This window comes from Tympanuchus pallidicinctus, unplaced genomic scaffold, assembly GCF_026119805.1.
Source record: "Tympanuchus pallidicinctus isolate F22 unplaced genomic scaffold, pur_lepc_1.0 scaffold2, whole genome shotgun sequence".
NCBI classification, from domain to species: domain Eukaryota; kingdom Metazoa; phylum Chordata; class Aves; order Galliformes; family Phasianidae; genus Tympanuchus; species Tympanuchus pallidicinctus.
Window position 1 is genome coordinate 44,402,261 of NW_026294721.1, and position 63,614 is coordinate 44,465,874.

Sequence of the window (63,614 nt, forward strand, 5' to 3'; positions counted from 1 at the left end):
CAGTTTTGCAGCAGCCTGTGGACTTGATTTTGGTGCCAAAACAGCTTTCAAATTGCAAGCCAAGGCACTGCATCCAAAAATGCTGTGAGGTGACAGCAGCATCGAGCTTGATGGCAGAGCCAGGAAAGAATTACAAATGTTAGTTTAATCTCCTGGCTAGGAATGCTGTACTTTCTGCCAGAAACCATGCAAAGGTTTAGAAAACAAATACAGATGTGGCAGAAGCAGCCAGCAAAACATAGTGGAGCCTCTGGAATAAAGTACTTGGGTTTGCAGCACATGGTGCTGCAGTGACACAAAGATTTGTTTTACAAGTCAATTCAACCTAAATGAAAATACAAGGCTTCATTTCATAGAATCACAAAACCACAGCATGGCTTGGGTTGGAAGGAACCTTAAAACCCACCCAGTTCCTGTCACTGAAGGCACAGACATTTGCTGCTCTCCTATCACCTGAACAAGGCAGAAACTTGGGGTTGTGGTCACAGACAACTATCAGTCCCTGCTCTGTGCGTGCTTGGGCAAGAAAAGGATGCTGAGGTCTTTCCAGCCAGATGAGACCTTGCAGTCAAGGTCTGTGACTGTGTCGCCTTTGCACAGAGCAGTGTTGAGTTCCTTTTTTAGTCCTTGATCTAAGTATTGCTTTTTTTTTCCATTCTTCCTGCTGCTGATTGAAAGCTTCAACTGCACTACCTGTTTTGAGATTTTTTTTGGCTGAATAATCCTAAGGACCTAGGACCTCAACTGTTACCCCACGTTTGTTACTGGATCCTGAAGCTGGGCTTAGCAGCTAGACTTGCACTTAAAGCTCTCGACAGAACACTGCAAGTTCTTTTGTGTGTGTCCCTTTCCTGTGACAAAAGGGATTCAGAGACCATTGAAGCCTTCAGCTGTTACTGTGGTAGTGATTTCTCCACAAATGGAACCTTTTAGAGAGTCATTACTACAGATTTTATTAAGGATAAAAGAATGTCAGTATTCCAGTCACTATGCTCAGGCTTTGAGAGTCTTTTCAGCTTTCTAACAAGTGCGTGGGGCTGAAGGAGCCCTCGAGAGGCAGGTCCAGGATGAGTGCTGCCATCTCCTCCACAGCCAGCAGTCCCACAGCAGGTGGGCAGTTAACATCTGTATCCAGTTAGCCCAGGGAGAACCTGAAAAGTTCTGTTTCAAAGCTCTTTTATGATTAGGAAATGTTTTAAGATTGCATTCCTGATAATAAGTTAGTTATGTTAATAAATGGCACTCCAGTCCTTCAGGAAACACACAGCAGGGCTGTCAGGTGAGGCTCAGTGATGCTGCCCACTGCTCACTCCTCACCTGTCCACGCCTGGTTTGCAGTTCATTGAGTCCCTGCAACAGCTGCCTCAAATGGCTCTTTAATTACAGCTCTCAGCAGGTAAGTAAAACCTCCTGTAAGTCACACCACTGTCCCACGTTTTCACAGGTTCTTCTATACTGCTGTTGTCAGAAAGCCACCAAAAGCTTAAAAGTCACAGAAGGTAACATTTTCACAAGGAAACCATACTGTGTTTCTTAACCTACCACACAAACCACCATATTTAAAAGCTCTGCAGTGCTTCTGTATGATTGTTCCCATGGAATTTGGAGGAGGCAGCTGAGTTCACATGCAGTCAACTACATTGCTGGATCCTTGGCCCACATCACGGATCTGGCTGCTGAGGCAGGCGCACACAGCAACGCCTGCCCCAGCTCTGCAGTGCGACACAGAGCCAACGAGTTCCCACCTGGAGAACAGTGCAAAGGAGAAGACAAGTAAGTCTGTGTCCTTTCAGAGCAAGCTGAAGTATTTATTTCTGAAATTCTATTATAGAACCTAGCTATTAAGTGTATAAAAATACACTTTGTTCATTTATTCTCATTACTTCTCCACTAAGGTTAGTAGAAAATCAGATTGGAACCTCCACAGGAACACAGATTCTCACTGAATAAAGACAACAGGATGAGGGACGGCCGGGAGGAGGAAGAGGGAGGAGGATGTGCTTAATTATTTCAAGAAGAACCCAGTGACATGAGCAGCACTCCCACATCCCTTATGTGAGTATTACTCAGTTACTGTACACTGCTGCTGTTATGCTGAGTTCCATGTAGGCGGATATGATTGCTTTTTTAGGCCAAACAAAAAAGAGAATTACCTGTTAACTATGGGATCAAATGCTTCCACAGTATTCAGATACGCGTTGCCGTTGTGACCTCCAACTGCAAAAATTCTGCCCATCAGTGTTGCGATGCCAACTCCCCCCCTTGGGGTTGTGAGCTCTGCGACGTACTCCCATTTGTCACTGCGTGGGTCAAAGCGTTCCACGGAGCTCAGTGGAGAGTTGTCATCGAAGCCACCTGCAAAGAGTCACCATATATTGCTATCTGGCCATTCCCAGTGGTGGTGATTGCTCAGATGTGCATTACAGGGCTTTTCTTAGCATGCAGTGGGTTAGTACCCTGGGTCTACGTTTTTAACCAAATCTGAAAGCCACCTGAAAATTAATCCAACAGCTCTCTCCACTGTCGACATGCTTTCTTGCAGTGCTTTCAAAACAAGCCACTGCTGAAAACCAAAGCAGGAAACAAATCCTTGAATGACTTCAGTAACGCGTTCCCATTGGCGTGCGCAAGCTAAGCTTCTTATTTCCTGGCTACCACTCTTGCATTCAAGCATGTCCTCATTATGCTTTCTTCCCTTGCACAGGAGCACATCGTCCAGGACAGCTCTGTCCAACACAGGGCCCTGGCCTACTCACCGACAACATACAGGCAACCATGGAGCTCACTGACGCCGTTGCCGGCTCTTCGCTGGCCCATCTCTTTCACTTCCATCCACTTGTCCAAATGAGGATCGTATTTCTCCACGCTGGAAAGAGACGCTATGCCATCGTTGCCACCCACAGCGTAGACGTGGTTCTGAAAAAGTTGCATAGGAGGAAAGTTTGTTTAGAAAACTTACATAATATTTGAAAAGCAGCCCTGGATCCTGGCCCTGACCTGAGAGGAAACAAACTCACCATGAGGGCTACGGAGCCAACCCCCCCCCGGGGCGTGTTCATGGGGGCTATCGCACTCCACCGATCGGACTCGACGTCGTACCTTTCCACATCACTGAAGCACGTGTTGTCATCCAGACCTCCTATTGCGTAAATGGGGCCCCCGAGGGAAGCAAGAGCAATTCCTCTCCTAAGAGAACCACAGAATCAGTGCCTCAGTGCATATCCTTAAAGGGGATGGGAAAGACATCAGGTGCAACGTTAATTGACCGGTAAGACTTTCAAAGTAATGGGAAAAAAGTAATGAAGTAATGGGTTTGTAACACTGATCCATAAGTGTGACCGACTCTCTGCACACCCATGGCAGTGTTGCATCATTGTCCAAAAAGTCTTTCTAGTGTTCACAGCATCCCATTAGTGTTTTATCTTTACCTCAGTTTCAGCTGTATGTCCTGGTCATCCACAAACAGCACTACGGCAGCTAGAATATGTTTAGACTGCAAAAAGAGAAGCTCTGGTTTGAAAAAGAAAGGAGGGAAAAAAGCAGGAGGGCATGGAAAATATTGTTTCAACTGCATGTCAGCAAAGGTCCAAGCCTTCTTTTCAAGCATTTGGATATTTGAGGTTTTCTCAGTTATTGGATTGCTATTCCTTGGTACTGAATCTTCCATCTCTGATCTTATTTGATGTATCTGCTGGTTTTAGCTTTGTTGGTATAGCTGCTCCTATGGCTTGGGAATTAATTTTCCAGGGGTGATAAATACGCTCCAAAAGACAAACCTGTGCTTGAACTAGATCACTGAATTCTGATTTTTATTAAGTGTACCTTGAAATAAGTGGAGATTTTTTTGTGAGATCTATCCGTACTCAAAGTGCAGTCAGTACAGTGAAATGAAATGTATTCTCATTAGAGAAATTATTGAGAAAATCCTCGTGTAACTGCACAGAGTGTAAGGTAACGTGCAGTTTTCACTCCAGAAGGTGTTCTGTGACCACCTCCTTTTGCTGGAGAAGCAGGGTGTGGGCAAGGCTCTGCCCAGCTTCCTGAGTAAGAAATGTCATAGAAATCCACAACTGAACCTTGCCAGAAGGAAGACGTTCCCTGGCTGTGAAGCATTTTACTACACACATGCTGGTGGAACTATCATTGTTTAAAAGAGATAAAATACCACAAAACCACTTAACCAGTTTCTGAATCTTTATCTGTTATCAGAACGTAAGCACAGTTGCAATGGAAAAGCTTCTCTTCATTTCTGAAGCCAGCCATCCAACAAAAAACCCAAAAAAATGGCTGAGAGTGGCATTAGAAAGCAAAAAAGCATAACCCACGTTAGCAGCCAGGGCTTCTCCCTCAAGAGGGGGATTATGCAGTTCTGCACTGAAATACTTAGTATATTACACACAACTTTGTGTTTGTGCAAATCATAGAATCATAGAATCATCACAAATATGTGATATATGCAAGTGTATGATGCAGATTTTTGTTTGCTCTGCAGAAGATAAGCATTGTATTTAAGTCACAACATAGAAAAAAAATCCTACAAATAGCAAAGTCTGGAAACTTGTATAAAGGCAGAACAAACAGGTTTTCAGCAGTAGCAAGAATGATGTATCACGGAGTAGGACTTAAACTTTATACCATGCTGGATCATGACACACATACCTCTTTGTGTTCATTGATGCTTTAATCATCCATTTGTTTGTGAGAGGATCAAACACTTCCATGCTTCCTAAATGTTCATTCCCATCATGTCCACCCACTGCATAAACTCTACCTGAAAGGGCATACGCATATTTGGATACGGAGGTTGCTTGGTAACATTTCAGTTTTCATTTAACATGTGGGGCAACAAGCCCAAATGCAGGGGTCATGTTTTTAAAGGTTTTCACTACCAGGATTTTATTACGGAAGGACTTTGTACTTCTACATGCTCTAAGCAATCAGAGATCTGTTTTATCACAGATTTTTCACAAATCTTGAGATATGCAAATAGAGAATCTTCCCATAACTCAAGTAGTGCAGGCCGGGTCAATTTCAGATGTTTACCTCAGGCCCTCCACAGTTTTTATTTTTGGAAAGATTTCCACTCTTCTGCAGCAACGCAGGGGCTACCGTGGACAGAGGGGAGTTGCATCATGGATACTAAGCTGCCATGGCCTGGCAGAAGTTGTGGACCCAAAAATAAAGGGTGGTCTGTCCTCACAGTCTTACTGGCTGGTCTGTATGGATTTAAATGCAAAGGAAGCTCATATGAGTACTAGCAAGTTCTCTCTCAGGGTAACTAGCAAGCTGCCTTGCTGTGCAACTCCATTTCTTTAGGAATGATCTGAAAAAGGTTACATCGCTTAAGGCATCAGGCTGTGTGCAGTTGGCAGTAATGGGTTTCCAGTAAGCATGCTCTCAGATATTGTTTTAGAATTATTTCCTCTTCATGGGGAATAAGCTTTATGACGACGAAGAATATTCAACTGATAAGCCAAGCAACTCTTTTGAACAAGGCTGCCCAAGTAGGGTTACTGACCTCCCACAGAGATTACACCCACGTGTCTTCTCCTGCTGTTCATTTCAGGGCCGAAGAACCAGCTGTTCTTATTTATAGAGTAACACTCAATGCTGCGAAATGGGTCACCTGATCCTCCTCTGCCACCGACACAGAACAGCACACCTGGAGGAGACAAAGGAGGTTTCCAGAGAGCTGGCAGAGAAAATAGAGATAAAATTCTACAGCAGAATAGATGGTAAACTACATACTTCAAGAGAAGCCATATTTCACTTCAAGGGACGCAGTAATTGCCCTGTATATGGGATGATGGACTTTGGCATTTGTTTGGCATGCTTTTAGGGCAATTAACTGTCTACTCTCTTGTAAAAGCAAAGTGTATTTTAAACAGGCTTTTTTATGATTTGCTTAGGGAGAGAAACTGACTGCTACATCTTAAGTGAACATAAAAATTAGAATTTGCAGTCTAACATGCATCACTTGCTTTTGGTGTTGGCTAAGCACAATTTAACAGCTAGCTCAACCTTCTGGCACCAAGAGGTGTATGTCCACTGGTTTCTGTACAGCTTTCTGCTTACTGCCTGCACATAATGCTTTTAACAGCTCTAGCCAATCAGATTAAATGCTGCTCTAAACAAAGAAACTGCCAAAATTCTGTACAGAAAGTGCAGCCCATAACCTAATCACCAGAGGGACATAATGGCTTTCCCAGTTAAGCATTAACTTCCACCAAGCTGTCTAGTCCTATGCAGATACGCTGCCTTTTCTCCACACCACTCCATACTGGATAATCAGACACACATTTAATTACCAGCAGTCTGCTTCCTTGGTGTTGTGCGAATGGAGTATTCAAAGTCTGGCACTGCCCTGCTGCTCAGGTGAAGGTGGTAGTTTCTTGCTTCATCCAGCAAATCCCTACATTTTAGATTCTGCTTGACAATCTCTTCCTTTGCCACAACACCCATAAGGAAACAAATGGGCAAGAGAGGCAGTCGTACCTGACAGAAATGAACACAGTTGGAGTAACTGGCTAAACTGAACTGGCCATTTACAGTGACGTACACATAAAGGACTGCAACTTGCAAGCCAACTGTCAGCCCCACACTCTTCAGGAAGAAGAGCAGCTTTTGTTTTCTTTTTCAGACTAACCCTAATACAAAGGGTTATTTTTGGTGACAATTATTTGCCACGACCATTTGTGATTGTAGGCAAGTGCCTTTGCAGTGGAGGAAGGAGAAGGGCAGCTGCCCGTACCAGGGGGGCGTGAGCACTTCCTTCCCGAGCCAGAAACAGTCCAGTCTGCAGTTCTACTGGGATAGCACATTGCAGATTAGTGTGGCAATGGCAAGCCAGAATGGAAACCCTGTAAGGTGAACTAAGTGTCTGTTAAGGAGGTATTTCTGGTGCAGGAACATCATTCTCTAAGGAGGGCTTGCCAGACCTTGTGATAAAATGAAACAACCAGTTATAGCTAATTGCCAAAGTCTGGAGGGAGCAGAGGACAGACTGGGTGGCAGAGAGAACTACAAGGCAGTAAGTACAGTCTTTTCAAACATAAACATATAAAATCTTGGCACGGGGTTCACATTGGAATATAACAACAGGAGAAGGTTCAAGCTGTTGAAAAGATTAATGTGAAAATAGTGGGATGACACAGGACATAAAGGAGAGAGAACTGTAAGGATGTAACTGTACTGGCAGATGTCGATACACCGAGGTTGTTACTGCATAGACAGACTTCAGTTTTCCTAAGGGCCATTATTACCAAGGTGTTTCCTCAAATTCTTCTATCCTTCCTTAGAAGAGATGGTGGTCAGGCACGATGGCAAGGCTGCCTGGGTGAGACCACTACCAGCAGCCACTGCCTGGAGCAGTCCCAAGGACAGAGCAGATCTGAAGTGAGATCAGCCTCAAAAAAACACTTTGAAACATCCCTCCCACAGGAATTTATTTCTGCAAACCTTTCGTTTGTCCTTTTGGGAGAAGCAATGAGGAATATAAAGGACAATTGAAGTGGGGTGTCAAAAGGAAGGCCAGCAAGTGGGACAGGTCTGGAAGGTGGCAAACTGAAGTAAAGCAGTGTCTTGCTTTCAATGAGCTCCCAGGTAACTCAGCAAGGTGAAGGACAAACCCAGCATCTCAGGAGCTTCTCAGAGAAGCAGAACAGTGCTGTTACACAAGTGTCCTTGCCTCTCCCTTGCAATTCTTCCTAAACCACTTGGGTTCAACCCTGTTTCTTCATTTTGTTTGGCACTGTTTTATTTGAGGCTGACTCAAAGCACTGCCATTGCCTTGCTAATAGACTCCGGAGGTTAAGGATGGATGAAGAACTCCAGGCTGATGAAAATTCAGAACCTTATAACAGGAAAGCCCTTAAGAGTGACATCCACTGTTAGGAAGCCTAGTCCTGCTTTCTGCTAGGAATAACATTGTATTCAACTCTAGGCTCTACATGTCTTGCTAAACAGCCCTTATTTACAGTAAGGGTTTTACTTTTTCAGTGCTTTGCTCCAGATTTTTTGCACCAAAAACTGAACTGTTTAAACTGAAACTGTTTAAACAGTTGTGGTCTTTTACAGGAAAAATTAAAAATGCTGTGTCAAGACAAGAACAGCACCATGTTAGCAGACCTCCTGTTACTCCCACGATGCAAATACAATGAATGCAGCATGTTCCCAGTGGAGTTCAGGGACAGCTGTGAGACCCCCAGCTGCTCCCATTTACTATGATGCATGTGGCAGTCTGCAGCACACAATGTGTTCCTCTTCCTCCTCAGGGCAGGTTCCTATCTCAAATGCTTGATTTTAAGCTTCCATAATCAGCATGTGCAGAGCTTAATTGTAACAGTCCACGTTTTGACAGGAAGGACTCTGGGTGTTCATCCAAGTGACCCTGTGATGCATTACAGGTTCCTCTCAGCAGTGAATGCTTAACAAACCTAGGGGATTAAACTGCAGACTCCTTTTGGAGCCTACAGGTAATCAGCAGTACTACCCTAGCTTTAAAGGGTCTGCAAAATCTTGGCCTTTTGTTATTTATGTATACAAACATTCTTGAAGTAGCATCACTTGGGGACTTATCCCTAGCCATCTAACCCTTCAATGCCCCTTCAATGGCTTTGTTCTCCTTTCTAAGTACAAACGCTTACCAGCAAGGGAAATTACATATGGGCTGTAGTAACACTGAGCCACATGCAGCAACGGCTCTGTGTTCTCTACCTCCCCGCGTGTAAAACTAAGGATATTGTGCTGTGGCACAGATGTGGCTTTTTGTTGATTTCCCCTTCCTCCCTCTGCTGATGACCTTACAGCAAGTAATCTTTCTCTTGACAGAAACCGAGTAACATAACTTGGTGCTGATATTCCCAAGGCCCAACCTGCTTGCACTGTCAATAACCGTGAATACAAGACGAAGCACCAACTGCTATAAACATTTTTCTTCTTAAAATCCTCCTCAGTAAAAGCAGCTTACACAGAACCAAATCAGTGATGCCCGCCCTACCTGTGCGAGAATTTCATCCAGCCACGTGGCATGATGCTGCGGATTGGCTAGCAGCCACTTGATAGCAGCACTGTAAACCTGCTTTTCGTTTTCAATGTTCAGGTCGCTGGAGGACAACAGTTTATGGAGGTGCTGAGGTGAGACGCTCACAAAGTCTTCACATTCCACCACCTCAGTGAAATGTTCACAAGCGTACTGGTCGGCCATGTCCATCAGGTCAATGCGGTTGTGGCTCTCTGCAAATGACCTGACCGCCAGGCAGTTGGAGGGGTGGAAGTGCAGCTTCATGTATTCACAGCACGCCTTTGCTACCAGTTCCACCTGAAGAATGCAAGCAGCATACAGGAGTGGCTGGACATTATCCACTGTCAGCGTCAGCCGGGAGGAGTAGACAAACTTCACGAGGTCTTCTATCGCATCGCCATCAAAGTCCCTGATCTCAATCAACGTCTGCTTGGCTTCAGCCATTTCGGAAAGAAACATGGCTCTGAAGTAAGGTATAACACACGCCAGCACCAGTTTGTGGCAGGAGATGAGCTTTGTACCAACCTGAGAAAAAAAGAGAACACAACTATTTAACTGAAACATTAGTTTCAGTAATTTTCTTCCAGCTATAAGAGACAGCTAAGCTGGAAAGGTAGACTTCTGGGCCCAATATACATTGAGCTTCTGTATTTTGCTGAAACAAATGAACTGTCTCCCTCACACTGCTGACGTTAGACCAGGGCATCCCAAGCAGATTTCATGTGTAACCTGACCACCAGAGTAGGACAAGGCTGTAGCAGAAAGAAGCAGTACTAAGAAACTAAGAAATACTTAATGTTTGTAGGTGCTGGCAGCCACAGCTGCAAATGGTAGTTACAAATTTCCTGTGATCATGACGTAAGTAATAAAAAGCTGAGCTGAAAAGAATGCATTTAAAATAACACTGTGCAAGAATAACAAAACTGGTTTCCTCCTTTTTGTTTCCTCTTTGATCAGTTGTAGAACAATGTGATTGAGGGTTTTTTATTTCCCAGGAGAACACTGAAAGTTAGATTTGTTACAGAAATCCTGTTTGCCCACAAAAGATCTAGCACAGAAACACAGAATGCAAAACTACGGATAAAATTTGGGATCAAAGTGTGTGAACAGAGAGGCTGCAAGGAGCTGGAAGCACACAGAAATCACATAGTAGTAAATAAATCAACCATGAGAACTTCCTTGCAGGACAAACTGGGTGAGGTGAGTCATGTACTTGCTCTCTTGGATTGTCAGTATCTTAATTGTCTACATTTTAGTTGTGACCTTCGTAAATGACGAGAAATCTAAGAGCTTATCTACAAATGCCTCAAGGATTCTGTTGCTTCCATACCCCTGCGCAAACTCACTGCCATCTCCAACGCATTTATAACTTAGTCTTCAGATTGTTAAACACAATGAATGCGGGTGGTCTTTGTCACCTTCAGTGTAACATCGCAGAGCTCTCCAGCCTCAAAGAAGTGAAGAAGAGAGCTGTGGAAATCTTTCCAAGCCTCGTTTGCTTCGAATACAAAGATATCATCTTCACCATCACCGCTGGAAGATCGAGTTTGCTGCTGCTGTGGCCGCCTTTTTCCCTTCACTGGATGTTGTTTTGCCTGCTCTGGGACCATGGATTCTGAAGCCATTGGTTGTTTCGTCTTTTGCAGCGTGAACCGTCAAAATATTCCCACCAAGACAAAGTCCAGCCCATGAGGAGTCAGTCCTAAAATGTAGCTAAGTTCTTTTCATCTTCCTGTCTAAAAGCACACACACACACAAAAAAAGACAGAGGAGATATCAAGTACTGTCAGTATCCACCATCAGATTACATTCTAAAATGACTACCTCTGATCTTATTCAGGGGAACAGGAAGAGGGAGAGGGGAAAAGAGACCCACAGCAAATCATATGCAGGTACCTTTGGGAAAAGCCTTTATGAACTTGCTCCCCACAGTTGTTGAAAAAAGATATGAAGGAGGAAAGGCAGTGACGTGTCCTCTGCCATTCCTCACCGAACATCTGTGGATGGCAGATGAGCAGAATGCCCACGGATCACAGGCAGATGGGCTTCTCTCCTCATCTCATCATGGCTGCCAGAGACAGAGTGCTGATTTGACCCTTGCCATACCCTGACAGGTATGTTTGCACATAACTTATTACTCAGTTTTCCTCAATCTCAACAGCTAGAGCAATCCCAAAGTATTATCTGTATTTATGCATATGTAAGCAGTATATAAAAATAAAACCACTATAACATTGTTTCAGCAAGAATGAAAGAGTAAAGGAATTTATGTTTAAGAAAAAATCCTGGAATGAAAATGATTTCATTTTACTCAATGTTAGCCCAAAGATGGATGTTTAAAGCATGAAAATGAGCATCCAGCAAAAGTCTGTCACTGCTAGCTTTTATTTTAGCCCAGCCTATCATAGCTGAAGATTATTTTGCTGTTTAAGATTCATGCAGTTCTGACAAAGGAGCTGTGGTTGTTCTGCTATCACAGCTTTCCCAGGATTGAAAGACACATCTGGGATACCACAGAAAATGGAGAGAAGGTTTACTTTGGCTTCTGTCACACAAATACTCTTTCTAATACTGTGACCTTCAGCCTGGCTAAGTTTGAAGTCCACCTTTTAAATAAAAAGATAAAACTCAAGCAGTAGGGAAGAGCACATAGTTTTGCAGCTTGATAACATATGTGAAGTTTCAGCTCTGTGTGTCTAACACCCATGACAATTTGCATCCCATTAAGTCAATAAGATTTAGGCTGTGCACCCACTTCCACATGCTTTGTGGAAGATGGTAAAGCCCACAAAAAAAATATGAAATACTACTTGAAAGCATGAAGTTACTGATTCAAGTTACAAGCTACTGGAGTTCTGTTATATTCTGGCAAAGGAGACCAACAGATTTGAATTGTTAAAAGACAAACACAAAGAGAATATTGAGTAGTGTGTTCCTCTATTATATTGGGATACCTTTTGTTTTGGTATTTGCTGGTTAACTTACTGTGCATTCTAGTAAGAAATGATCCTTGCTCTAATTCAGTGATTTCTGCTTCTGGGCTCTGGCACCGGAGGAAGTTGACTTACTGAAGAAACAAAACAAAGCTTTAAAATAAAGGTGTAAGTCATGTGGGTGGGCGCAGAACTACTGTTCTTCTGGAATATTTTTGAGGTATCCGTGCCACTGAATACATTTACAACTCTTCATGCATCAGAAGGAGCAGGAAGTGACTCCAGGTGATCGTATGGCCTCAGTCTCAGCGTTACTGACAGCTCCACATCCTGTGCAGTCACAATGCTGTTGGCTGCAGTCAGCCAGGCAGGTTACAGTGAGATGAAACGTGCTTAGAATATTTACTAATGCTGCAGTAAACAAGGCATCCTTCCTGTAAAAGATATCCAAGAAAAAGACCGAAGTTGGAATACTGTACAAGAGTTTTCAAGAACGTCACGTGTTATTCAGACAAACAATGGTACTTTTATAGCCGAGCAGAAGTGCTGCTTTCAAACAGAACTGCCACTGATGACTAAACAATGCTTTGCAGCTCATAAGTCATAAGGTTATTTCAGTTGGTATTATGTGCTAAATTTATCTGCATGTTTTAACTGATTGTGCATATGGCTTTTCCACACGCATGTGGCTCTTTGTAGAAGTGGCTGCTGATTGTAAACCATGGTTTTTGTCCTTATAGGATGCCCATATAAAATGAAGCTGCTGGAGATGGTCTGAGCAATCATCTGGATGAAAAGAGCACAGATGTGGACTGATACATTTAGTACTGGTTCTGCAGGAGCAGAAACTGGAGGCCTTGGTCCCCTCACACAGAGCAAATCACAGTTACAGGAACCACACGTACCAGGAAACTCTCAGTATAAATCATGGCAGTATCAAGTAAGTGTGCGGGCACACAGAATGGCTTGGGTTGGAAGGGACCTCAAGGGTCATCGAACTCCAGCTCCCCTGCCAGAGGCAGGGCCACCAACCTCCACATTTAATACTAGACCACATGACAGTAGGTTACTCCTCACGTAAAAAGAAGTTTCTTCAAGGCACTAAAGTTAACAGGCTTAAAATACCTGAATTTATAATTCAGACACTGATCAGTCTGACACACTGTGGCTTCACTGTGATGAGACTTCGTGACAGATATTAATATCCTGGGTAAGAGTTTTGTTCTTCCCCCACGTCACCAATTCAGGAACATCTTGTTTCTGTGACATTTCTTGCTTCCCAAATCACTCAGATACTCTGTCCATTAATCCTCGACTTGTCTTAATTACAGTATCTCACATTTTGAGTCTTCAAACAAACCATCATCATCTGTGGAAAACAGCAGCTGAGATTATGAGACAGCTGCACCTTTGTAGGAAATGGAGGTCACTGTAGATATCCAGCTGCCTGCTGATAATTGAAAGCTACCAACTTGCATGAGACTTTAGAAATATCACTGCCAATGTTCCTATCATTTATTAAAGAAATCAAGCAGTGTTTACGACCAGACATTTAACGTATGTCAACAACCAATGCCATAAAGAGCCTGTCATATAAAAATGGTGCACTTATATAGAGTTAAGCACGGAAATAATACTATGAGATGTAATACACAACATTAAGGTCATGTATTTGCAGTCTATCAGGAACCTGGCACAAGGAGAGATATTTAGTTTGCTGAAACTAATCAGGCTGAGCTGATTTAAACACCCAGCAATCAGCCTTTACTGTCCTTATACTTTAAACAGAACAGAAATGAGTTTTAGTAGTCCTTTAATCAGAACAGCAAACGGAAATCTTTGCAAGGTCTTGCAGAAGTCAGTGAAGGTCAGTGTACTTCAACACCAAGCCTACTCTTCCTCCTAGTCTGAACTGGAATGAGAAATTATTTTGTCATTGCACGGACTTAAAGGAATAGCATAAGAAAGTGGTATTTTTCAACTCCTGAGCAATGCAGAAGTACACTAGTTTAAGCATCACTTGCTAGGAGGCTTAATAAGCATTTAGGTTTGTGTGCACAACGTTCTCTCAATTATGCACTCAGAATCCACTGACTGACACAGAAAAGCCATTCAGATGTCCCTCAAATAAACAAGAATGCAATAATTGCAGCCAGCTGCTTGAGGTGAGGTTAGCACTGGCTGAACACTGCACCCAAATGGAGGCTTTCTTCTCTGAAGCGTTGTCACAGCCAGTCATAACCCTCCTTTCATCTCAGCAGTGAAGAGCTCTGGCCTGTATACAGCCTGACTACACACTTCCACAGCATAAATGATTGGCTCTAAGGAATGTGAAGGAAGTACCTCATTCATAACATCATCGGTTGTTACTTTGTAGGCAGCCACTTTGCACTTTTCATAGAAGAGTAAACTCACCGATGCAAAAAGGCCTTACTCCCTGTTTACAGCTCACCATTGTTTGCTGGCATCAGCTCAGCAATTTTACTTCTCGAGCTGTAAACATTTAGAACATTTGTCATGTCTGTGTTGGCAGCGTGCAGCTGGCCAGAGCTGATATTCAAGGATCCCATCTGAGCCCTTCTTTACTACTGCACATATTCAAACAAGCAGAGATGGTAGCTCAGAGCTCCCTTACATTAGAGCTGCTTTGTTCAGCTAAGAGGAACATCCCAAAGTGAACTGCTTTAGGTTCAGTCATCTTGGCCAAATCATCTGAAATTGAAGTGAACATAAAACAGAGCAGTTGCCTTCAGTGTAAGTAAAGTGCCTCAAATAACTTCGCAGCTAAAGGGGATGGGAGCATCAGCCACGAGCAGGACAGGAATGTCACTCGTGAAACGAAGGAAGGAAACAAGGAAAGGATCCTCCCCTGTGACACTGACCTGGGAGAGGATTGTCCTCCTGCCTCCGCTGCCACAAGCAGAAAGATGCACCCATGATACAAGAAACAAAAGGGCTCTGTAACAACCGCAGTGAGGAAGTGCTCAAATGAGGGGTTCTGTGACACAGGTAGATCCAGCGCTTGTTTATCCGTCCCAGTACTGAAGTCAGAAAAATAAGAAGCAGCCCAATGTCCAGGAGAATTAAAGATACGGGTAAGGCTTTACCCACACTCCCGTATGTAATTTTGGTTACTCACATACAAGGCAGACAAAATTCATGTTTTTACCTGTGCAGGGACAGACAGGCATCTAATCAGGGAACTGAAAGGGCCCGTTAATTACAGCAGACTAGAGATTTGCCTTCTGTAAAGGCAAAATATGTAGCTCTAAGAGCAGGGAGTTTTGGAAAACAACTACAAACAGAATGCGTGCACATAAACATATATCATTTTGCACATGCAAATGTGTAGAACTAATTGGTTAAAATGGAGCCTGATGAGTCTCTGCAGGTAATTGTATGGTGCTGCTGCCTCCCACAAGGTTACATGAAAACATGGGAAAGTTCAAGTTACATGCTGCACTGCAAGCCTATGCTTAGTTTAATTCTCATTAAGTAGACCTGAAAATTAAAGTAACAACAAAATTCAGATACCACATGCATAACTGGTATAGCTTGTTTGAAACCACTGGGCTTTCTGGTTTAAAAAACTTTAAAAAAGTTATCTTAGCACTATTGGGGGATTCCTAGGTGCTTAAACAGTTTCCAAGGTTCTCGGTAGCAAACGCTGGCAGGCATAACAACTGGTTTGCATTACTTGTCACACAGGTATTTTGGAAAACTGAAATGGGTGGATAAAAAGCTCTCTTAATGTAAAACCAAGAAGAAGCTTTTAGCTGCTTCTATAATCAAAATCACAGCAGTGCCATAGGCACTGACAGCGAATGAAGGCTGCTATTTCAGGGAAAAAAAATGTGACAGAAAAAGGACACGTAACAATGTTTTGCAAAGCAGAGATAAAATCTTATTTTGGAAATAACTGCAGAAAGAGCGGTGATGCAGTGGCACAGGCTGCCCGTGGAGAAGGTGCAGTCAATGTCCTTGGAGGTGTTCAAGAAGAGGGAAGATGTGGCACTGAGAAACATGGTTAGTGGGCATGGTGGGATGCATTCGGGGTTGGACATAGTGATCTTTAGAGGACTTTTCTAGCAGTTATGATTCTATGAACCAAACTCATCAGGATCCCCAGCATAGTGAGGAAGGACTCCGCTTTACAGATAAAAATAGTACTTAAGAGTCACTTTGTTTATTCAAGGTAACCCTGGGAATGCCCAAAAAGTAGAACAAAAAAATAAAAAACACTGCAAATCCATGCAGCTCTCAAGAGCAGGGCAAAATGTTGACATACACACTAAAAGCGAAAGAAATGGTTGCTGGTACTTCATGTCTGTAAGAAAAGAGCAGACTCATACCGAGGATTTCAATTCAAAAACAGCAGTCTGATGGTCCCTACAGCAGCATTTACTCCAGCCCTTCCTAGGAAGCATTAAACTGTGAGCAAAACAATTTCCAAGAAGCTGTTTCCTAATAGCCTATTATCCTGGAGCTGTAAGCCTAGGAGTGGTATTTGAGCTGTAAACTCTTTCAGCACCTGTGCACAAACAAGGGGTGCAATCTCAGCACAGCAAATTTATAGATAAGAGTTCAAACATGGATTACAGAGTAACAACCTCACACTAATCCAATGTTTCATCTCCAGAAGGCTACTGAACCTTGCACAGCTTCACCTCCGTCACAAGCAGAGCACACCCACCTGTTAAGATTTAAGCCTGCATGCATTCAGTGTGGGATTTCAGCTGCTGTGGTACTTTTCTGTGTAAAAATATGCACTGCTTGTGCTCCCAGCAGCCTTTATGACAGACACAGAACACTCTATAACTCTGCATTCTTTCACCTTTACGGTCTCATCGTACAGGAGAATTATAGAAAAGGATACATAGGAACTAGGAGATGAACCGCCTGCACATCCTTTAACGAGACCTCTGTAATTGCGATTTCCCAGCAACCAATAAGGAAGCGGCCCGGGGGGGTGGCAAGATGGAACCCATCAGTACACAGAAGACACCTGGGCAGGGCAGGTTATAATGGGCAGAAGGCACACTTCCCTTTTGCACGAGCAGAAAGGAAGCGCCCGGAGCCCCTCCCTGACGACTACAGGTAATTTTTTCCACCATTTAAGAAACACAAGAGTTGCTGTGACCCTCCGCCGCCCCTCTCGCAGCCCGGGGCTCCCTTCAGGGCGCAAAGCCCGCTCGGGGCTGGGCCCAGCAGCCGCGCAGTGCTCCCCGCTGAGGGCCGCGGCCTCCCGGCGCTCTACCTCCCTCTCCCTCGAAACGGGCTGGGGCTGCTGCAGCCACCCGAGGAACTGTTCATAGGGCAGAGTGAGGGGCGAGAGAGACCGGGGTGATGGCGAGGAGGGAAGGAGGGGTGAGTGAGGGCCCGGCGCCGCCACTCACCTGCACTCCGCCGAGGGCCGCCGGGAGGAGGGGGCGCGCAGCGCGCATGCGCGGTGGGGAGGCGGGAAGAAGTGCTGCAGGGCGATGGTTTGGGGCTGCGGGGCCTGGGAGCAATTCGGTTCAGCACGAGTTGCTTCTGGCAAGTGTCGAGCCTCGGGGGATGGTTCCTCGAGGTGATGCACCCGCTGCAATAGGGGAGTGAAAGGATGACTACACTTACTACATTTGCAGAAAGGGGTGAGTGGCTCTAGGTGACTGAAAAAGGCATTTCTGAGGAAATAAGCGCTTTGAATCCTTTCATTTCTTCACCCTGTTTTACTCTGTGTGCGCTAAATCACCACAGAGCCCTTCTCCACAAGAGTTCATCGATGTCTCGGTGGGTTTGTTGTTGGGACTGGGGCTCCTGGCATGGCTGTGTGAGGAGGTGAAACTGCTAAACTAGCTAATGCTAAGCAAAATACACTTGGTTGGTAGTTAAGCATACTTAACAATACTTGCCTTCACAAAACTAGTTAATGCTAAGCAAAACACAGGATCAAATGATAAGCAAAGCATCCTTTATTTACCTAAGAAGCCCAGAAAATCATTGTTGTCTAAGTAACGGCACAAAAATAGCCAGATGAGAGTAAACATGGAGTGCTGCAATATCAGTATGGCAAATAACATCTACAGTGTCATGTACATGATGTGCTTTTCAGCATACCATCTCTTGCAGTGCAGGTGCTGGTGATGGAAGTCTCCAGACTGCTGAACTCTGCTCCAGAGCAGCAGCATCTCATCGATACCATTTCATCATCATGTGGTCACTGAAAGATTATGTAAGTTCTGTCCCACTGCTTTTCGCCATTGCAGTTTACCTGTGACAAGCTATAAGCAGGCACCAGTGAGCACGAGTGCCTGGAGCTGTGTGAAAACTGCAGCTGTGGCTGTGTACATAGGATTTGTTGTGAGCAATGAATGTATTTCCCTGCTGTACATCTGTTGTCTCAAGAACTATTTTGATTGTGGGCATTAAAAAACTGAGAATGCAGAGGAGAAATAGTTTGTATGAGAGCGTGTTTATTCATGGTAACAGAACCATAGGTTGATGTAAACTTATTCCTGCTCTAAATAAGGTTTTGCAGTTAGGCTGGGTTGTTCTCAGTGCCGAACTCTCATGGTACCCTAAGTAGAAAAAGCAGCAGGTCTGCTTAGAAAAGAGCAAAATGCGTGGCTATGCGTGCGGATTGAAAGCATCTGCAAGATTTAATGTACCAGAAGCTTGTTTCAGAAAGGAATTTTATTGACAGTATTGCAGTCTTTGTGAATGGCCAGTGATCTTGGACATTTAAAGGTGGTGATATAACAGACAAAATTAACTGCTGGGTTCTGGAGGTTCTGTGCATGTACAATTCAGTTTTATGAGCCACTGCCTGAACTTTGATACAACTGCATGCATATTGGTATTGCCAACAAGTATTAAAAGTAATGCCCCAGTCATCAGGTTGAGGCCATAGTGCATCCAGCTGCTCTAGATGAGTTACTTACATTGTCTGCAGGGAAAATGTTTGACTCTACTGGAGATGCTCAGAGCTACATAATTTCTGTTCTTAATTAGCACATCAGCAGTGCAGCCAGACCTTAATTTCACAGCTCAGCAGTGCTGGCATTCTCCTGGCACGGGATTCAGGTCAGAGCTGTGGCTGAGGCAGGGAAGTGCCAGCTTCAGAGCTCAGAAGGAGGCAGAGCATGAGACCAGAGCCTCTCATCCAACTCACAAGTGCCTTAAGACAGTGTGTGAGACACCAGTATTCAACTGTGGGACTTTAATTGAAGTTGCTACATGAGGTTTGATGACACAAGCTTCTGTTAAGTATCTGTAAAACCAGATTTTGGAATAAGCTTGTCTCTTGTGGCCAGGAAGAGAATCGAGGAGTCTATGTGGCCTGACAATTTGATTCTCTGTCACTGGTGTTCATGGGATGAAGGTTTAAATCCTCTCTTATGTTCCTTTACACCAAGCAGAAATGAAAACATGCAGCTTAAATAAAAGCATGAGCAGCATAAAACCACTTATTCAAGAGAGATGAAAGACAAAAAACTCCTTCTCAGATTTTGGGATTGTCTCAAGAAAGGGAGAACAGATACGAAAATAATTCATGTGTATTGAGTTGGTCTCTGTTTCCATCATGACTCAAAACACACTCCTCAAATGTTTTACAGCACGGAATGTTTGCCTTTTAAATGCAATCCATTTAGAAGGCTTACACGCTAACTTTTGATTGCTTTAACTTATTTTCCGTGAGTGGAATACTGAAAACCCATTTCTCAGCCACAGGATTCATAAACTAGAATCCAATTGTCTCAGTGTAAGGAATGGTTCTTTGACACACCTTGAATGCCCCGTTCCATGCGGGTTGTATAAGCCACAAAAGAAACTTTCCTCCCAGTTAGCCTGTCTACAGCACAAACTTAGGATCTAAGAGCAGGTGGAGCCACATTAAAACTTCACCTTCTGAAGAATCCAAGTTTGCAGTATAAGTGCTCAGGACATCAATATGAATTACACTGGAAGCCACTTAGTTCTAGCTCTGCTTAACCTGGTGGGTTTTCAGGCTTCCCTCAAATGACCACTTGCCAGCCAACACGTGCCACAGTCAGGAGTTGCAGAAATAGGCAAAAAGCTGATCTGTGCTCTACAGAGGTCTTTGACTGGCATTTCATCACATGGTACCATAGGAGAAAGTGTTCATACAGAAGTTTGGAGGATTAACCTCCTGATCGCTGCAGGTCTGACTAGAGCTGGCTTGAAGGCAAAACCTGGGATCATATGGGGCTGTATCTCACACGCTTACAATGTTAGGTTTTCCTCCTCCTGCACAGCATCCCTGTTCTGCTGCTCACCAGTATGTAGAAAAGCAGAGCATGAAGGGGAAGCCCAGAATCATCAGGGCTGGCAGTGCTGCAGCATCCTGTGCAGTGAATAGGATTAGCATTTCAGGGGGTGGGATAAATAATTCCTCGCTTCTGTATGTGCTGTTTGAAAAGATAAAAATAGGTGGAAGTGTGTGTGTTAACTGGTGTCAGTACTGGTTTAAATCTGTACTGCAATGATTGCATTAATTAGTTGAAATGAAGGCATAGCAAGGAGTCTCTGGCTTCCCAGTTGATGCCTTCTCATGTTCTGTACAGGCATAGGAGTTCTGGGGACTTCCATTTCAGCTCACCCCGGGCAAATGAATGAGGGGTATTTAGGCTTAGAATAGCTTTGGTTTTCCTTTTAGTAGAGGAGACTGATAATGGAGCAGATAAATAGCAATTTTTATTAGGTTGGAGTAGTTACCTTTTAGTGTAAGGACAAAAACAGAACCACACTTCCTCGTTCTTATGAAAAAAAAAATCACATTTTGTGGTAAGCATGAAACAGAACAGGGCACTCAGTAATTTGTAGGAAATACTACACTTGTTTCAGAGGAAGGTGTTTGAATCTGGTTGGAGAATCATCAGCAATTTGAGAAATGACATCAGCAGAGGGCATATATTTCTTAACACTGCACCTTAAGTGCACCTGTAGGATGTGGTTGTGACTGTAACTGCTAAGAGACACCTGGTTAGAGAACTGCTTTTATTCTGTACAAGTTGTACTGGTGGAGCTCGTGCATAATGGACAATCAACATATTTAGGTAGTGGTTAATTAAGAGGCTGTATTATTTCAGGTACTTACTACAAAAAATGCATTAAACTGTGTGCAGTACAAGGCTTTTTGAACTTAAAATGATTCATTAAGGTGAAGTAGGCCACCTATAATCATTCCTCCCCACAAGATAATTTTAGGACCACGTTAATTTATACTCCAATTCCACTGCACTCACGTAAGCAGTTGTGCACATTCCAGAACAGTCCTTCTGACTTCTAGAGCTGCCTCTCTGCTCTGCTAACACACCATGTTATGCACATCTGTTCCTGCTGCAGGTGTGGGATGGACCATTAAGGTGTGATGGGAAGCGGTGGCCTGGAAGAAGTACCCATCTTAATTCTGCTCTGAATCCAAATTGCTGTGCTACACTCAGCATATGTTCTGCTTTCACTCATTTCATGGGGAAATAAGAAACAATTTCTTTTTCACTGATTGCTTCCACGCCCAACGACTGCATCAAACTTAACATCAGTCAGCTTTTTGAGATAATTCAAGGCACGTTCTGGAAGCAACCTGGAAGAAAAAAAATCCATGAAATTAAACCTAGGGTAAGAATTCAGGTTTTGGAGGCAGTGGCACCACAGGTGAGACTGGAGCTCATCTGGGCACAGAATGCACGTTCACATCAGACAGACCAGAACTACAATCTGAGGAGTACTTCCTAAAAACCCACTGCCTTCATAACTCTTTGTCTAGCTTGACCTCCAGTCCCTTCAGCACCTTCTTCTTTTTATGATCACTTCAAGGACAGATATCCACTGCAAAGATGTTGATTCAATTACTGCTTGCAGGTTTAATGTTGAATGTAGACAAGTACGTTAAAATGAAACGAGAACTGACTTTGCTTTCAAAACCTCATCTGGTTGATAGAGAATTTTGGGAAAGCAAAAGATTCTTTATGCTGTCATAAAACAGTTCTGGCTGCCTCCTGGCTTTTATGGATAAATTACTATGAAGTAATTGTTGAGATACTGTAGATGCTAACTGGAGTGGTAATGTAGTTGTTGTGATACAAATCTAGCTTTTGAATCTGAGCTGTGGAGAAAATGCAGCCCCAACAGAGCAGCTACACTGGATGTCTAAGAAGTATGAGGGGACCAACCTCACTTCACATGGCTGAGGGAAAGCAGCAGAACACTTCTCAAGCAGCATTCCCAGCAGTTGTGACATAGACCTGGTGCTGCCATGAAGAAATGAACACCAAAAAGCAGCAGATTCTTCACTGTTTTTGGAAATTGTCTGGGGCTGCTGGTCCAGAGAAATTATTTTTTGCAAGCCCATGGGATATTCAATTTGTTATGGAAAAGCAATCCCTTTATCTTCTGCATCCCTACCATATCCCAAATGGAGCACCTGAGTTCTTCACTCAGCACTTGTGCAAAAAAAATGGATCATAACTACCTACGTGACAGCTCAACAAAATCCTCATGGTGTCTGCTGTTGTCAGTGGAAAGAAAAACAATGCACTGCAATGCTGATTTGCCCCAGCTTCTAAAATAGCACAAAATTGAATCTGATGTTACAAGTGCTTTCAAGAAATATTTAGATGTTGTACTGGTTTAGTAGGAAATATTGGTGACAGGTGGATGGCTGGATGGGATGACCTTGGAGGTCTTTTCCAACTTTGGTGATTCTATGAAGTGTAATGCTTGTACACTTGCACTTATCCCTTGTGTTGTTACATACCTTTCAAGAAGTAAAGCAAAACGTTGATTTGATGGAACAAAAACCATTTTCTGGTTGGTCACTATTCCTTCCATCAGTGCCTTCACAACTTCATCAACCTCCAAGATCTTTCCAAGCCTAAAATCAAAAGAATGCATGTAAGGGCAACAGTGATAAAAACATGGGCAGCAGCTGAATATGAAGTAGGATGCTTCACATGTGCATGAAGTCAGGTAAATAAAAGATAACTGCTATGTGGGGTATGTACTCAGTTTGAATAACAGGTAAAGCAGGGGCAAATATGTAATGCTGACTTCGGATCATTACCTCATACTGGGGTTTTTGACAAATCCAGTATTTATAAAAACTGGACAGAGACACGTTGTTTTTATTCCATCCTTTCCCAGTGAAGACAGCTCATCCGTTAGGGCTTTATGAAATCCAACTGCAGCAAACTTGCTTGAACTGGTGGAGGAAAAAAAGCACAAATCAGAAGGCATGAATGTTATTTCTGGCCTGATAGAAAGGAGCTGAGAGAACATGCAGTACTGACTAATGAAGGAAACAGTGCAATCCACTTGGGAAGGCAAGGACTAATTGTAATTTTTGCTGTCTTACAGCGTTTTCCTAAAATAGATATTGCTGCCTGGGGAAAACATTTTGGGATTTGAAGCGGAATATCTAAGTAGTCTCAGTAGTGAACTGTCAGAGGAGTGTTAGGAAATATTAATTGGCATGCGTAAGTCTGATGTTTTTATTTTTGAAAGCTGAATTCATAGACAGTGTAATGTCCAGCATTTCTTACTACAGGAGAAAACATGGCCTGAGTCTGTAAAGCTAAGAAGAAAAAAGATGGTAAAAACATACAAGTATTATTTTTTCTTATGGCTACAGCAACTCACAAGAGCACTATGTTATTCTAAGAAGAAGGAAAGCAGATACCTTTTTCACCAATCAAAGTCTGGATCAGTTATGGGGAGGAAAAAAAAAAAACAGATTCCATTAGTTTATTTGTCATTTCATTAGTCTTTCATTGAAGCATTGTTCCCGATTCAGTCAGAGCTAATGAGTAAATCAGTGGGCATTCCCACAAGCACTTATGTGCTGAGTGCTGTGGGTTTTCTTCCTCCTTTGGAAGAAGCTTACTGAGTGTACATATTCCCTCTCCATGTTTGCTGGTGGAGAAGACAAAGATAAGAAATGAAGAGAGCTGATTTTGAAGTCACTTACCAGTAAACCACCATGAAAGGAGTTACAAGATGACCTGCTGCAGAAGCCACTGTGACAATGTGACCGTAGTTGTTGTTCATCATTGTTGGCAGAAAAGCTCTTGTTGTCTTGAAAGGGATTTAGAACAAGGACCAGAAAAAGGGTTGGGGGAGGAGTAAAATAGTAATGTCTTAAGTGTTTTTCAACACTGTTCCCAGATATGTGCAATTAAGTGACTAATGCTTTTCCTAATGCTAGGTAGGTTCTGAGAACCATAGAAATGCCCATTCTCCCTCCAGCTGATGCACTGGAAGGACTCTTTCAGCAAAGTCAGGTATCAGCAGAAGATGATATTCATGGTACTCCTAGCCTGCTTTTCAGTTTCACTTGTCAACAGCAGCACTACAGTATCTCTCCCCAGCACACACACAATTTGTAGTACCCCGTTTTTCCTCCTGCAAACGGAAATTCTTTAATACTAGGAACGCTGCTGAAAGCTGTCCTATCCCCAGGATCTGATTGCCAGAGTCCCAAAGAGCCAAAACCCCAGCTCAGAGGTGTCCCAGCTGCATCACCTCCACACAGGCTGCTGGTAGAGAGCTGGGAGAAGCCCTGCAGGAGATAAGACAGGTGGCAGCACTTGCAGGCAACGGCAGGACAGCTACAGGATGGGATTAAAGCAGTGCCAGGAGCCCAGAGCAGAGCCAGCAATGAGACAGGTACAAAATACTTCAGGACAAAGCCCTGCAGACTGGCAAACGTGCTGGTGGCAGTCAGGGAGAGGCTGGGTCTGGCTGCACCATGTGGCATGGCTAAGAGCCAGCAGACAGCCCTGCTCTGCACCTAGCTCTATGTACCAAAGGCTGCCTTCTCTCAGGGGCCAGATGATAAAAAAACAAACGAAACCACTTTGCATTATATGAAGACGTCTTCTACTGCTTGCAGGCTCTTGGTGCCTGGCTGAGAGTGCCCAAACAGCCTGACCCAAAGAGAGACACTAAAACACTTGTGACATAGACCAACCTACGCTGCAGGAGAGGCCATCACAGCCAACTTGTGTGGAAAGGAAAACAAGGGAGCCAGGCCAGACCCAGATCAGCAAGAGACAATCAAGTTTCCCAACAGCCAGACTGAGTGCATGTTTGCTATACACACAAAGCAGCAAGAGAATTTGGTAATTTGCCTGTAGTTTTAAATAACTGTTGGTCTAAATACATATCCTTAATAACGCTTATGGAGGCATGAACGTGCTGGAGACCCTTACCCAGATGTGAGCAAGAATGTTGACTTCAAATGTTTTCTCAACTTGGTGGTCCTGGGTGGAAAGCAGGTCGGCAGCTGCAATCACACCAGCATTATTCACCAAGATGGAGACATCACCAATGTCCTTTTTCACCTTTTGGACCAAAAGATGTGTAGGTGAACGTCACTTGTTAACACACAAAGTCCAAGGTTGTGAGTAGCAAATGATTTAATTCTTACAGTGATTTTCTTGCAGTCAGGAACATGCAGTGTCCTTGTTGCAGCCAAAACCACAACAGTCCTGAAAGCTGGATGTTCTTCCCTTTTTTATTGCCAGTTATTACAGTGTCCTACGCATCGCCCATGGACAAAGATACTCTACAATTACAGCTGGCACTGTGGACATACAAAATGATTTGAACCATTCCCTACAGTGCAGCCTTATACATTTTTATGTCTGTTCCTCAGCAAGGCAGTAGCAGGAAGTTTGGTTGAAGGGTCTAAAGTCTGAAGCACGAGCTTAATAGGACAAAGGCTCCCAGATTAGAATGAGACAAGCTGCAGTACCTGAAGGTGTGTATGTACAGCAGCAAACAGTGGTCAGATTGCAGGGGCTTGCACAAACTGAGTGGGACACCTCGGTGCTGTCTTCCAGCACTTCCCAAATCGAAGCACGTTTGGGTAAGCCCTGGCACATGCACCTGCTCCCCTACCTTCTCGGCAGCGCTGTAGATCTCCTCCCTTTTGCTGCAGTCCACCACAAAGGTGTGAACGGTGGCTCCCAGCCCTTCGCATTCTGCTGCTGTCTCCTTGAGGCCGTGCTGCGGGAAGAAGGATGCATGTAAGACACGGGTGCCACGGCCTCGGAACAGCCCGTTTATCCACACCGCGGCCCTAGCCTCACCGCCTCGACGTCCCACAGCACCAGGCGGCTCTGGCGCCGGGCGAACTCGAGGGCCGTGGCCCTGCCCAGCCCGCGGGCAGCGCCCGTCACCAGCACCAGCTCCCCGCGGACGGTCTTCCTCTTGGCGGGCAGCAGCAGCTTCACCAGCGCCTCCACGTAGGCGTACAGCAGCGTGCCCAGGAACACCAGCACCTCCAGCGCGGGGTTCATCTTGCGACCGCTCCGCACGACCGCGACAAGTCAACGCACGCGACCCCGCCGGGGCAGAGGGAAGCAGCCAATCGGGAGCGCGCTGTGAGCGAGGGGCGGGGCCGAAGGAGGGGCGCAGCCAACGGGATGGTGGCGCCGCTGATTGGCCGGGCTCCGCCCAATGAAATGGCGATGAGCTCTCGGAGGTGGTCACGTGTTTTGTTTAACAAACAAAACATCTTAAAATCGTAGGTAGGAGCTGGTGGTTGTTGCTGCAGGAGGGGGTTGTGCGCTACGTCAGCAGTCAGGGGCATGGGATGCAGGTTTGACAGAGCCCAGAGTCTGAGGGCACAGCTGCTGCACAGAATCACAGAATCACCTGGGTTGGAAGGGACCTCAAGGATCATGTAGTTCCAACCCCCCTGCCTAGCAGGGCCACCAAGCATACACATTCAGATCAGGTTGCCCAGGACCCCGGCCCTTCCTGTTTTGCGGACAGTGGGGTCACTGAAGTGACATGGGAATATTTGTTGTTAAGAAATGATGAAGAAGTTGTGATTGCTTGCTGTCTATCATTTATTCAGGCTTAGAAAGTAAGCAGACAAGGGTGGGGAGAGATATTCACTGTGACCCATGCTGGCTTCAGTCACGGAAACCTCTTTGCTGATCTGTGGTTTCAATGTGCTGGTGACAAAAGGCATGAGGGTGCTGAAGGAAGCAGAAGACGATCGGAAAGCAGCAGTATTTCATAGGCGACAGCTCTGGTTGTTCAGATAGGTATCTACAGAGTGAGAACAGAATTGCAGAGTGGAACCAATGGCATTAGTGGCTTTAGTCTATTAATTGATGCATGATGTGAAGCACATCCCCAACAGCGTCGTCAGCTTTGGAAAACAGAGCCCTGTGAGCAGGTGACCGGGCAGCTGCTGGTGGCTGAGGATAAAGCTGGCTGTCCTGTGATGAGTCAAAATAGCATTGGTTTTCATTTCACGTGAGGTGCTTATGTTAACAGAGAGTGCTAAAGGTGAAAACAGAAAAATAAGAATTCTGCAAGTATCATGCTGAACAAGGCATAAAAGCTGCACTGCTTCCAAGAGCCGTGTGTTATTTCTGGAAGGAAAAAATTCTCTAAAGACTGTTTATTGCATAATTAGAATAATGCAAGTGAGGAATAGGCAAATGTAGTGGTAGAGCTTGCTGCAGGATTGTCTTCTGCTACGAGACGGGTGGCTTACCTCAGACTCACAGCAAAACAGATGGCTAAGCATGCTTGGGGCGTTTCTGGAGGAGGCGAAGAATGGAATGCAAAGGAAAGAAAATGGTCTTTTCTTGTGGGTACTGTGAAAGGAGAGAAATTGTGCATCAGTGTTTCCCAGTTCAGTACCAACCCCTCCAGGTAAATCTGAATGTTAGAGCTGATGAGATTCAGTTACTGAGAAATAGAAGGCTTACCTGTTCTGAGCTGTCTGAACCGGAGCTTTCATTGCTGTCAAGCTGCTGCTGTAGAAAAAGTATGATTTTTTATTTTTTTTTTTGAGCAAAGCATAATTCATTGTACTTGTGGGGTTTTTTTGTTAGTTGTATTATCAACAAAAATAAACAGGTACTTCATTTTTGTTTTTAAAAATGCATATATTTTTAATCAACATGTCTTGTTAGAATGCTACATCTAAGAAGGGAATTGATCTTCAGTGTCTGAAAAATTGTCAGCTTAATTCTGTGCTGTTGGAATGAGGACTTGGTTGATGGGCTGGGTGTGAGCTTGCTATTTATTGTTTTTGCTTTCAAGTCTGAGAAGGGCTTAATCTTAACCTGAAAATCCAGATTGGGAATACCATAAATGCATTTAGCCGTGTAACAATCACTGATGTTCTTGAGGCTGTCCTGACAGATAAAAGCCATGTAATTTCCAGCTGTCAGTGTTAAGATTTCCCACACTGGATGCCTGTGTATTTTTGTTCAGTACTTACTGCATTGGTGACAGCAAGGACCATGCTCAGAATGCAGGACAGCAGCAGGAACTTCATTGTGAGAGAGACTCCTATGAAGCAGAGAGCAAGCAGAGTTACAGCTTTTGGCTGAAAAGGAGATGTGGAGAAGTAATAAGGCTGTCCTCTGAGAGGAGTGACAGGGAAATGGGGCAGCAGGAGCTGTGCTGTGAGTTGTGTGCACCACATTGGGTGTCCTCGAGTGCCAGCTCTGTGTTTGAGCTGCTGATTGCGCAGCCAGGGTAAGTAAAGGGTGTTTTTTGAGTGGTCTTTGCCAGGAGCTGTTTCTTTGCAGCCTCACAGAAAGGCTGAGGAGCCTCTGGAGCTGATGGTGATCGCCCCCCTCCCATATCCAGGCCCCTCCAGCAGGGTCTGCAGGAGCAGGTTTGTCCAGGACTGTGTCCAGGAGGGATCGGAGCCTCTCCTGTGGTGGAGGCTCCACAGCCACTATGGACAACCTGCTCCAGCACCTGCCTGTAGCATAGCTCAGGTAAGAGCCAAGGATCTGTGTTACCTTTGGGCTGCATGTTGAGCGGCTGGTCGGTGGATCAGGAGGAGGCAGATGGCTCTGGCAACAGCGATGCATGGATGGCCGGTGTCTATATATATATGGTTTTGGGTAGTGTGGCTTGCATCAGAAAACCACAAGATGTCATGAGTCACATCTTGTTTGGACCCGCTGATTGTTGAGTTTAATTACTTCCCACCTGGTAAAGCAGCCAAATGTTTTAGTTGACCTTTATGATTTTTATATAATCCTTGGGGGATTGACAGGTTTGGCAATGGGAATGTGTGTTGTGTTTGTGCTGTGAAAGGAATGTCTGTTGTCTTTTTCACTATGGAAGTTCTCCTATGTAGGAAGTACTTGTGTGATAACAATGTCCAGAGTACTGAAGCTGCTAACTTAGAGGAAGGGTTACAGTTTCCAAAATGGAAAAATCAGCTAATCGTGGAAACCTTTTCCAGGGTCCATGTGTATAACAACATCAGTAGAATTCACCATCAATGTGTTCATCAAGGAGAAGTCATGCCTGACAGACTTAACAAGGTCCTGCAATGAAACAGCCTGATGGATGAGCGGAGGGCAGTGGATATTGTCTTCTTTGGAATCAGTAAGGCCTTTGCCACTGTCTCCTGCAATGTCAAAAGAAATTTGACTTCTTTGAAAGAAAGTCCTCATCCTCAGGGAAAAGAACTGACAGTGACTGTAGAAAAGAAATAAAAGTGCCCCTCCAAAATGGGCAGAAGTGGGAATAACTGGAGATTAATTTGAGTAACATGTGGAGATCCTAATCTGCCTTGGAGATGTAGTTGTTTGCCTCAGGGAACTTGGACGGTTTTAAGGAAAGTCTTCCCTGTTTGTCCTGATGAGTTCTGTTTCACTGCATCTTCTTCTGCCACTTGGCTGGAGCAGAGCCCCAGTTGGTTTTAAGCTCTGTGGAGAATAAGACAATCCCTTGTGTGCTGACCTTTCCTAAACAGGCTGATGAACTAGCTTTGATTGTTGTAAACAGGCTGAGCCATGGCTGTGGTCAGGCAGAACAAAATGCTGTCAAAACTTCTTCCTCCCTAAGAGATTTAAAGTCCCAGAGAAAGGCTCTTTATCAAATGGAATTTGCACAGAGCAAGCTAATATACACTAATCCAAATTCATTTATATGCCCTGCTGTGTGATGTTACAGAGGTGCGGTGGGTAACATGTCAGATTTATAGGAGGAACTGTCAGCAAAATATGTTTTGGTGGTCACCCATCCTTTGCTTATGAAAGATATTCCAGTGCTGAACTTTCTGATGGCTTTATTCATTGCCCCATGGAGAATCAGGCCGGAGTTGAACTGGGATAAGCAGCCCTTGCTCATACGAGGGCAAAGGAGCAGGAGCCAAGTGGAGTTCTGTGTTCTGAGCTGCCAGAATGGCATTTCTGAATGCCATTCCTTTTGACATGGTTCAGGTGAAGGCTGTTTTCTGATCTCACTCTGTAGGAAGTGTTTGGGGTCTCCTGCTTCCAGCAGAGTACATCTGGAGTGGTTGTTTTTGGTGAAGTGCTTGGCTTGAAATCACAAAGATACTCATATGTAACGATCTCCTTTTTTAAATTGGCATGTGTTCTGCCAGTATGCATTTGTAATGTAACTGTTCTTGGATCAGCCTGTTGTATTTTGCATATCTAATTGAGTATACATTGCCCAGTTCATGCTTTGATTTACCTCTGTGTAATTCAGCACCCAGAACCTTAGCCAGAATAGAAATGTTAATAAGAAATTGAAGAATTTAAAAGATCACTTGAGTTTGTTCCTCCAGCTCTAATGATGTAACTGCATTGTCCTGTTTGAAAGGGATTACTTGCTTTTCTCTTTTCATTTAGAAATTCACATATATTCAAATTGTGTTCATAATTGGACATAGAAGGATTTTTATCTTACCTACTCTAAGAAGAGTGAAGGCTCCATTAATGTCCAGAATTGGCTTGTATAAGATCAGTTGTTAATAGAGATTTGGCTTTGGCTGCTTTGGCTGCACAGTTGCTCATCCTGTATCTGGGGCAGATGTTTGATTCCACTGGAGATGCACAGAACTACAGACTTGTTACTCTTCTCCTGGAACTTCTTTCTGTTCTTAATTAGCACATCAGCAGTGCAGCCAGACCCTAATTTCACAGCTCAGCAGTGCTGGCATTCTCCTGGCACAGAGCTCAAGTCAGAGCTGTGGCTGAGGCAGGGAAGTGCCAGCTCCAGGACTCAGGGGGAGGCAGAGCATGAGTTCAGAGCCACTCATAAGTGCTCTAAGCCAGTGAGAGACACCAGTATTCAACTGTGGGACGTTACTGGAAGTTGCTACATGAGGTTTGATGGCATAGGCTTCTGTTAAGTACCTGTAACAACCAGATTTTGGAGTAAGCTTGTCTCTTGTGGCCAGGAAGAGAATTGAGAAGCCTAAAAAAACATTGGTACGCAGAACAAGGACTATCTTAGAAGCCACCCACTTCTTGGTGTATTTAATGTGGGCAGCGTATTCAGGCCTCCTGCAAATGGCCACTGGCCAGCCAATGCCTGCCACAGTCAGTTCTGTGAGTAGGCAGAAACACAATCTGTGCCCTGGAAAGGTCTTTGACCAGCGTTTCGTTGCATGGTGTTCTCTTGTATCTCAGGGCAAAGGCAGGTAGTTCATGCAGAGCTTCAGAGGCTTAACCTCCTGGTCATTGCAGGTGGCTGCCTCATGTCTGGCTTGTGAGGAAGAGCTGGGCCCATATGGGGCTGTTCCCCTTATATTCCTGCCCATTGGTTTGGCACACACACCTGTGTCTGGGCCCAGGTCCCGGCAGAGTATTCCTGCATTGCTGCTGCTCCTCTGCACTTGCACAGGGAAGAGCAGGGTGGAAAGGGGAAGCCCAGAATTATCCAGGGCTCGCAGTGCTACAGTATCTTGTGCAATGAATGGGTTTAGGGTTTCAGAGGATTGGAATAGATAAACTCTCAGGAAGGAGAACAGGTATGGCGAAGCGTGTATGTTAACTGGAGTCAGTGCTGTTTCAACCTTATGCTGTAAGGAAAGCATTGCTCAACTGAAAAGAAGACAGAGCCAGGAATATCTGGCTTACCAGCTGAGGCCTTCACTTGTATTCTACACAGTCATAGAAGCACTTCCACTTCAGCTCATCCCAGTACATGAATGAAGGCACAGCATATCCTTGCTTTTACTTCTAACAGATGAGCCTGACTTTTGAATACTAGAACAGATAGCATAATTTACACTAAGTTGAATTATTTGCCTTCTAGTATAGGGAGAAAAATAGTGCTATTTTTTTCTGCATTCTTATGAATATGAAATAAATCACATTTGTGGTGCACATGAAACAGAACAGGGCACCCAGAAATTTGTAAGGAAATCACAGAATCATAGAATGGCCTGGGCTGAAAAGGTCCACAATGATCATCAAAGTTTCAACCCCCCTGCTATGTGCAGGGTTGCTTTGTTTTAAAGGTGTTTGTCTGGGAGGCAGAGAATATGTTACTTGACAACTTCTGGGTGGAGAACTGCATTTATTCTGTATAAGTTGTACTGACGGTGCTCATGCATAATGGACAATCAACATACTTAGGTAACACGTGATTAAAAGGCTGTATTATTTCAAGTACTCATTACAAAAGCACAAAACATGGAGTGTGCAGCACAAGGCTCCTTGAACTTAAAATGGTTCATTAAGATGAAGTGGGACACCTTGAAGCACTCCTCCCCACACAAGACAGTGTTGCTCAGTGATAAGACCAGATTAATTTACACTCAGGCAATCCCACTGTATTCATATAGGTAGCTGCTCTTACCCCAAAATAGGGCTTGATGGGTTTCTTGTCTGCTACAGCACTAGGAGTCAGAGATCGTAGAATGCACAGCCAGAACAGTCCTTCTGACTTCTAGAGCTGCATCTCTGCTCTGCTAACACACCATGTTATGCACATCTGTTCCTGCTGCAGGTGTGGGATGGACCATTAAGGTGTGATGGGAAGCGGTGGCCTGGAAGAAGTACCCATCTTAATTCTGCTCTGAATCCAAATTGCTGTGCTACACTCAGCATATGTTCTGCTTTCACTCATTTCATGGGGAAATGAGAAACAATTTCTTTTTCACTGATTGCTTCTATGCCCAACAATTGCATCAAACTTAACATCAGTCAGCTTTTTGAGAACATTCGAGGCACGTTCTGGAATCAACCTGGAGGATAAAAAAAAAAAAAAAAGCCAATGAAATTAAACCTAGGGTAAGAATTCAGGTTTTGGAGACAGTGGCACCACAGGTGAGACTGGAGCTCATCTGGGCACAGAATGCACGTTCACATCAGACTGAGACCAGATCTTAAATCTGGGGAGTATTTCCTAAAAACCCACTGCCTTCATAACTCTTTGACTAGTTTGACAGTCCCTTCAGCACCTTCCTCCTTTTATGATCACTTCAAGGACAGATATCCACTGCAAAGGATGTTGGCTGCAACACTGCTTGCAGGGCCCTGGAAGGTTTAACACTGAGTAGAGAGCTGTGCTTATAAAGTGGCTTTTCTGCTTTCGAAAGCAGCAGTCTGAGGAAAGGATGGGATGGTAAAAGAGAGACCTTGAGGTGCACTTTCCTCTTCTATGATTTTTTTTTCTTAGCGTGAGCCATGTCTCTTTGTGTCTGCTTGCTCCTAGCTTAACATGGAGTTATCTTAAGGGTTATGACAGTAGTAACCACCACTTCTTTGTGGCTTTGCACACTTCTGCTGTCCAAATATCCCTTGGAATGCAAGAGTTGTTTCTTAACTGATGTTGAGTTTCATTAACAAGCTATTATGAAGTGTTTCCTGGGATGCTATAGCAGTTAACTGAAGTGCCAGTGTAGTTGTTCTTATGTAAATGCCAGGTTTCCAGTCAGAGCTCCAGTAAAAACAGAGCCCCACTAAAGCAGCAGCTACAATGAATATTTAAGAAGTCTGAGGACAAATTTCACTTCACATGGCAGATAGGAGCAGCATTCTCAGCCTCCATGACCTAGACCTTGTGGTGTTGACATCAGGAAATGAACACTAAAAAGCAGCAGTTGTTCAGCTATTTCTGGAGCTTGCCTGGGGCTGCTGGTCCAGAGAAACTGTTCTTTGCGAGCCCTGTGGCAATTCCCATTTGTGAAGGGAAAGGGATCCCTTGATCTCTCTCTGCCTGAAGTAAAATGTGGAATGACATAAATAACTCAATGCAGTGGTGAAAAACATTGAAGATAGTAGAAAATAAATGAAATCAGGTTGAACTAAACTTCTCATATCAATCTGTCATGCAGGAGTATTTCTATGCTGCCAAATGTTGTATTTGACTACTAACAGTGCTAGTTACACTTCCTCCTACAGTGAGGCTTAAACTTGAAGCAGATGTTAACAGGTGTGATGCTTGCACACTCTTGCAGTTATGTTGCATCTTTTTTCCCCCTTCTTTGGTGGTTTGTATGTGTGTGTGTGTGCACGCCACTTACATTTCAGAAAGTAAAGCAAAGCTCAGCTGTGGTGGAACAAAAACCATTTTCTGGTTGGTCACTATTCCTTCCATCAGTGCCTTCACAACTTCATCAACCTCCAAGATCTTTCCAAGCCTAAAATCAAAAGAATGCATATATGAGATATATATGAGTGATAAAACATGGGCAGCAGCTGAATATGAAATAGGATGCTTCACGTGCGTGTGCACAAAGTCAGGTAAATAAGGGACAACTGCTATGTGGGACATACACTCAGTTTGAATAACAGAGGTAAAGCAGGGGCAAATATGTAATGCTGACTTGTGACCATTACCTAGTATGGGGGTTTTTGACAAATCCAGTATTCATAAAAACTGGACAGAGACACGTTGTTTTTATTCCATCCTTTCCCAGTGAAGACAGCTCCTCCGTTAGGGCTTTATGAAATCCAACTGCAGCAAACTTGCTTGAACTGGTGGAGGAAAAGAAGCACAAATCAGAAGGCATGAATGTTATTTCTGGCCTGACAGAAATGGAAAAGGGCTGTAAGAACATGCAGTGCTGAGTAGTGAGGGAAACAATGAGAAGGCAGGGACTAATTCTAAGTTTTGTTGTGCCACATTGTAGTGCTGAAATACACATTGCAGCTTGGGGAAGACGCTATGGGATGCAAAGTGGGTGTCTTTCAGAAAGTTACCTTTATAATGAAGAGTCTGACAATGTTAGTGCATAAATCCAAAGTGTTTACTTGTTAAGAGTGGTATTAGAAAATTCTTGGCTAGCAGAAACAAATGAACATATTTGATGCTAAGGATCTGAACAATGTAATCTGATTAAAACTCCTGGCTCAGGAGTTCTGCTAAGAACAGTGACTCCCTGTGCAGGAACATACTGAGGGAAAATGGTTCTGTTTGGAACCACCACAGTAGAAGGCTAACAACATGCAGTCTGATAATATGCCATGTTACAGTTTTTCTGTAACTTTGTGCATGAGTTATAAATGCTTCTATTTTAAGTGGGCAGTGCATAGACCTCTCAGTAGTGACCTGATACTTGCAACACTAAGTATTAACGTGTTTCTTCTGTCATGTGAAAGGTTTACTGTCAAAGCCTGCATTTTACCACATGGGGGCAGAAGTATTTCTATGCACTGCAGTCGTTGCTACAAATCTAGAAATAGGAAAAGCTGCTCATTATATGTTCACTTGATAACACTACAGTGACTCACGAGAGCACTACAGTCTAAGAAGAAGGGAATAAAATACCTTTCTTAGTAAGCAAAAGTCCAGATCACTTATGGAGAGAAGAAAGATTGAAGATTGCGTTAGTTGATTTGTAACATGTCAGTCCTTCATTGGATCACCTGAATCAGTCAGAGCTAATAAGCAAATCAGAGGGTACCTCAATTGCTCCTTATGTGGTGCATGTTGTGGGCTTTTTCTCCTTAGCACTGTCCTTTGGAAGTAGCTTATTCAGTGGGAAGTTTATTTCTGTTACTCCGTGTTTGCTGGTGGAGAAGACACAATTAAAATTAAATGAAGAGAGCTGATTTTGAAGTCACTTACCAGTAAGCCACCATGAAAGAAGTTACAAATTGACCTGCTGCAGAAGCCACTGTGACAATGTGACCACGGTTGTTCTTCATCATTGTTGGCAGAAAAGCTCTTGTTGTCTTGAAAAGGTGTTTTAAAAAGGGGCAGAAATAGGGTGGGGAGGAAGAGGAGGAAAAGAGCAATGCCTTCTTAGATGTCTTCAACACTGATCCCAATTACTTGCAATTAAGTGAAGCCATCCCTAATGCAAGGTGCTACATAGCACCCAAGGCCCTGAGAAGCAGATGCCCATTCTATGTTCAGATGGTGCAATCTGATTTCCAAAGGGAACCTTTCAGCAAAGTCAAGTATCAGAGGCTGATGCTCATGTTGCTCCTAGCCTGCTTTCTAGATTTTCCTCGTCAGCAGCAACACTGCCAGTGTCTATTCCCTAGCAAGTACAATCTGTAAGCGCTCCTTTTTTCACCTGCAAGCAGAATTTCTTTAACACCTGTGACCACCACCCTGTAAGCCCCACTGACAGCTGAGTCCCCAGGGTAAGCTACCAGACTGCCAAAGAACCAAGAGCCCAGCTCTGAGATGTCCCAGCTGCATCACCTCCAAGCAGGCTGCTGGCATAGAGCTGAGTGAAGCTCTGCAGAGGATAAAGCAGGTGCTATTTTCATCCTTAACAACACTAAGGCATAAAAACAGTAGCAGCCCTTACCCAAATGTGAGCAAGAATGTTGATTTCAAACATTTTCTCAATTTGGTGGTCCTGGGTGGAGAGCAGGTCAGCAGCTGTAATCACACCAGCATTATTCACCAGGATGGAGACATCACCAATATCCTTTTTCACCTTTTAGACAAAAGGAACATGCAGCCCCATGACATTCATTATCACAGAAGTGCAAGGTTGTGAGCAACAATTAATTTAACTCTTACAATTCTGTATTTTTTTGTTTCTGTTTTTTTTTTTTCAGAGAGGAGAAAATCATGTTCTTTCCCAATCTGGTAGGAACCGTGCAGTATCCAGAAAGCTGATTTAGATCTGGTGTTTTTTCCCTTATTTACTGCCAGTATTTATAGTCTCCTACACATCACCCACAGAAAATATGCTCTACACAGTCACAGCTGGCACAATCTGCGTGAAGAACCTCTCAAAACCCATGCATGTTTGGGTAAGCCCTGGCACATGTGCCTGCTTTCCCTACCTTCTCGGCAGCGCTGTAGATCTCCTCTCTTTTGCTGCAGTCCACCACAAAAGTGTGAACGGTGGCTCCCAGCCCCTCACACTCTGTTGCTGTCTCCTTGAGGCCATGCTGTGGGAGGAAGGAAAGAAGGATACATGTATGACATGAGTGCAGTGGCATCAGTACAGCCTGCTTGGTTGCATGTGCAACCGTACATTGCCTGAGCTTTGCTGTTTGGGCACCATGGAACCTTAGGGGAGGACTTTAAATTTAGGACCTGCACAGGACTGCTGCTAGAAATGGAACATAGAGACAATAATGCCCTTGCCTCAGTAAAGCTCATTTAGCTGGACAGTGGGAAGTGGGCACCAGGTGACAGCTGGCAGCCTCCTGATTGTATGCAGAGGATTAAAGGGCGGCTGCAGGTGACAGCCTGGAGACACCACAAGTATACCCAGAATATGGCAGGAGTAACAGTTTGGCTGTGAGAAAGGAGGTATGGCACTCAATGTACAACCTGGAAAGCCTGTTGACCAATGTGTCCATGTTTTGTGTTAGACTGAAATAACAAGGCCATCTTTTACCATCAAAACAGATTAACGGTGCCATGTTCCTTCTGACCTTCCATCATCTCTTAGCTTGTCCAAAGCTCTGGGTTCCACTGCCTCCTTTAGCTACCTAATTCATTGCTTGCTAACATGTATTCAGGCATTCCTCCCAGAATTACGGGTGAGTGTTGCAGCTACAAAGCTAAGGTCAGTACCTCTTCCCTTCCCACAGGAGGTAGAAAACAAAAGCACAGATCATAAGGATTAGGGGGGACTTCTGGAGTCCAACCTTGTGATAAAGCAGGTTCCCTACAGCAGGTCACACAGGTTAAGTGTCCAGGTGAGTCCTGAATATCTCCAGAAAAAGAGACCACAAGCCCTCTGGGCAGTTGTTCCAGTGCTCTGTCACCCTCACAGTAAAGAAGTTCTTCATTGTGTTAGTATGGAACTTTTGTGTTCCAGTTTCTGACCACTGCCCTTTGTTCTACTGTTGCACGCCACTGAAAAAGAATCCACCCCCTCCAACTTGACTCCCACACTTTAGGTATTTATAAACAATTGTCAGATCCCCTCTCAGCCTTCTCCAGAATGAACAGCCTCAGCACTCTGAGCCTTTCCTCATAAAGGAAAATGCTTCAGGCTCTTAATCATCTTTGTGGCCCTCTGCTGGACCCTCTAGGAGAACCCTTTCTTTCTTGGACTGGAGAGCTCAAAACTGGATATAGTGTTCTAGATGTCTTTAAAGTAAAAAAAGGGAAGATTTAGGTTAGATGTTAGATAGAAATGTTTTACTCAGAAGGTGGTGATTGCCCAGAGAGGTTGTGAATGCCCCGTCTTTGCAGACATTTAAAGCCAGGTTGGATTGGATACTGCACAGCCTGGTCTGGTGGTTGGCAACCCTGCCCATGGCAGGGGGTTGGAACTAGATGATCTTTAAGGTCCCATCCAACTTAAGCCATTCTGTGATTTCATGTGGCCACACCAGGGAAGAATAAAGTGGGAAGAGAACCTCTCTCCACATGCTGGCCAGGCTCTTTGCAATGCACTTCTTGGGCATGACAGCACATTCCCGGCTAATGTCCAACCACCGGTCTACAGTCGGTCAGCTGTTGGTCAACCAGTACGCCGCTGGTGTTCTTGGCCACCAACCTCTGCAGAGCTCCTTTGCAGGAGGTCAGCCCCTAACCCGTAGTGATGCATTTGATGGATGACACACGACAGATGACTTGCTGCTTGGCTTCAGCCCTTCCTGCATCCCAAGAGCAGTGCCATGCATGCCCGAGTCTGTGCTGGAGGTGAGCACACAAGTACACTACTAAACATCCCCACCGCGGGGCAGCTGTACTCTCTATACATGATACTCCCCTCACCGCACACAGAGACGGCACCCAGCTCCCCGCAGCCACCTGCGGCCACGAGCCCCGCTCCCCCCGCGCCAGCAGGACCTCCCCGTCGACCCCATCCCGTTGTTACCGCCTCGACGTCCCACAGCACCAGGCGGCTCTGGCGGCGGGCGAACTCGCGGGCCGTGGCCCTGCCCAGCCCACGGGCAGCGCCCGTCACCAGCACCAGCTCCCCGCGGACGGTCTTCCTCTTGGCGGGCAGCAGCAGCTTCACCAGCGCCTCCGCGCAGGAGTACAGCAGCGTGCCCAGGAACACCAGCAGCCCCAGCGCGAGGTTCATCCTGGCGCCACCCGGCAGCCCGGAGCGCTCCTTCGGCAACTCGCAGTGCCGCCGCAAGGTGGCGCACACACCGCCGGTCCTGACCAATCGGAGAGTGTTGTGGGGAGGGAGGAGGCGTGTCCGGCGGAGAGGAGCACACCAATGGACGGAAGGCGGCGCTGATTGGCCGCGCTCCGCCCAATGAGAGGGCAGCTTGTAAGGGGGTGCTGGCGGTGGCGAGTGGTGGTGGTTGGGGTTGCTGGAGGGCGGTTCCGGCCTGGCGTCACTCCGGCGGCCCGGGCCGAGCGTCTCACCGCCGTTGTGGCGTGAGGGGATGTTGCCTTTCGCCACTGTGTTGCGTGCAGTGTCGTTCCCCGGTCTCGCTCGGGCTGTCGCCGTGTTGTCCGTTGCGGTTGTGCTGTCCCCGCCCGCCCGGTGCGCGCTGCGCCGCCGCCCGCCCCTCAGGTACGGCGGCACAGGGGGTGTGTTAGGGACAGTGGGCCGCTGCCGGCATCGCCGCTGGGTATGGGCTTGTCTGGGACCGGGCGGTTCCTCATCTCAAAAATCCCCAAAGCTTTTCACCAAGAGCTCTCGAAAATCCGTGCTTCTGTAGGTTATGGCCTCTTGTTATGCTTACAGCCTCTTATTTGGGGGCGGTCTCTTTTTTGGAGCGGTTAAAAAAAAAAACAAACAACAGTTTGTGTATTGAGATAAATCCGTGTGGGGTTTCAAAGAGCTGCACATCAAGCCCGTAATCTAAACTGCTCTTGTCACTGGTATGATGCCTGCAATTTTGGCTCCAGAAAACCTGTGTCAGGATAAGATTGCTCATGGTCTTGAGGTTTTCTCTTGTGAGTGTGTTATTTGGATGTTCATTGCCTTCCTGGCAGTAGAAGAGAGAGGTGTGTGTTACTCTGCACTGCATCATACTGAGTGTTGTATCACTGCTCAGAGCAACATGTGGAGTTACATGGAACTGTGGGAGCTGGAGGAGACTTTTGAGGATCCTCCTGTCCAGGCCTGCTGGTGTTTTGGACATTTTGTATTTACTTTCGCTTTTTCTGTCAATGGATGTGAGAACAGGCCTCTTGTAAAGCTGAGCTGTTTGTTGGTGCGTTGCCCATGTGGAGAGTGAGTGCTTGGGCAGGCCTTCAAACTGCACTCCCTGGTAAACACCTCCCAGCGAATCCTTCCAAAAGATCAGTAACTGCTCAGAGTGCTGCATAGCCCAGAAGGGCCCTTGCAGTTCTCAGCTTCCTACTCGTATGTGTTTGCATGATTCCTGAAAGAAACGATAACATATTGCTGTTCTCTAGAAAGCTCCAATCTGTTCTGCGTGGTGCAGTCTAATATGCAGATGAGACCTTTAGTAGCATGGTTAATACTTAATGAATAAGTATTCTGTGATTCTTGGAATAAGATGATACTTTCTTTTTTTTTCTTTCAGTAACTTTTCTGCAGCTCCCTGGTCCCACCTCCATCCTGTTAACATGTGTGACAGTTACAGCATTAAGAATTTCTACCACAACAAAGCTCTCACCTCCCCGTATCCCAGATCGTGTGTTGAGCGTACCCATGTTCCTGCAGATAAAGTGGATTGGTTGACTGAGTGGAAAGACTACCAACCCGTGGAGTACACTGCAGTGTCTATTTTGTCTGGACCTCAGTGGGCAGATCCTCAGGTCAGGTGAGTGGAAGGGAGACAGGTAGAAATTCTAGTGTCCTTGCTGATTTGTCTTTTCCAATCATTTTTGACATGAGAGAATAGCATTGTGGCCTTAAGAACTTGGGAGAAAATTGCCATCATGTATTTGCTTGTTTGTTCTTGAATCGTGTGCAAGATGAGAAGAACTCGAGCAGAATTGGAGGCCTGAAGCAGTGCGCTCTGACTCAGAAAGTGAGGCAGGCTGAATGCCTGATGGTAGCATTGTGACTGTATTGCTTTGTACTGGTTCTGTGAATACATTCTACTCCCAAGGAACACATTGTCCTGCTTAGCTAGGTTAGATGCATGTCTTAATCTATTGTCAGATAGTATTTTAGTAGGTGTTGATATTACTTGAAAATGCAGACTCAGTTTTTAATGTAGATTCCTGAATTGTTTGTGTGGAAAAATCTGGTCAGTCAATTGATTCTTGTGACAGTTTGAGAGGAATTGTTTTGGAGAGCAATAAATATGCTTCTGTAGAGAGCTGCCCCCCTACCAGCATGCTGTTTCACTTCCAGAGATGCACGAAGAGTGTAGGCATTAAACACTTTTTGAAAGTCAGTGATCGCGCGTAGCAACTGTGATAAAGCATACCTAATAAAATATCTGCACACTGCACTTAAATTAGGAAAGCATTTGTTGGCTTCATCGCTGGGTAACATCTTATGCTCCCTAATATAAACAGAAACAGCTTTGCAATGCTGCCTAAATGAAAAGGAGGAAATGTTGAGTGCTTTAGAGCATCGTGCTTATCTGCAGATTTAAACAGACATCATCAGCAATTGCTCAAATCTTATACCCCCCTACGGGGAAGGGAGGGCCTGCATTTTAAGTTTTAGTGTTGTTAGCCAACTGGGTGTTAATTACAGATCGCATGGCTGGCTTTCAACCAGAGGGATGTTTTGGGCTTTATAACTTCTAATTGTTCTTTCCCACAGTGATAAAGGTTTCTCTCCCAAATTTAATGAGAGAGATGGTCAAGTGGAGAGGACAAGTTGGAATGGCTTGTATGTGGTTGAGAACGGGAGGCCCCGGTGAGTGATTTTTCTTTGTCTGTGTATTTCAGTGATTTAGTTGTAGAGCTCTTAAGCATCTGTATTGGTTCTAATAGACGGTACCTGCTAGAACAAACTGAGGGTAGTCTTCCCTAGAGACAGAAAAGAATGATACCTCAGTGTGAGGGTACTGTTCCTGGAAGAAAGTTGTGCAGAGAAGCATGAAAAGGTTGGTCTGGAGTTGCCCCAGCAGTGGGTTGTGGGGACCTTAGGGAGGCAGAAGACCGGGGAAATGACAAAGTCATTTTGTTCTCCTTTACTTATGCTGTTGGTTACAAGAAGATGATCATAGAATCATAGAATGGCCTGGGTTGAAAAGGACCACAGTGATCATCTAGTTTCAACCCCCCTGCCACGGGCAGGGCCACCAACCACTAGACCAGGCTGCCCAGAGCCACATCCAGTCTGGCTTTCAATAAATCCAATGATGACAGAGAAAACTGTGTTCTCTTTTATTCTTTAAAGCTAATGCTAACATTGGGTGTATGCTGCTTTCCTTTCCTTTCTGTTATTCAAGCTTCATTAAAGCTAATTCCTTAGAGTACTTGGAACTCTGTGTAGGCAAATAGTGCTGTTAAATGCCCTGTGCCACTTATTTCAGAAACCCAGCAGGAAGGACAGGTCTCACAGGGAGAGGGTTGCTGGGGCGCTGGGGACCAAACCATGCTGCTGATCCTGTTGTGACCAGGTAAGGGATGGGTGACTGAAAGGTGATGTACAGTACAGAAAAATAGTGAGCGACTCAGTTGCAAAATCAGTGGTGTGCCTGTTTTTGCACCGTAGGAAATACTGGGTTGGTCTAATGTGTAAAAGGAGGACATAAGGTTTGGATGATCTGTTGTTGGTTTGTTTGTCTGTTTGTGTTCTGTCAATGCCTGCTCTGCTTTGGTGTTTCTGCCTCCAGAGTCTGTGTAACTACATGTGGAGGGACACACAAAGGTTTTAGGAGAGATGGTGTAGATAACAAAGCTGCAAGCTAGGAAATGCAATGCTTTTAAGGTACAGCTATAATGAAAGACATGCTACTGCATTTTAGTTCTTGCCATTATCAGAACTCTACTGAAGCTGCTCATTTATTTCTGTGAAAATACTGCAAATCTTGGTTCTATTTTGCCCCTTCAATTAGATTTTTGCTTTAGTGGCTACAGTTCTTCTAATTCCTTTCCTAGACACAGTACAGTGGATGCTTGTGGCCTTCTGTTGGTGCTAAGTAGATGATTTAGAAGTACTGCAGCCAAAATTTACTCTTCTAGCAGAAGTCATTATTGTCCTCATCTCATGAGTAGGCAGAAATAAAGTTAGAGGTGAAAGCTTTATAATGAGAGTTTCAGTAGATACAGATGTTCCGAACCTAGCAGTAAAACTGCATGGATGAGATCTTCCCAGGCAGCTGTTGTCTGTTTTTACTCAGAGATTGTACTCTACCTGATAGACTAATGTGTGAAGGTCCCACTGTTATGTTTTCCTCCTACAGAAAAGCAGAAAATAATCTTCTTTGTCATTTTCTGCAGGTGGAAGAGGGATAGAAGTGGCAGTAAAATAGCTCACCCAGTTACTGGCAAAAACATCTTGCAGTTTGTAGCTATCAAGAGGAGAGACTGTGGGGAATGGGCCATCCCTGGGGTAAGAGCAGAGCTCTGAAGTGGAAGATTTCTCCCTTTTAGCAAAGTCAAGAGCTGATAACTGATGTGTATGTGATAAAACTGTTTTGTAAGAGTGACATCATTTTGTAGAGGTGTATGGGAACTGCTCAGTCACAGCCTGAACCTCTGATTGATCACCTGAGGTGAGCAATGAGTCAGCCACAGGAGCACAGGTGAAGGCAATTCACCTGTGCTGCTGGAAGGGGTGGAGCCTGGCTCCACCTCTCCTAGACCTATTTAAGAGCTGGCTGCCAGTGAGGAAGGGTCTCTTCTGGAGATTCATTCTGCTGGAGTTTTGTAAGTGAGCCCAGGGTATGGGTAAGCTTTCTGTCTATTCTCTTTTGTTATCGTAATCTGCTTTGCCTCACTCTCTTGTTTATTTTGTAATTATAACATCTTAATATTCATTGATTGTACAAGAGGGATAGAGAAAGATATTACAAATATTTTTTTCTCGGGCCTCTCTTGGTAGGCTTCTTGCCTTTTCCACAATATAAGGCAATATATATACTTAATTCTGATACTGTCTTTTGCTTAACGTAGATATAATTTAATCTGCTCTAGATTTTGGAGGATGGATATGCTTGCTCTTTATCCACAAATACAGACTTCCTCTCAGATCCAGAGCGTGATGCAGGTGGCTGTAATACCCACCATTCAAAGAATGCTATGCCAAGTGAGCTATGAGGGTACTCATCTTTCTTTGCCTGTCAGGGGATGGTGGATCCAGGAGAGAAGATCAGCGCTACTCTGAAGCGGGAATTTGGGGAAGAGGCCTTGAACTCCTTACAGAAATCACCTGAGGAAAAAGCAGAATTGGAAAAGCAACTCCAGAGACTGTTCAGCCAGGAGCACTTTGTGGTAAGCTGTGTGTCTTTGTGGTAACCTCTGAGCTCTGTAGGTAAACTGTAGCTATTGAGGAATGAGGAATTGCAGCTGTTACTAAAATAGGCTGTGATACTCAATTTCTTGTCATGTAAGATTCTAAGGGTGAATCTGAGGAAAACACTTTGTAATGATTCCACCTCATTTTTATGCTGTTACATTTCTTTTGGTTGTTTGCTGCATTAGGTGTACAGAGGATATGTGGATGACCCTCGTAACACTGATAATGCTTGGATGGAGACAGAGGCTGTGAATTACCACGATGAAACTGGTAGGTATCTCTGCTTGTGTTCTTAGCTGCTTTTTACTGCTGATACTCTTCTGAAATAGTGGTGTCTCTGAGGCTGAGGTGTGCAATGGAAATGTATGAGCATGAAAGTGGTGTGTGAGTTCTTGGACTGAAACTAGTACGTGTGACAATCTTGTCTTTTGTGATGCTTACCCACTGCAAGTAATAGCTGTTCCCCTTTGATTTCTCTCTATCCTGAACTAAGAAAATTAAGTCATATTCAGGCAAATTCTGTGTTTTTGTGTTAGTTCCAAACCACAAAATGTGCCTTGGTGTGGAGACTGAATGCTAGGCCTGGTTTCTTTTTGGTCACTTGAGTCAGTTTAATTTCCAGTTTCAATGGTGAAGGACCTTCAGCTCTTTTTTATTCTCCTTCAGCAGCTGTGTGCTTCAGGAGCATTGCCTCTGGCAGATTTTCACTGCATTTATTGCTTGGAGATCCTGGTTACTCTCGACACCTTTTATCTTGGGTACTCTGCCAGAGTAATTTTTGTGCTTTATTTTCCTTTTGTAAACCAAATAGAATGGGCATATTTTTTTTGTTCTTTGATCTGTAATCCTGAGTTCTCATGTCTTCCCTCTTGAGATGAATTGGCTTGGTTTACTATCATTTTTGCTGCTTTGGGTAGTTAAAAGGTAAGTGTTGAAGCTTAGCATGCTGTTGGTTCTTGATTTATCAACTCCCAGAAGTAATGAAGGTTGTTCCTTTGATATTTGTTTCTCATAATTTTTTTTTAAATAATCATTTATTGTCTTGTTTATGCAGTACTGGGACTTGGCTCAGAAACCAGTTAGAAACTATAGAGAGTAATTCAGAAGCTCTTTTTTCTGCATCTCCACTGAATGGTTTTTTAAATACTTTTGAGGCTTTAATAAACTATTAATTATTCTCATTTTGTATAGGTATGCATCGCTTTCAGAATTTGGTTCCTAAAGTAGTAGAAATGGAATAGTGGAAGGGAGGAACTGATTAGGTGTGAGAAGAGAAGGTGGGAGAGAAGATGCAGGAATGTGTCTAATTCTTGTTTTGTGGACAGGTGAGACCATGGATAACTTGCCTCTGGAAGCAGGTGATGATGCTGGGATGGTGAAATGGGTTGACATCAGTGAGAAGCTCAAGCTGTATGCAAATCATAGCTACTTCATTAAGCTTGTGACGGAGAAATGGGGAGCCCACTGGAGTGAGGAACCTGGTTGTAGATGCCCTGAGTGATATAAAGGAGGAACGGACCCATGTGTGAAGGCTGGTGTTCAGCAGCCTTGGAGTTGAGATGATGCTGAACTTCTCAGTGCTCAAATACAGCATATACCACGTGTAAGAGACTTTGTTGCTGCAAGTAACGTGTAATATTGACTGCCACCTGTGTCACCTGTGTACAGCCATCCAACTGTGGGATTAGCTCTGTGTACACAGGTCAGGCAGAGCTAGCTATGACGGAACATGTTTTTAGAAGGCTTGAAATGGCTTCTTTGAATTTCTCAACGAGTGAAAAATGAGATGAACGTGGAACTGTTAACTTCATGTCTTAATTATTTGCAGCCAAATCTTCGTATCAGCAGAACTGCAAGAGATCGCTGGGATTCTTAATGTAGTTCTGAGCTACACTTAAGCTCTATTTTTGCACTTGTTTCTTGTCAGGGGTGTAAATCTCTCACAAGTCTGTGGTTTGTAGGATGATGACCTGAATAGTTACCAAGATGAATTAAAGAACTATGTATTTGATTGATCTTCTCTCTGAGTGGTTTCACTTACAATGTCCTATCAGTGACTTTTCTGATCTGTGATTAATTTAATTGCTTTCTAGCTTGCGGTATGGATGGTCTTCACATGTGGATGTCTTACAATGCTTCCATCTAAAAATATTGCTGTTGGAAGATGCATCTTCACTGGTTTTTGGCAGATATTGAGCTTCTCTTTGTACTGCATGTGAAAGTACAGCTGCTGGGGAGGCAGTGCTGTAAGCAGAATCACTGGAATGTGTGGCCTTCAAAATGCAGGTTGTGTTTTTAGGTGATGGCAGTAATTTCCAGGCAAAAGGCAAGCGTGGGCCCTTAAAGATACTGGTTATTGAAGAGTTACTAGTGTTTTTCCTGTGTGTTTTTTAGTCAAGGGGTAGGTATGTTTAATTATATAATAGTATGACAGTTGACCACAACAGAAACCTAAACAAAAATCTAGGTAGACTTTGTTTATTCAATATTTCTATGCAGAAGGCTACACTGACAGTAAACGACAACAAAAGAAAACCTATTTCAAAATAGTTTTCTTCAGTGTATTATAAAATTCACATCCTATAATTCTACCGAAAGGTTTTGTGAACAACTCAGTCTCACGTTAGTCCTACTAAGAGTTTATTGGTACATGCAGAAGAAAACACTGTTCAGGTATGAGCTACTTAGAGTTCTTAAACACTACTGCTGTTAATGAATTTGCAACGATTAGGCGCGTGTGTTATCTGAGGGTAACTCAATTCTGCCTCCAAGAATCTTATGCCAACTTATTACTGAAAATTATAGAGCTGTTAATTGCAGTCGGGAGTGGGCATCACATTTGACAAGCTGTAGCACTGCACAGGGACTCTGCTCAGCCGGGCTCAGAACAGGAGACTTTCATTTATGTCTTCTGCAACAGAGAAGGAAGTGTTATTAGCATTTGTCAAAGTGCAGTTTTTATGTAGTGCTGTTATTAAAAATGGTGTACTGAAATTTTAGAGAAATTCAGAACCTTGCACCTCTTGCTGTTCTGACTGCCTAGAATTTTTCTTGAAATCTGGAACTTAGCAGTGGGAATGCTTTGTACTGTGTGCTTTCCTGGTCTTCGAGGCTTACCTTCCTTAATCCCAAAGCAGTGGCACCACTCCTTCAAAGTGATAAGTTTGTCTTGGTCTCCATCACACTCTTGGAAGAAACGCGTGATGCAGTGTTCCATGGGAACGAGGGAGGCTCTCAAAGGAGCAAGCTCTGAGTGCGTCAGTGATCTGAAAGGAGGAGAACACAGGTAGAGGAGTACTTCTGTGATAAATTATCAATGTCACCGAAGATGCTCTAAGTGTCTGAAAAGTGGTAGCAGTGATATTGACATAGAAGTCTATACATTTTAACTAATCTATGTTCTTTAAAAGGTTTTTTTTTTCTGGAAGAGTTATTACTGTCATTGGTTTACAATTCACCAGTCCTGTCGTTTTACCATTAATCTTCAGGAGAAGCTTGCAAAGGTGCTTAGCTATGTTCTATTAGGTGTGATGGATGTGAGGGATAAAGGCCCTTGAAACACAAATCCCACTGTCAAGTGGCATGACTGAAGGCCTGAAGTCTGAATCTTATTCTCAGAGGTAAGCTTTGAAGGATCAGTGCTGGCTTGTATCAGCTGAGGGACACCAGTCCTTTATATAGAAGACGCTTCAAGTGGTTTAGGAATGTAAAACATCCTTAACTTGACCTAAGTCAGAATTTAACATACAAAGAGTTCTTACCTGTCAATGGGGTGCTGGTCAAGCTGATAAAATTGCCAGTGCACAGGATACACATACATGTGGTAGTTTTTCTCAAAGTCATGCAGGAGAAGCTCAACTGGATGCTCACCAGACACAAGGCGCTTCTCATTCAGGTATATTTTTTTGACCTGGATACAAAAGAGAAATTGATTTTTGTTTTGAGGACAAGACATGGCCTGAAGAGAACTCTCCACCAGGGAGGCAATTTGAAGAAATCAAGCTTGATGAAATACTACTGGGGAAATGAGTTTTTATTGTTTAAATGTATAGTGTAGAAAAAGATTGTCTCAGATTTGCCAGGTGGGTGTTGGTGGTTACTGTGTGAACTTCAATAGTGACTGGAAAGGAAGTCTGACCCCCCCTCTGACTCAGTAGGCATCAGACCCAGGTAAACAAGACAGTGGCCTCAGACAGTTGGAGGCAAAACTGACTCTGATGTTAGCGTACCTTCAGTTCTGGGGTAAGCTGCTCAGCTTTGCTGTATCAGATATTGTGTAATTCATGGCTGTTAGTATGAGTCTTTCATGGTGGGCCATGATCCCTCCTGTAGTTACAGGGCTAGTCTTTAACAGTCCTCCTGCGTATTTTGTACAGGCTGAGTATCAGTCAATTTTATCCCTTGAATATCATGCTGCAAGCTTGATTTGTAAATTGACAGTGTATGAAACTGTATTAAAACCTGTAGAAGACACGCATAACTGTTCATTCCAATTTCACATATTTCTATATTGATTGCCAAGCATAAGAACAGATGAGCTGGAAAATGGCATCGACCACATGAATTGGATCCTTATTTCCATTAACTGTTCAGACAAAAGATTTGGCTCAAATTGCTTACTGAACAACAAAAGCAATGTTGTTTCTTCTCAAGAGAACAGTTCTCAGATAGGTGTGCATTCATTCTTTTTTTTTTTCCCCTTGCATGGAAGTATACACTGAAAAATAATGTACCTGGCTTAGATTCACTTTGACAAAAAGGAATATCTATAGCAGAAATGTGTCTAAGCTTAGATTACTGTGAGGGGACATGTAGGTGTGTTTGGGAAACTGCAGATGGTATGGAGATTGTCCAGTTCATAGTTTGACTTTCTTGTATGTGATTTGATATCCAGAACCCTAACCAGAAGAGAAATGCTAATATGAAATAGGGAAACTTGTAGGATGTGGCCCTGCTTGAGCAGGGGTGGGCCCAGGTGATCTCCAGAGGTGTGGTCCAACTTCAAGTGTTCTGTGATTGTGTAAATCACTTGTTTCAGCTGGTTTGTACTAACCATGTCACTGCATCTTCCTGTTTGTATGTGGAGCACTTACCTTATTTCTCTGCTTTTCAGTCAGAAATCCAGATTTATCCTGATCACGTTCATAATACTGCATAAGGATGTTTTTGAGCCAGTCTCGCATACGGAGAGGGAACTGATCCACTTCATAATCAGTGCAGTGGGGTATGTCTGTGACAAAACACAAAGCTTTTGTTAAGTCCCTGTTCAAGCATTTCTGAACTAAGTTAGGCTTGATTCTCAATAACAAACTTCAACTTCAGCTTAAAATTGATGTAGTTGGTAATATATAAAACTGGGAATGCATCTAGTGGGTTCAGTAATATACCCAGAGTTTGCTGATTGGTGCATATCCATCACAGGTCATGCAAGCCGCAAGTTTAACCTACCTGTGTACAATAAAAGTAGAATCATGCAGTGAAGTGCAGTTGAAGTCATTTTCAGACCACTGATTGTATGAAAGCAGAGTTTTTGGGAGCAAAGGAATATTCTGGCTAAGCTGAGTCTTCTTTCTTCTTAGAGTACGTGGCTACTGAAGAAGATCTTAGAAATCAACTCTAGCTTTTGGATTGTGACTTTGGGTGCATTTGAGTTGTTTGCATGTGGCATTGAGGGGCATGGATTGTTGATGGGATTTTGTAGTTAAGGTTGAGGGTTGGATCTTAAGGTCTTTTCCAGTCTAGATGATTCTATGGTACTGCATTTGGTGTCTAGGTAGCTTTATGATAATTTTTTTAATTTTTTGTTTCAATCTATTAAGTTGATGTATATACTGTATAGATGTGAAAAAAATCTTCATATGGTAAAGCACTGGCATCTGCATTAACACAAAGGACAGTGCCAGGAGAAGATAGAGTTAACAGCCAGATTTAAGCACAGGAGGGATGTCTTTAGAATTCAGCCATTTAATAACTTTAACTGTAGGAAAAGTGAGTGGTGTGACAGAATTAGAAGGTTGTTTTTGTCATGTGCATAATTGATAGAGAAGTGGGAGAGAACAAGAAGAAAGATTCCTTATGCTTAGCTGGAGATTCTAAGGCTCCTCATATGTAGACAGATTTTATGGAAAAAGAGGTCTTACATTTGCAGGCGCCCATATAGTCTAGGTGCAGCTGCCGTCCCACTTTTGTCCCTTCAAGTTGACATTTGGTGCCAAAGAGTTGGCATGTGCCATCATAAGTCTTATTGTCTGTTCCACAAACCTAAGGGAGCAAAAGATAAACATGCACACCCCTCTGTCTATGTTCAGAAAAATTACCTGGTCAGTAATGGAGGCTTTACAATAAAAGGGTTGCTGCAATATGACGTAGCAGTGGGAATACCCGCAGAGATTGCATGTAATCAGATGTGCTGAAAATTCTAGTTGCAATATGCTTGCTGAAGAATTAGGTGGCTGTAGTTACACAACTTTCAAGACCTTTGAGTTGGGTTTTTTTTTGTGATAATACAGTGTCTGAGATGCTACTGGATTATAACACTAGATATGTACTAGTATTTGCTATGCACTCTGAAAGCTTGAATGGATAAATTATTGTTTTTAATGACAGGAAAAAACAGTGTTCCCTGGGAGGCTAATGGAAGCAAGTCACATAGGCTATATAGGTTTATACTATTCCAATTAATGTAAGTATTGATACTCAAATTGACAGTTACTGAAATGATCCAAGCCTATTGGTGTGATTCTTAGGGTAGAATTATTCTAAATATTAGCAGGGGAATGTGGTATCTTGTAAGTGTTGTTGCTGGCTTTCCCACATGCTGTGCTCTGAATGTAATACTTACACGCTCATAATCTTTTGTGGAAGGGCAAGCAGCAGGATCTTGGCAAATACAGCTGGGTTTTCCTTGCTTGTCTGCTTGGCAGACTTTTCCTCTTTTGCAGTGGAAGTTCCTACAAAGATCTAGAAATAATGTCAAGAAGGAGAGAGTATAAGAGAGAATGGGATGAAAACAAGTGTTTTTGTCAAGTGCTACGCACAGTCAAAGTAAAATAGAAACAAGTGCTCACCAAGAAGTCAAGTGCTTTTTGCAAGCTTAAGGTGTTTCTGAATCTTTCACTGAATAAAAGTCAATTTTTTAAGTGAACTTTTCTAAGCAACTTCTAGCACTCCCACGTCTGTTACACAGGGAAACAGATTTATCAGAAAAGGCCGTTTCTCCTTTAGGGACTGATGTTTACTTTCAACTTATTTTTTTTAATGTGTCCCACCTGTTCCTGCTTAATTCCATTCCCAGCTTAATTCAGGCTAGTGTTGTTAAACTGAGGGCTTTTAGTAGAAAATGATTCCCAGCCTGTAGTGCTGACACAAAAATGTATGCACAACCTAAATATATTTTTCAGAAAACTGCAGTAAATCTAAGGGCATGCAAAAAGGATTCTTCTCTGGAGCATATCTGGTGTAGAATGATGCACCAGCACAACTCAGTCATGTGAAATCACACCCTGCCCAAGGCAGAAAAGAAGTGCAGGCCAGCAGATTCCCAAGCCACAGTGAGTTAGTGGTGATGTGTGGGCTTGGCATAGGGTTTACTCACCCGAGGGAGCCTTCCTAGTGCTGTTCCTTGCACTTTCCTCATTATATGAACCTCCTGTGGTCTTAACCTGTGTAAGTCAGAGACAGAAGCTGTGGTAAATCTTGGAAGGAAAAAATACTTGGAAATTTTTTTTTTCTTAGATACAAATATAGCATACTGAGTCAGATCCATATTTGCTGCAGAAGGAGGTTGCTATGTGAAACATGCAAGACGGATAAGACCTCTAAGAGCATTAGGGTTCTCTCTTCTCTGGATCAGTCAGGAGTTCAGTAAGACCTGGGCTCCTCACAGTCTGCAATAAGTGACATGCAGCATTTGGTTCCTTGAGGCCAACACAACCATTGCTTCAGTCTTTACTTGGCATCAGTGAGCACGGACTGCATCTCAGCAGTGCCTGGGGAGCTGCTTGGGGCTGGAACACCCTATGGGATGTAAACTGTGCTCACTTCCTTTCTGGTCCTATTCCTAGTGTTGTACAGGAAGTGACACATGACTAACTGGGTAATAATGTGTAGTGAGACCTCAAAAATAGTATTAAATTGTTAGACTTGTTTGTATCCAAAGCGTACTTTTGATCACAAGGAACTTAAATATGTGTTTTTTTCCCTCTTCTGATCTTCTAGTTACATTTTAAAGAGAATTTACCTCATCCTCACTTTCCGTTGACTTCATGTTCTCAGCAGAGCTACTTCTTTGCAATTGTCTCTTGCTGCTGGAATTAGATGGCTCATAGTGGTAATGATCATCTTCGGAGTGAGTAATGTCTTTAATTTTGTCACCTTGGTAATCTTCCATCTCCCTATAAACTCCACTGTCATCTCCAGCAGTTCCTTCCTCTTTTTGCTTGATACTGATGCTGTCCTGGTCATTGCTTTGCATTCTCTCCTCTTCCTCATAGGCTGCTTCCCTCCAGACATTGCTGAGATCTTCCTCACCATCATCACCACTATCATTATCATCCTCCTCAGCATTGCTGCCCTCCTTATCCTGCCTTTTCATCACTGCTTCTTGTTTGTGCTGATCGTTTACTTGAAAGCGCTCTTTGCTTTTTTGGCTTTGTCTTTTTTCACTTTGATCTTCATTATGATTTTTCTTTGAGAGAAGGAGTTTTCCTTCCTTGTAAGGTTTTTCCTGACTTTCCTCCTCTGTGCTGAATTTCTCACTATGTCTCTTGGTTATATGCATTGGCAGTCTGGAATCTCTCAAGAATTCACCGGATGGCTGGCTGTTTTCATTTTGCCAGCTCCTGTATTGGCTTCTGTGACTTGTCCCATGTGCTCTGTGCTTCATATCCCTATAATCAGTTTCTTCACCCCATTCCTCATCTTCTTCTTCCCCTGCTTCCTCTTCATCACTTTCACTGTTGTTTTCATCTAGGCCAACTGTGTTTTTATTATATTTCCATGTGTTGAGCTCATGAACCAGACCAAGAGCATCCGCTGGACTTTCTCCTCTCAGAGCCTGCTGACCAGCCATGCTGCTGTGCTTCTTGTGCCTCCTGGGCTGGTGGTGCTCAGAGCTGAGCTGTTCCCTGTTGCTGTCAGAGTTGCTTTCCCAGTTATCAGAAGCCAAGCCTGGATTACCGTGCAGAGTAAGGAAGTTAATGCTCCTCAGGCTGTTTTTTGTTTGATGCTCACCACCACCTCGTCCTTGTCTTCTGGCAGCCCAGGGCTCATCCCTCTGTGCATCTAGTACTGGTACCTCTGCTTTTATGGTCCTGTGGCCAGACAGCACATCACCCTTATTTACAGACCCCGTGTTCTCTTCCTCTGAGGTTTCAGTATTAGTATATTTAGTCTGTGGGGGGAGAAAAAAGCACCACCAAAGATTTAACAAATAGACTAATAAATCTGGGAGTATATTTGAAGTCCTTTGGACAGGATTTTTGCCTGATTGGAAAAACAAATACAACTCTGATTTTCTTGTTTTTTTTTTTTTTTTTTTTTTTTTTTTTTTTTTTTTTTTTTGTTATTTTTTAAATGTTAAGGCATGAAATTCACAGCTGGTAGCCTTTCCATGTTTAGCAAGTTTCCATCCCCTCTTTTTTTTTTTTTCCCCTCACTTGTGAGGATACTTAGTACAGCGACAAAAAGTTTAGTCAGTGTGGCTTGGCTATAGTCAACTGCTGGTGCCTTTGGGAAATATTGTGTCTTCACTTGGAGCTGATTATTCATCTGTCACTGATACTGTGTTTTATTTTCATACAGGTGCCTTCTGTGTGAGTTGTTTCTGAAGTATAACTGTAGGCTGCAAGCTGTTTGAAAAGGTGTTCACACCCAAGTTTCTGCTGGAAACTCTAAGAGGAACAGTTACTTTCTGCTTTTTCATTATAGAGCTCTAACTGAATTAGCATGATATGCATCTAGAAAGCTGCACATAGCTAGATGTGATTCATTATTTGAAAATGTTATTGGAAGGGAAGGCATCTTGTATTTTCTATACAGCATTCTCTTAATTTTGTTTTTATGGAACATTTGTTGGTTTGAAACCCAAGTCCTTTGTGTCTGAGCTACAGGTGCTCGTCAGAATAACACAATAAAGGCCAGTTCCCACTTGGATTGACCACGAATGCGAAACTGTGAGCCCTGTACTTAGCCTGCATATATGGCATCGTGCTGTTGAAGCTGCCTATCTCATTACCACCAGAGCTGCCTGTCTGGTTTGTCACTGTATAGCTTGCCAAGATGAGCTGTGTCTTTCTAATGCTCTGTGTAGAGTTGTGGCCAAAATTCTTACATGGTTGAGAATCTGTGTATGATTTTTCTAACTAATGTGTGTGTGGTAATGGCTTCTATGTAGTTGATATGAAAAATGTAGGTCACCTTTATTGCTTAAAGAATGAGAGTACCTTCTCTGCAGTTTTCTGTCCATGGGCCCCAGACTGGTAGTTCTGGGGCCCATGGGTAGGGGATAGATCTAGAAGAAACAATTATATTAAAAATCTATTTATAAATCTGGGCTAACAGAGTTTTCATGGAAATGGAAAGTTCAAGTGCGTAGTAATAATGGCATGGACAGTGCTTACTGGAGTGGTGAAAGCAGATCCTAGAAGACAAATCAGGAGCACTACAGTCTTCATGTTTTTCAGATCTTAATCAGGATGGTCACTAATGGTTCAGTGGTAGGATTTGAAGGTTTTCTTTCTGCAAGCAACACGAAATGAAACAAAGTTAGGGTGTAGGCATCATGGTTTAGAAATTATTGATGGAAGCAATGTAGTGGCTGCTGTAGGTTGAAGGTCAGTCAGAAAACCCAACATTTCTATGCAATGCCTAGGTCTATATAAATTAAGGATCTTGATCAATTTATTTCAAGGAGCATTTGAACAGTACTCTCAGACATAGGGTTTGAATATTGAGTGGTTCTGTGTGGAGCCAGGAGCTGGACTTGGTGATTCTTAAGGTTTCCTTCCAACTCAGGATATTCTTTGATTCTATGATCTAGAGGGCACTTTGGTTCTGCCCCATTTGCAAGACAGGCTGTGTGCTACATCCACCAGCTCTAGAGCCTTCCTGCTCAGGAAGCACCAAACCCAACTGTGCTGCACTGTAGCATGGGACAGATGGGTGGAAGAGCATGTAGGGGTTTCTTCACTCTGTGCTAATGTTCTCAAGTGGGCGAAAGGCAACTTGTTTTCACCTTTCAGAAATCACTAGCATATTTTCTCACCTTTGCAGTACATATGCACTGGAATTTCATATGGCAGTAGCTGTATCATCAGGAATACAAAAAATAAAACATTGTTTCAGTTTTTCCTTGATCTTACTCACTATTTTGCTTTCGTCCTGTTTTTTATTTTGTCCTATATTTTTCCCTGTGGTTGTGAGTAATCGCTGGGATTTTCACTTTGCTTCTGTGCCTGTTTGCATTCTACTGACTGTTTTTATCTCTGGAAATTCTCTTCTGTCCTCTCCTCGCTGCTCTTTAAAATATTTTCAATTTCTACCTCACGTTTCCATCTTCATTCCTTTCCATGTATCCTTATCGACATAAGTGAAACATTTGTCACTTTGTTATCTGAAGTTCATGGTGTCTCTTTTTACAGGTCAAGCTTTCTGACATGAAAACATTGGCAGTAGTTCAGTCAGTTGTATTAAAATGTAATTCAAATGAGGCTCGGTGTATGTTTTCAAAATGTTCTTGGTTGAGGGGGGGAAGATCCTCAAAAGGAGGATTCCAGGGAAGCTGGTATTTATGTGAGCTAAGAAACAACCAATCCAGTTCTTGCCATGCCTACATCTGTTTATAATATAGATATAGAGCCCTAGTAACAGTATGCTGTGTTCTTGAAGACCTAGTAGGGAAGAAGTACTTGAATGGTAGTACTAGAAGTTGCATAGCCTTCCTTTCTCTTTGTTTCAAATCAGCAGTACAGCTCTGGGCACTGAGTTTCTCAGTTCTGAAACCCCATTACATGTCTTTGTTTTGGTAAAGCAGTTTGATAGCTATAAATGTATTATAAATTTATAATTACTGGCTTGCAAGCTGGCTCCATTGCCTCTGCCTTTGTCCAAATAATGAAAAATGTAGTTGAAGTCAGTCTGAAGTTCATATAACAAAATAGAAATTTGATGTGTTTTTTTTCCTATCACCAACCTGCAGTGGCCCATGAGAACCATTACTTTTTATTTACTGGAAAAGTCTTGACAGTCTTGAACTGAGTATAAGAATACAGCCTACTCAGGTATCTTTTCTTGTGTTACAGTAGTCCAAAGGAGTTGCCAGCAGTTATAAACTACCCAAATACAGGTTAATCTGCCCTAAAAATAAGCAGCATCTTTAAGAGTTAAACTCCTTCTTGGACTATGATGTTTGTGCAAGTATTGCCCTTGTTAATCATGTTGCTTGACTTTTTCTCAGAGGGCAGCAAGATTTGTTTCTGAGCAGGAAACATCTCCTCACACTGATTTTTAGAGCGCTGATTGTGCCTCATATTGGTCCTCGCTGCTGAAATAGGTAATTTCTTGTCTTATGCTACCAGTTCCATTATGCTGGGAGCTGTTTGCAATAGGTGGATGGAAACTACCAGACTACTTCAAAAGCCACAGTAAAAAAAATATTTTTCAATGCTGGCTGCACTCATAAAGAAGAGGGAGCGGTGGGGGAAGCTGGGATTACTGTCATAAAAGCTGCAAAGTCAATAACCATAGCAGCTGCCTCAACAAAGGGAGAAAAAATCTTTGTACAATGGACTGTAGCCCTTCCATCCTCCAAGGTTGAGAGGAATGTTTCTCTTGGCATCACTTCATTTTCAGTGAAGTGCCAGGGAATGACTGTGAAATATGCCAGGACCTTTTGCCAGAGCCCAAGAGAACAGTTTTATTTTGTACAAGCAATTTGGGTGAAGGATTTGAGGTGGCTTACTGGAGCCAGAGGCAAGGAATGTGAAGTTTGAGCTTAGGGAGAGAAAAGCACCGGGAACTCTTCCTTTAGGCTTGCTGCCCTTCTCACTGTAAAGGTCATGGTTTATGGCAGTCGGATTTTTTTTGCACTTCCTCATTTAGTCTTCTGATGTTAGAAAAGACAAGTCATTCTTGTTACAGACTTACTGCCTGGTCAGATGCAAATGTAATGCACAGTAACTAAGATGACGGTCATGGAAAAAGCTCAGCATTATCTGTCGTATGATGCAAGGATTTGCATTGTGACGCTATTCTTTTTTCTACCCTGAAATCTAAATGTGAAGACGCTTTGTTCTTTCCTTCATTTCCAAATTTGTCCCACAGAACTGTGTTTCTAAAAACAAGCTTTTGTGTCACTTCAGATGAGCAGAACTGTCAGTATTGCAGATGGAGCTATTCTGAAAGCAGCACGCCCCCACCTCGAGAAACGCAGTCACCGTGCTTTGCAATGAGGATCTGTAAGGAAGCTTGATCAAAAGACAAACATGGAATGGATTTCTTGCATAGCAGTATCTTGCTCTGAGAAATGGGGAATTTAACACCTGGCATACTGAGAAAGCATTGCTAACTAGGCTTTCAACAATTTTTTTTTTTTTTTTTTTTTCAGTCTAGCAAAGAAGAAATTTATTTGCCTGAAACCTGGAGAAGGCAGAAGCTTTGACTCACTCACTCCTACAGTGAGTCCCCTGTAGGATGCATGCATCTCAGCTTAAAATGGAAAACAAAAAATCAAAAATTGTCCTGACAAATGGCAACTATTTTGGGTAGACAACCCTGGAATGATGTTTTTTTTCCAGAGAACAGCACAGAGCTGCTGTGTGGAGATGGACCTAAGGAGATGCTCCTGTTACTCAGCCCTATTGGATGCGGGTGCGCTAAGTCATATTAAGCAACTCCAGTTTTTGTTGTTGCATCTCTTCTGTTGGGAAGCCTGAAAGTTATAACCACCGGTTCAAGTTCTACCTAGACTTCTGATAATGTCTTCAAACCTCAGGTTGCAGAGATGCTTGTTTATGGCTTTATTTCACTTTTAGTGCTCCTGCAGTTGCTGGTGTCATTGTGAGCATGTGAGCAATGCACTATTGGTGACCAGAAATTACTCATGAGCTTCTCTGGCAAAAGTACTACACAGGGGCTACCACTCTTACCAAGTGTGGCAGCAGTCACTTGTAATGTGATCAGTGACACAATTTTTTTGTCTAGAGGTCTTCAGGTGATGATATCTGGCCTGCCAGTCTTGCCCATTCATAGCTAAGACCAGTTCCCCTTCATCAACCAGGAATTTCACCAAGGCTCACTGTTTGTCTTTGCTCACAGCATGAAGTATGCAGCTTAAATGGGAAGTGAGAGAAAACCATCTGCCAGAATAGATGAGGTGGAAAGTGCAGCTTTTACTGCTTCCTTTGTGTTTTGTTTCTAATTGGGCATTTTTGGTCAGCCACTGGTACAGCAAATCCAATGCAGCCATCATGTTTTCAAGGCTTATGAAATGCCACCCAGAAATGATTAATTGGCAGAGGTTGCAGCTGAAGGTGATGAATGCCTTGTGATAAACAAAAGCATGTAAACTGACCTAGTTTCAGCTTTGGCAGTGGGAGAAAATTCTGCATAGTCCTTTATCATTAGACCTAATTCTAGAAAAATGGAGGTGCCTTTTCTGTCACCCTTAATGAGTGTGGCAGCTGTCCAGGATTTGGGAAAGAGAATGAGAAGGCAAGTCAGCTTTGGAACTCAGTATTTCATTGTGTACAGTGGGCACAAATTCTTGTCTCATGAGGATGGGACTCAGATGATGAGTTTTTTGAGTCAAACGTGAAAAGACACTGCAACTTTTTTCATGATCATTTAAGCAATAGAGGCTTCAGAACTGAGCTTTTGCTCACATACCCTGAAATACCTTGGTAAAATGATACAGTCTGTTTCGGCAGGAAATGCAGATGCTGATGCCCACATCCTCACGGGTAAATACTTCAAATATGTGTACTTCATAGGCAGATGATAATCACAGTACTCATAGTTGTGTACAAATATCTAAGGGAAAGTCATGAATTGCAGTATGGAAACTAAGAACTGTACAAAGTCTCCCTGTTATCAGGATGTGGTAACAGGATAGATTTTCTTCAAATGCAGCTGGTAAAGCACAGACTGTTTCAAAAGTTCTTGTAGGAGTGTGTGTGTGTGTGTGTACACATACATGTCCATAAACTAATTTATGTGTATGCATATATATAGAAAAGACAGAGTTGGATCTGAACAGAGTCAATGTAGAGAATGTAATTAGAAAATAGATTTCAGAAGAGAAGGATTATACTCTTTTACTCTGCTCCAGTGATAAGAATCAATCTCTTTGACACCACCTGTTCTTTAGCTGCAAAAGCCATCAGCTCTATGTCCTTTATGGCTTCTCAGTTTAGTAATAGGAAAAACAGCATTATGTCAAGAGACCTTGGGAATGGTTTTTAAACAATTCTCATGTAATATAAATTGTTAGACCTATTATACTCTTTCTACAAAATAAGACATTTGATTTTATTTTTCCTAAAGTTCTGTTTTTTCTTTCACACTCCCCCTCACCCCTTGCCCCATGTAGTTTAAGCCAAATTCAAGCCAAAAAAGAGCTATTTTGATTAAATTTGAGAAGTTCCAAAATGAGACCTTTTAAGTAGGCAGGATGATAAAAATTTGTTATCGCATCCTGGAATCTGTATTTCCTTTGCAACCACGTTTGTGAAAGGTTCCTCAAGACCAACCACACCTCCTGCCTCAACTCTTGCCTATGGGAAGGGTCAAGGCTGTACCTTGCCTTTTGTATCCCTGTCTATTGGAGGAGGTTCCTGAACTGATGCTGCAGGAGATGTGGCAGGTGTTGTGGGAAATCAGATCACCACGCACCTCTCATGGTAGACGAATGTATGTTTTTTGTTGGTCATCGTATAATGCTTTATTGTTCTGTGGAATCAGAAGGAAAATAATGGTCTCATTGGTAAAATAAAGGTCACCTTTTTCAACACAATAATTACACTGTGCCTTCCACAAAACACTGCTCCAGGCATAAATGCTTCATACGGTTTATCCTTAAAGCAAACAATACTCTAAGAAATTCAGTTGGAAAAAAAACACGAACAACCTAGCAACAAAAAAATAGAGGATTACATAAAAGACATTTAAGGTTTTAACTAAGAAATTAATAAGAAACAGTACCATAGCAGTAGAGGAGGTGTTCCTACTTGGTTAGCCACTGGTGCACTGGAAATCCTTGAGCCTTGCAGATTTTTCCTGTGGTGTATTTTGGCATTGAATATGGAATCTTTCAGAAAGCGTGTTTTTTGTGAGCTTCTGAGGAGGAAGGTCTGACTCTGGATCTCAGTAAAACGGAATGATGCACGGTCCTGGGCATCCACTGGATGAGGTGCAGAGGTTGGGGGATGAATTAGTGAAATTCTGCTGAATTAATCAAATGAGAAAAAGCATTCAGTGCTAGCAGGCTCTGGGCCAGTGGGGCTCAGCAATAGTGTGGGAAGGGCGTATTTAGCCTTTCAGGGGGAGGGGTGCCAAAGGGAATGGGTGCAATAGTTTCTGTCACTCTGGCCCCAAAAGAGCTAAACAAGGGATCAGCTGGGACAGTCATGTTGCCTGGCTGCAAGCAAGTAAAGCAAGGAGCATGCTGGTCCTTGCTAAGTTTTGCAGAGCTGTTTCAGTATACTGTGCAATGTGCATGCAAGTCTGTGGAGGGAAAGAAAGAAAAAGAGAGAAAAGCCAAGCTCTAAATTGAAAATAATAATAATAAGTAATTTTTAAAAAAATCAGTTGAAATCTTGGAGTCTTGCATAATTCCTGAGTTACCTGTGTTAGTGCTGTTGCCATGGTTGTGCCATCTCTCAGATAGTGATGATGCTAGCAGAGGGAGCTGGTATATGTGTGAAAATCTGCAAGTTGTACTGCTGTGTGTGGAAACAACTATACTGTGCACCTCACTTGCAAGAGAAGCAGGACTATGTTTATTGGTATAATGCAACATGGTGGTCTAACAAGTTTGGAGATGGCTGGATGCTCTTGATTATTTACTGCACAAAGATTCAATATCTTTGTACAGGAGGCCCTACCTTTGTGTCATGAGGAGACCTCATTGCTCTCTTAACCCCTGAACCACAAAGGTAAGGACCTAGATGCAGCTGGATCCACTCCTACACTGTACAAAAACTTAACTTCTGTATGGCCAACTACAGAGTTTATTGGTAATAAATCAAAACAAGTGGAAAAAAAAGGAACGATATCACTGCCAAGCCCTGTTTCTGTAGTCCATGCAGAAAATAAAACTTTGACAAAATACCATGAGAAACTCTATAAATCCCTTTCTCTTTTATCTCTGCTTCTCTGCCTGGAAACTGATTGATGCCTATTGGAGTTGAAATTCTGCTGTCCTGTCGGCTAGTCAGCGTCTGAAGGGAGAGGTGAGCTTTCAGAGCTTATGTTTTTTCCTTTTGTTGTGCATTTAAAAAAAAGATGACCTTTCTTATTTATTCAAAGCTTTATGGTACGCCACAAACATCTCTTTGCAATATCTGACTGGTTTTACTGGGAATGTGTATAGCAAGCCAGAGGGGTCATTGTAGGGAATGCTTTTGTTTGTGGATGGATAGATCCAGGCCCAAGAAGAGGTGCTGTGCTTGTCAGGGTTAAGTATAGGGGGGGAAAGAAGCCAAGTGGCTGCTTCCCTGGAAGACTGCAACCTCAAAATTACTGTTGTGACTCATTAGATGATATCACTTGGAAACTGAATAATTATATCTTATCCCCACCTGTATTTGGCGTGGGACAATGGATTGGATGCTAGTGTGTCTGATGGGGAGGTGACAGCTGGCAAGGTGTGTGGCAGTATTTATGGTGGTTTGGCAGTAGAAGGTCAAGACCTCATTGCATACCTGTGTTATGCCAGCAGTCCCCACAGTTTGCATTGCTGCCTTGGCTTCAGTTTGCATTTCAGGGCTGTGCTTGTTGCCTGTGTGCCCAGGAGCCATGTCAGTGGCAAGATGCTTTCTGATGTCTGTAGACTTGGGACTGAACACTTGGTAAATGAACATCAGCAAAGTAAGAGGAGGATGAGCTGGGGAAAGCTTGTCTTAGTAAAACAACTGTCTTGTGTTTTATTGCCAGGCAGGAGGAACTGCATGGACAGGTTTGTTGTTATTGGAGCTGTGCTCATCTGTGTGCTCAGTGCAGTCATAGACCTTCACACCTGTGCCCACAAGGGAGTGGTGTTGAGCCACCATTTGCATACCAGGTGCAAAGGATGGATTCACAGGTTTCCTGTATGTCAAGTCGGTCCTGGTTCTGAAATAAAGCAAGTCAAAGACCTGACTTTTCTGTCAGATTTGCTTTACACTGCATTAGGAATAATGCAAACACCTTGAAATTCAGATGGTCTTTAGAATACATAAAGAAATTGTGTAAATACACCAGTGGTTGTATCCGTAATATCTGCTTATGTGTCTATGCTTTTTTGTTGTTTTTTTTTGTTTGGTTGTTTTTTTTTTCTTTTTTAAAAATTTACTGAAGGGAAAAAATGGTGTGAAAGCATTTGGAGTCTGCTGTGCCTTCTCTAGGGCTTGCTAGGGGCTTGGGTCTATATTCAACCAGACAGTGCTGATGGAGCTATGAGCATAATTGCAGTGGTAATTATAGGGACTGTATAATGCTGGTTTATATGCGGGGTTAAATTTTGTCCTCTGTACCAACTTAAATGAGTGTTTGATTCCATCTGTCCATTTTACCCCCAAGGAATGAAAACTCAAATGCCCCCTGAGGGCGTCCAGAACTCAGACTGGAATTCTTACAGTCTGAGTTAAGTAAGTGTTCATATGGCTTTCTGAAATTTAAAACTTACACTTCTTAATGAGAGATGGCACTCTCCTGTGTCCTGTCTACACTCACACTCAGTGAGAGCGTGACAATAAATACATATGAGCTGACAGTGAGTGTTTTGTAGCTGAGCTATTTCCTAAGAATTTAGTGAGGGGAAAAATGTCAACAGAATTTGGCATCTCATTAAAAAGAAAATGAAAAAAAGCACATGCAGAATAAGATTAAAAAAAAAAGAAGAAGAGGGTTTTTAAGTCTATTTACTTCATCATCTACATTTCTACAACTAAGGTAGAGCCATACACGCGAGGTGCTTTCATGGTTCATCTAATCC

The 63,614-nt window shown here is 43.4% G+C and overlaps 5 protein-coding genes and 2 long non-coding RNA genes across 8 annotated transcripts; 2 read left to right on the forward strand and 5 right to left on the reverse strand.

Moving 5' to 3' along the window:
- Positions 1-927: 927 nt before the first annotated feature.
- Positions 928-17,438, reverse strand: KLHL8 (kelch like family member 8). Its single transcript, XM_052683021.1, has 12 exons — positions 17,352-17,438; positions 14,838-14,996; positions 12,008-12,389; positions 10,441-10,758; positions 8,999-9,547; positions 6,309-6,495; positions 5,519-5,662; positions 4,660-4,771; positions 3,018-3,186; positions 2,757-2,916; positions 2,154-2,355; positions 928-1,745 (listed from the first exon to the last, which is right to left on the reverse strand). The coding sequence occupies exons 4-12, from the start codon at positions 10,645-10,647 to the stop codon at positions 1,622-1,624; spliced, it is 1,854 nt and encodes a 617-aa protein (XP_052538981.1). The 5' UTR covers positions 10,648-10,758; positions 12,008-12,389; positions 14,838-14,996; positions 17,352-17,438; the 3' UTR covers positions 928-1,621.
- LOC128080639 (uncharacterized) lies at positions 1,663-2,801 on the forward strand. Its single transcript, XR_008206822.1, has 3 exons — positions 1,663-1,773; positions 1,896-2,055; positions 2,705-2,801. It is a non-coding gene; the product is annotated as an uncharacterized LOC128080639 (long non-coding RNA).
- Positions 17,439-20,630: 3,192 nt separating the features above from the next.
- On the reverse strand, positions 20,631-26,303 carry LOC128080636 (estradiol 17-beta-dehydrogenase 11-like). Its single transcript, XM_052683023.1, has 7 exons — positions 26,049-26,303; positions 25,858-25,965; positions 25,167-25,298; positions 23,924-24,030; positions 23,021-23,158; positions 22,715-22,831; positions 20,631-21,541 (listed from the first exon to the last, which is right to left on the reverse strand). The coding sequence occupies exons 1-7, from the start codon at positions 26,256-26,258 to the stop codon at positions 21,454-21,456; spliced, it is 900 nt and encodes a 299-aa protein (XP_052538983.1). The 5' UTR covers positions 26,259-26,303; the 3' UTR covers positions 20,631-21,453.
- Positions 26,304-27,103: 800 nt separating this feature from the next.
- On the reverse strand, positions 27,104-28,836 carry LOC128080638 (uncharacterized). 2 transcript variants are annotated; one of them, XR_008206821.1, is made up of 5 exons: positions 28,740-28,836; positions 28,208-28,278; positions 27,690-27,737; positions 27,473-27,575; positions 27,104-27,191 (listed from the first exon to the last, which is right to left on the reverse strand). It is a non-coding gene; the product is annotated as an uncharacterized LOC128080638 (long non-coding RNA). The 2 variants fall into 2 exon arrangements; XR_008206820.1 differs by lacking the exon at positions 28,740-28,836 and having other exon boundaries at positions 28,208-28,394.
- A 3,409-nt stretch (positions 28,837-32,245) lies between these two features.
- Positions 32,246-39,201, reverse strand: LOC128080637 (estradiol 17-beta-dehydrogenase 11-like). Its single transcript, XM_052683024.1, has 7 exons — positions 38,945-39,201; positions 36,945-37,052; positions 36,458-36,589; positions 35,764-35,870; positions 34,533-34,670; positions 34,217-34,333; positions 32,246-32,935 (listed from the first exon to the last, which is right to left on the reverse strand). The coding sequence occupies exons 1-7, from the start codon at positions 39,152-39,154 to the stop codon at positions 32,848-32,850; spliced, it is 900 nt and encodes a 299-aa protein (XP_052538984.1). The 5' UTR covers positions 39,155-39,201; the 3' UTR covers positions 32,246-32,847.
- A 175-nt stretch (positions 39,202-39,376) lies between these two features.
- NUDT9 (nudix hydrolase 9) lies at positions 39,377-46,436 on the forward strand. Its single transcript, XM_052683022.1, has 8 exons — positions 39,377-39,598; positions 40,581-40,820; positions 41,780-41,875; positions 42,498-42,584; positions 43,408-43,519; positions 44,254-44,400; positions 44,611-44,695; positions 45,751-46,436. Exons 1-8 carry the CDS (start codon positions 39,468-39,470, stop codon positions 45,924-45,926), a joined length of 1,074 nt encoding a protein of 357 aa, XP_052538982.1. The 5' UTR covers positions 39,377-39,467; the 3' UTR covers positions 45,927-46,436.
- Positions 46,437-47,057: 621 nt separating this feature from the next.
- Positions 47,058-60,734, reverse strand: SPARCL1 (SPARC like 1). Its single transcript, XM_052683020.1, has 10 exons — positions 60,623-60,734; positions 55,045-55,162; positions 52,665-53,816; positions 52,020-52,086; positions 51,267-51,385; positions 50,566-50,686; positions 49,519-49,655; positions 48,187-48,335; positions 47,543-47,691; positions 47,058-47,336 (listed from the first exon to the last, which is right to left on the reverse strand). Exons 2-10 carry the CDS (start codon positions 55,096-55,098, stop codon positions 47,308-47,310), a joined length of 1,977 nt encoding a protein of 658 aa, XP_052538980.1. The 5' UTR covers positions 55,099-55,162; positions 60,623-60,734; the 3' UTR covers positions 47,058-47,307.
- Between the last annotated feature and the right edge of the window lie 2,880 nt (positions 60,735-63,614).

Excerpts from the sequence above, each read along its gene's own strand:
- KLHL8 (XM_052683021.1), bottom strand. The coding sequence starts at position 10,647 with ATGGCTTCAGAATCCATGGTCCCAGAGCAGGCAAAACAACATCCAGTG. Across the intron at positions 2,917-3,017 it reads TTGGCTCCGTAGCCCTCATG|AACCACGTCTACGCTGTGGG; the intron begins GTGAGTTTGTTT and ends CAACTTTTTCAG. Across the intron at positions 2,356-2,756 it reads TGGTTGCCTGTATGTTGTCG|GTGGCTTCGATGACAACTCT; the intron begins GTGAGTAGGCCA and ends GACTCTTTGCAG.
- LOC128080636 (XM_052683023.1), bottom strand. The coding sequence starts at position 26,258 with ATGAACCCCGCGCTGGAGGTGCTGGTGTTCCTGGGCACGCTGCTGTAC. Across the intron at positions 25,966-26,048 it reads TGCTGTGGGACGTCGAGGCG|CACGGCCTCAAGGAGACAGC; the intron begins GTGAGGCTAGGG and ends TTCTTCCCGCAG. Across the intron at positions 21,542-22,714 it reads TTTGCTTTACTTCTTGAAAG|GTTGCTTCCAGAACGTGCCT; the intron begins GTATGTAACAAC and ends TTTTTCTTCCAG.
- LOC128080637 (XM_052683024.1), bottom strand. The coding sequence starts at position 39,154 with ATGAACCTCGCGCTGGGGCTGCTGGTGTTCCTGGGCACGCTGCTGTAC. Across the intron at positions 37,053-38,944 it reads TGCTGTGGGACGTCGAGGCG|CATGGCCTCAAGGAGACAGC; the intron begins GTAACAACGGGA and ends TTCCTCCCACAG. Across the intron at positions 35,871-36,457 it reads ACATTCTTGCTCACATTTGG|ACAACAAGAGCTTTTCTGCC; the intron begins GTAAGGGCTGCT and ends CACCTTTTCAAG.
- NUDT9 (XM_052683022.1), top strand. The coding sequence starts at position 39,468 with ATGTTGCCTTTCGCCACTGTGTTGCGTGCAGTGTCGTTCCCCGGTCTC. Across the intron at positions 40,821-41,779 it reads TGGGCAGATCCTCAGGTCAG|TGATAAAGGTTTCTCTCCCA; the intron begins GTGAGTGGAAGG and ends TCTTTCCCACAG. Across the intron at positions 44,696-45,750 it reads GAATTACCACGATGAAACTG|GTGAGACCATGGATAACTTG; the intron begins GTAGGTATCTCT and ends TTTTGTGGACAG.
- SPARCL1 (XM_052683020.1), bottom strand. The coding sequence starts at position 55,098 with ATGAAGACTGTAGTGCTCCTGATTTGTCTTCTAGGATCTGCTTTCACC. Across the intron at positions 51,386-52,019 it reads CACTAGGAAGGCTCCCTCGG|ATCTTTGTAGGAACTTCCAC; the intron begins GTGAGTAAACCC and ends CATTATTTCTAG. Across the intron at positions 47,337-47,542 it reads CTGCTTTGGGATTAAGGAAG|AAGACATAAATGAAAGTCTC; the intron begins GTAAGCCTCGAA and ends TCTCTGTTGCAG.